Raw genomic sequence first — 72,089 nt, 5'->3', positions numbered from 1 at the left:
TTTTTTTTTTTTTTCGAGCGGTTCGGTTCATGACACATATGCGTACTGGTGATACCCCATCCAGTTGTTTCTATATTCATCGGCTCCGGTGTTGATTTAATTCAGTTGAAAGTAGCCCTTGTCCACTCATCTTTCTTTTGTACTGCTTTTGGTTTTTGGGCTAAACATATTTAAGCATGAAGAACCAGCTAGCCTCGCAAGAAGTTTTGTTAGCCTACAAGTTTGTTCATTATACGAACAGAAACAGCAATCAACTCAAGCGTCGAAACAACAGGCACACTGAAAGGCCTATGCGCGTGACTAACAGCGATCAGTACGCCCCCAACGAACCTTCTGCCCCTTCGCAGCGGTAGAACACAATCTTTTTCATACAGGTAAATTGCACTTAATGTTCCGTTTTCGCGGATAGCCAAGTTTTGGACCAACAGCTGCGTCCGGCTCACATGTATTTGTAAAGCAGATAATGCATCGCGGGTGGTAGTCACCTTTTTAGTATTCTGGTGGCGAAGAAGAGCTCGTGCCTGCAGCATCTACATTGTTTGTTTGAGAATTGCGCATGTGTTTTTGTAGACTGGACCATCCTCAGTAACACGATTGGTAAGTGGCCAATGAACGTAAACTTTTTGTACATAAGAATGTGTTCCTTCAGTCCGTTATGCTGTCGGGTGGTCAGTTGCAAGGTTCTTCTGAAGGTTGCTTGTGGTATTCCAGACGTGTTCAGTAATTGACGCCGGTGTTCTAGGAACCATCGATTTTTTTCTTTCTTTGGTCTGGGTCAGCAGTTTTAAAGGGTTAGGATTTCAAGGTTTCAGAAGAGTTGATTGGATTGATTGTAGGGTTTAACGCGCTCACGCAACGCAGGCGATGAGTAACGCCGATTTGTGGGCTCCGGAATAATTTTGACCACCTGGGTATCTTTACGTGCGCCGCAATCTCTAACACACGGGCATTTTTGCTTTCGCCTCCATCAGAAAGGCGGCTGCTGTGGTAGGGAATTCAATCCGCGACCTTGCTTTCAACACCTTATCAACTGATCCACCGCGGCGGGTGTTTCTGAAGAGTTCATTAGTAACTTAGGTGCTTCAAGTGACGTTATACATGGGTATTTGTATCTGACATTGTGCAGAGCGCACCTTGTTAAGCCATTTTCACGGTGGTGTGCGTGCATAGGGTGGGTGGGGTCTGAGTGGGAGCGCTTGCAGGAGTTTTAAGAGATAGTTCCGGAGGACCTCCGGGGTCATACTATTATTATGGATAACGCGGTGCGAATTGCGGACCGTGACTTGCATTCATTCAGCAATTCAATTAGGATGAGTAGCAAATACCAAGTGCCTCATCACATAAATAACACAACATTTATTAAAGGGTATTGATGATAGCTTGCTCAGTACTAAGCAAAAATGTTTCAACACGCGATTAGTGTTCACACCGAATGACTTGGCATTTGGAAGCTGAGAAAGGGTTTTATCATGCAAAAACGCACGGCTTTCGCTTTTTCTGCTGCAGTCGTGGCCTGCTATCAAAGCTGTCGAGAATTGCGGCATCCAACTCGTCAACCGCGCTTTTCTGCGTGTCAAATGACATTCCCGGAATTTCGAAGCGCTGTTTTGATATGGCGACTCGCCTTACAAGGAAGCTAGAAAGTAGAGATTATAGTTGCTAATGCTTGCGGGTGGTTGTTACACCCGTTGTGGCAAGACGTGCGCCCTTGAGCTTGGCGCGCTATGGTTTTGGAATAAGAGTTTTTTCACGTACATCCTGCGGATGCTTCACCAAAATTTGAATGTTTCTGAAAGAAGGAAGCACGCGGCGCGGGATGTGATGAGATTTTGACTCATCTAAAAAACCACCCCAGATTTTGCTGTTGAGTTTGTGCTACCAGAACGGGGCCAGTTCACATGGTGTTTTATTTAAACTGTAGTTTTACAACTTGTCTGTGTTGACTGAATACCATAAAAGCAAAGAAACTAGGTAAAAAGGTCTGAACTATTGCATACAAATGGTCTTTCATTTATGAAACCACTGCAGAGACGCGTAAAAAAAGAGGTGAAAATTATCAAACAGTCAAATATAACTCAGTGAATAATGCAATGAATCTTTTTGTCAGCTCTTTTTTAATTAATCCACAATTTCAAATAATACCTAATAATCAATCAATCAATCAATCAATTTATGGTGCAGAAAAGCGCAAGGTAAATGAGAGGCCTTTTTACGGGTGCACTAATAACGAAGGGACAACCAAAATTCCACGATAAAAAGGAGTCTTCCGTACCCGCTACGTACATGCCGTACGCTGAAAAATGAAACGAACTACTCTGAGAAAAAAATTATTCCGTGATACAAATGAATCATAAAGTGGGTTTTTCTGGTGGACTTTGTAATGCGATACCAATGCTTACCATCGCCAACATAAGAAAAGCGGGAGCGAGAAAATCTGAACAGGTCCGCCATGCATTGCAGATTGCGAGACAACCCAAATACTAATAGGGGAAAAAAGTGTGTCTGAAATACCTGTTAGCATTGGGCGAGGGATCGTGCAGGCAGACAAAAAATGTTAGTCGACGCATTTACCACTATATTTAACGGGAGAGTAAATTAAAGGCATGAGATGATGACGTAACAATGAACGACGGGACGTACCGTGTTTTTTTATAGTTGAGAAATACTGCGGACGGTTTTTTACCATCCTAGCAGGAGAGGGTTACATAAGGCTCTTAACACAGAGGTCAAAACTAGAAGTCGGAGCGTGCACGCAGTCGGAAGTCAGTGAATTCCAGTCTTCCATGGTTCGTACAAAAAAGGAGTACTTGAACGTGTCATTTTTAGGAGCATATGGTCTAACAGTTTTTGAATGATTTAACCTTGCTGAGTGCTTGGGAGATGGCAGTATATACCATTCTTTATTTAAACCGGATTCATTGTGGTATAGTTTATAAAAGAAGTTTAACCTTGCAATTCTTCGCCTACGTTCGAGTGGTTTCAGCCCACATTTATTTAAAATTTCAGAAACGGAGGAGAGGCGCTTAGAATCTGAAAAATAAACCGTGCGCTTCGCCGCTGAATCCTTTCCACTTTATCTATGTCTTTCTTTAATAAGTATGCCTCACACGCAAGGGATGCTTATTCCAGCACTGGTTGAACTAAGGTTTTATAGGCTGCAAATTTCACTTTCAAATCGCATGATACCAACTTCCTTCTTAAGAAGCATAGCTTTTTCTATGCCTTGGTGCAAACGTTGTCGATGTGAGCGTCCCAGCTAAGTTTTGTGTTAATAGTCAATCCCAAAAATTTTACGCTATTCACATATTCAATACTTTGGTCACGAACATGGTATTTATATTCAAGAGGGGCTTTATTGTGTGTTAATGTAAGAGCGCAAGTTTTTGAGTAGTTGATAATCATCTGCCAACTCTCACACCAGTCAGCAATTTTACACAATTTTTTGTTAGTCAAGGATTGATGCAAGGGACTACTGACAGTTGTATAAATAATACAGTCATCTGCAAACATTTTCACGGTCACTCCCGCGTCAAAATCGTCGCAAATATCATACATAGATAAAGAACAAGAGCGGTCCTAAGACCGACCCTTAGGGCACTCCTGACAATACATCAAGGTTTTGTCATTGGCAGCCGCTAATTTCTACACACTGCGTTCTGTTTTTCAGATACGCAGAAATCCAGTCCATAAGGCGGGGAGCAATCCCTACACGCTGTATTTTTCTTATCAGTAAAGAGTGCGGTATCCTATCAAAGGCTTTTGATAGGTCCAAAAATATTGCGTCTATTTGTTTTCTATCATTGATAGCTTTAGCGAAGTCGTGTAGGACTGATACGAGGTGGGTGGTCGTTGATAGCTTTTTTCTAAACCCAGGCTAGCAGCTGCCTAATATGTTTTTTGTTTCCAAGAACGAAGTTATCTGGCTGGAGAGGATGTGCTCAAGTAATTTACAGCCACTACTGAATAATGATATTGGCCTGAAGTTCGAAGCGAACAGTTTGCTTCCATCCTTGCATACTGGGACAATTTTTCCACACACCCAATCAGGAGGTAGGCATCCGTCATCCAAAGATTTATTGAACAAAATATATAAGAAATGCGAAATCATGTCCGCATAACACTTCAAAAAGGCATTGGGGATACCTTCAGGGCCAGAAGACTTCTTTGTATCAAGTTTTAAAAGAAGAAGGCGAATACCATTTACAAATTAATCTATATCCGGCATTATGTTAGGAGAGAGAAGAGATGGTTCTATCGGATTATTGGTTACAGACGGTTGACTGAACACACTGTGAAATGTGCTGTTTAGCTCATTAGCAATCTCGTAAGGATCAGTAACCGCGCAGCCGTCAACGTGAAGCTGTTCAACAGACTTTTTTGTTTCCGGACAAGTATGTATCCCGAAAACATTTGCGGTGCGTTTTCGATGAAGATAACAAGTGTCGTTCCAAAAAAAGTATCCACCTCCCCTCGCGGCAACCTTGGTGTGATGCGACGCGGAGGGGAGTTCAAGCGCAAGCGGACAGTAACCGTCGACCGAAAGGCCGCCGGAGAGCGGCACACCGGTTATATGCGCAGCGCGCCCGAAGGAGAGGAAACCGCGGAAGAGAGAGTACTGCACATGCGCCGGCGCCAATGTGTCTCCCGCGGCTATGACGCAACATAATCCAAAACAATCCACTTTAATCCAATCCAATCCAAATCCAATCCAATCCAAGCCAAGCCAAGCCAAGCCAATCCATTTGAATCCAATCCAATGCCCCTCGCGGGAGAGGGGCATCGGAGAGGAGAGGAGGTGAGCGGCGGAGAGCGCAGCTCGCGGGGCGAGGAGAATGGGGGAGGGGCGGACGACAACAACGCCGACTACGGGGATGCTCCATGGAGAAGGCGAGTGAATGAGAGGCAGTTGCATCTAAAAAATAATCTCGAGCGGTCCATATTTTGTGCTTCAGTGTTTCTGAGAGGGAGGATATGGCATGGTCATCTTTACGCGCTGCTTTACGTTTTCTTGATATTGTTCTTTTCAACTGTTATTTTCGCGTTCAATTTCAATTGTTCATTTCTCGTGTTATCCAGGGGTTGCACCGTTCTTTTTCTGAAAATTTGGTAGGTTTTTATCAAGACACGATTCAGTAATGTTTTTAAACGTATTCCACAGACTTGATGCGTCTCATCTTGCCTCAAAGTCACCGAAGCACAAATCAAGTGTATATATAATAGCTTCGTCATCCGCAGGAGAAAAGTTAAATACACTCTTGCTCACACTATTCTTTTTGTGACGGCAGAAATTCGCGGTAAGTAAAACCAGCTTGTGATCAGAGATTCCATCATAAACACTGACTTAAGTGTCATCTGGAAAGTTTCCAACACATAAAAGATCTAGTACACTTTCAGTGCTTTGATCAACTCTGGGAGCCTCTTTTACAAGTTGAACGAGATTAAAGGTCAGTATCAATTCCAGCAACAAGTGGCAGTTCGCTACGTCTGTGGAACCTGGGTTTAGAGTTTGCCAATCAGTCGATGGTAGGTTGAAGTCCCCCGCTAATATGACTTTTTGATTAAGTTTGTACTTCTTCCGCATGAATGACTGAATGTTTTCCAAAAACGACTCAGGCGAAGAAGGAGGCCGGTAGACTACACCTACGACAGCCGAGATCCCACGAAAATCAATTTGACACCATACACTTTCATTGTCGATGATTTCGTCCATAGTTACGCAAGTGATTTCCTGTTTTACTACCAAAGCAACGGCTCTTGGTCTGCAGCCTCGATCACGTCTAACCATTTTATGAGTTGGAGAAACTATTTCAGAATCTAGAATGTCCGGAGTTATCCAGGTCTCGGTAATTGCTATGATTTGGGGATCACAGGGAAATATGATTTCTTCAAGCTCGTGAACTTTATTGACAATGCTCCTAGAATTAAGGAGAACATCTCGCAACTGTTTCAACGTGGTTATTCAACGCGGTTACGTTGCGGGCGGATACATTTCAGACAATCCTCCTGCTCATCCCATTCGTATATATTGTCGTCCACTCTCATCCCATCGTAATCAAGCGATACTTTGCGACCTTGTGCCTTAATTCACTAGAATGAGACCACAGTTTGCTGCGCTTTGCTAGAGTGGCCTTGCAGAACTCATGGTTTACCGAGGTTGTTGTTTCTTTCAGTTTGTGACACTTATTTAGGTGTTTAGGCTGCTCATAGTGAAAAAAATCATTATTACCGGTCGTACTTTATCGCGGCATTTTTTGCTATCCCTATGTACTCTTTGCACAGAGTTAACAACCACTCCGAGTTTATGCCCTATCAGTTCCTCGATTATCTTCTTAGTTCTGCAGCATTTTCACGATCCGGTTCGGGAAAACCAAAAATAACAAGATTGCGGTGTCTACTTCTATCATCTAAATCGTCCAGACGCCTTTGATGTAGTTGAACATTACCTTTCAACGCTGTACTTCAGTCTGCAGTGCATTGATCTCTACTTTCTGTTCTTTTATCGCTACCATAAAATCGTCGATTTCATTTCATTTCATTTATTTACTCTCAGGTCCGCAAGGCGTTACAGAGAGGTGTGGCATTTTACAGGACTAAGATGTAATACAGCATATAATATTAGTAACAAAAATTACAAGAAGTCGCACACCGCGGACTTGAAATGAGCTGGGTCGGTGATAGCGATGATGGAGGCGGGAAGGTGGTTCCATTCGGAGCTGGTTTTGCACACGGGTACTCCAACCTTGAACGTATGATCAGTCCGGTGCGAGACATACGATGGTACTGAAAAAAGTGCATTTTTTAGATATTTGTTGTAAAAAAATATTTTGTGAAAAAAACACAAACGAGAAATGGCTCACCTTTTAGCAAGGTCAGGAAGGTTCAAGTTTAGTTTCATATTAGTTACACTTGCTGTCCTGGAATAATTCCATAGTACAAAGCGAACCGCACGGTTTTGAATACATTCGAGATCAGTGATGAGGTTGTTAGTATGCGGATCCCAGACGGAAGAAGCGCTTTTCATTTTTGTTCGAACGAGGGTTTTATATAGTAGAAGTTTTAGCGAGATTGGTGCTGAGGCAAAGTTATGCCGAATAAAGCCGAGCATGCTGTTAGCCTTGTTAGTAATGTACTCTATATGTGTGCGCCAAGAAAGGTCACTGGAAATGTGAACGCCAAGATATTTGTATGTGTTAGCGGGATCAAGCCGGGAACCATTCAGACTATATGTGAGCAGTTCTACTTTTGTTTTGGATTTGGTTATACGCATTGCCTTACATTTACCGACATTTAATATCACCAGCCATGTGTCACACCTAGCACTTACGTTATCGAGGTCGTTCTGCAAAATAGAAATGTCAGATGTGTTAGAGATTTCTCTATAAACTACACAATCGTCAGCGAAGAGTCTGATAGGAAAGACGGCGGTATTAGAAAGATCAATAATGTATATTAAAAAAAGCAATGGGCCAAGCACAGATCCCTGGGGAACACCTGATGTTACAGGGCAAATATTAGAGTCATGGTTGTTAACACTTACGTACTGTGTGCGGTCACTTAAGAAGGATTCAATCCATTTCAGTACATTTGGGTCAATATTGAGGCTACGGAGTTTACAAAGCAGTAAGCTATGAGACACAGTATCAAACGCTTTAGCGAAATCAATGAAGATGCAGTCAATAACAGAGGAATTATCTAACACCCTGGACAAATCATTAGTAAAAGCTAGCAGTTGGGTTTCGCACGAGTACTTTTTTCGAAAACCGTGCTGATTGGCTGAGAAAAATGAATTAGACTCTAGGTAGTTAACAAGGTGAGAATAAATTATGTGCTCCAATAGTTTTGCAAGGTATCGAGGTTAGAGATATAGGTCGGTAGTTGAATGGGCAATGCATGTCACCAGCCTTGGGTACCGGAACCACCTTGTCGACCTTCCAGTCATCGGGCAGAGTGGTGTTGTGTAATGACTGAGTGAAAATAAGAGCCAAGATAATAGATGATAACTCGTTTGTGCTTTTCAGGAATTTGTAATTTATACCGTCAATTCCTGCCGAGGATGAAATCTTTGCGTTTTTAATCAATTTGCGTATCCCCGCCGAGTCATTTGATATGGGCTCCATTTGTTGAAAATTTGTGCTATAACAGGAGAAGATGTCGGTTCGTTATTAGTGAATGATAAAGCGAACGCATTATTCAAAAGAGCACATGATTCCTCATGAGGTACAAAAACGCCTATCTCGGTTCGCAAAGTCACGGGCTTTCTACTACGCATGTTCAACACATTCCAAAATTTCTGTGGATTTGTAGATACAATGCCGGAAGTGTCTGGTGAAATAAAGTATGTTGTGCACTCTTAAGAGCCGTTTTGTACTCCTGCGCAGCCCGTATGTAGGAAGACCATCTGTCGGCAGTTTTATTTTGCTTGTATTTGCGAAACATCCTTTTCTTTTTGTTTAGTAATCGTTTCGAAGTTTGGGTGAACCATGGCGACTGTTTATCACAGGACAATCTGCGAAGCGGGATATGTTGGTCTATCAAGCCATCAACTGTAGCCTTAAAGTACCGCCAATTGTCATGCACCGAACGCTCCCAGAATTCAGGAACGAATGAAGCAAGAAATAGTTCTATGGCACTATTTATCGATTCGAAATCGGCTCTGCTTTAATCTCGAATTGTTTTAGGCTGCGTAGATGGGCGACATAACAGAGATTTAATCGTGAAATCAACAACAGTGTGATCGCTTAAACCTGGTACAAGTGTTAATGACGAAAAAGCATCCGGGGTTGAGGTGAGTAGAAGATCAAGTATGTTGGCCGAGGATTCCGTAACGCGAGTTGGTTCTTTTATGAGCTGACACAAGTTAAAAGTAGAGCAAACATCAATGAAAGCGAGGCACTCAGATGAATTATATTTGGCAACAGGAAAAGGCTCGTTCCACGAAATTGCAGGGTAATTAAAATCTCCCAATAAGAATATTGGGGATTTCAGAAACCTAATTACAACTTTGCTGAGGCAATCATGCAGTTCATCACAGAAGGATGGTGATGCGTTAGGTGGGCGGTAGCATGCGCAAAACAACGTATCCTTGTGATCAAAACGAACGCAAGTGCACATGAATTCAATGTTTGACATTCAATATTCAATATTCAGGCGTTCAGAATTCAATATACAGAATTCAGAATTTCAGAATATTCAGAATTCAGAATTCTGATTATTCTGAATTCAATATTCAGGCGTTAACCGTAGATCCAACCTTATCGTGAGCAGTACCTAAATTTTCGATTTGTGTTTGCAATTCTTTATGGGAAGCAAGCACAGTGTTCGTCATTTTTATGAGATCGTCTGTATCAGGCCCTGGATTCTGCTCAACATCCCCCGCAAGAAGAATCCAAATGACCGTCCATGCGTCCACAAGAAGACATGCACAAGGCGCTGGGCACGGCAGAACCAGAATTCCTCTACAATCACTACAAAAGCTGGTATAAGAGTATTTGCCACCAACCTAGGCGAAAAATACAGAGGGGTTTAGCGATGTTGCCATTGTGGTCCCGCCGTGACCCCTGAAGAAGTCGTTGATGCGGTTGTTTTTATATGCCTGAGCAGGGGGCGTTGTTTCCAAGAAGTTGGATGCCGGTGACGTCATGTGCTGCGTCCACGGGAGTGGCCAGTTGGAGTTCACTGTCGGTAGATCCATGCTGCTGTCGTAATTCTTCAGCATGAATGACACGTGCTGAGCAAGGGAGCGGAGCGTAACCGGGGCGAAAAATACAGAGGGGTTTAGCGATGCTGCCATTGCGGTCCCGCCGTTGGTGAACCAACCGTTGGTCACTGTTGGCCAACCAACCAGGCACAGTTGGTCAAACAACAGTTCAATGAAAGGGCCTCGAGTTCAGAAAGTCGAAGAATGGCTCGCAGGAATGGAACAACGAGCAAATGGTTCTGTTAGGAGGAGGGGCCTCCTGGACTAGCGAAAACTGATCAAGTTCAAAGGGAGTCCCAGTACGCATTGTACAAGGGGACGCTAGACACGCCACCACTCGGCGGCAGGAAAGGATCCTCGGGTGTACGCACATCAGCGCCTTGAGGATGGCACTCAAACGCTCTTGAACCTTGGTGGTTGGTAGCGATGGGCTTGCCAAAAGGTAGCGCGTGGACTAGGCGTCCCACGGAGTTGTTTTCTTGGTACCGTGCCCTATTCCTGCGCTTGGGTCCTGCCCGTCCTAGTTCGCTTCGGGCGCTGCACACGCAACGAGAGGTGTGGCACCACTCAGTAAGGGCTCGTGCCCAGGGGCCAGGAGCTGCTGAACACATATGGGTTCCGTGACTAGCGAACCATCTCATCTGGTGCCTGCGCGCTCACACCTTCTTTAGGAGCTCAGTAAAAGTTTATTCTCTGTCGCGCTCCCTAGTTTTTTGAGGCCTAATTGCGCGGCCAATCTCTAGCGTGACCATTCATCACAATGAGAACGTATATAGCGACATCATATATTATGCAAATTATTGGAGGTAATAAGAGCTAGATACCACGCTGCGTGTTTTGAACTGTACTCAAGTAATCTGCAAAAAATATCGATATCGGAACATATACCTTGCTTGCTGCTGCGTAAGATGAAAGTTGTGTCTAAGTACCAATGACCACATATTAGGGTAGACGCTACACCGGCGATGAGGCGCGCAGTAATGGAGGGCTCCAGATTGGCCGCCCGAGCCCGGTATCTTTAACGTGCGCCGAAATCTCGAACACATTGGCGTTTTCGCTTTTTGGCTCCATCAGAAAAGTCGCCTCCACTGCGAGGAATAGGTCCTGTGTCCTTGGTCTCAGCAGCACCACACCTTCGCCACTGACCGGCCGTGGTGGGGAATGCAAGGGACAACTGGAGTTCTGGCTACTTTAATGAAGTTCACGAGCGAACGACGATGATGCCAAGCTTGTGTTCACGTGATTTGATGTGTTTTTGTCAGAGTTCGCTGTAAACAAATATTTAATTGATGTTCTTTTTTTCGACGTGTATTGGTTTACACCAAAGCTTTCTACATTTTTTCCTGACTATGTATAGGCGTATTTTCGACAGTGCAATATTCTTTTAGCGTTTGGGTTTGTGCGATAAGTAGACATTTCTCCAAATAAGCGTTGTTAGTAGATGCCTCCCCAGAGGAACACTGAATCATCGCACTAGGATGCAATGGTGCATATGCCTTTTTTGAATGTAGCAGATCAAATTGCTTTTTAAATCTACCCCCCCTCCCCGGTACAGAACGTATCGCAGCCTTGTATGTTTAAAAAGAGGTAGGGGGAGTTATGAACCCCTAACACTGGGATCCGATACATGTGTAGCCTCCGCCTCCTTCTCACCCTTACCGTTTTTTGTTGCCGGCCGAGATCTGCATGCTTGCGCCCGAAGTTTTCCCGAAGACTGACTTCGAATATCTCCACTGCCGCTAAATAGCGCCAAAGCGGCAGCTTAGCAGTAGTGCAGATTGCTCACCCATAATGTCAATGCGTGGTAAGGTATAAACACGAAAATCAGCTGCTACAGCAAGGAAACTATTCCGCGGGAGTCACGTGTCGGAAGATATGAGCCACTAGAGTTATGTCAATATTTATTTCTCCATTGTTTTCTGCAAGCCATGCTGCAGCAGTATTTGAGGAAATTAATTCAACAATTGTCGAATATAATTTATTTGCCAACTTAGCCAAGAAAAAATTATATTTGTTTAAATACGCGCTGGTAAAGGCTACTGGATTACCCAAAGGAGTTTTATAATTGTTGAAAATTAGGCGCGAACCATAAAACACAGACAATAACGAAGGAAACGGGCATAATGTTTAACAATGTATGTTCACCAACTAGCTAGACTCTCAATTTTAGTTGCGTTTCATCAGTAGACACTCTATTATGTTTCAACTAAACGAAGTCATTTGATATTCCGTTGAGTTTTTGTTCTATTAAAAAGTTGTTGACTTTTATTGAATGCACTCATTAGAAATATGAACGTAGGATAAAAAAGCATAAATGTAACATGGAAGTCTTAGTAATATAGAATGCCGTAGATACCGTTGGAGCGCAGAAAAAAGCAGCCCTTCAGAAAAAAGCAGCCCTTCAAAGGTATATGTTTCAGCCCGAACCGTCTGTAGCAACGTTGGTGAGTTTATTCTTGTGATTTTAAACGCAGGTTCGAATATGTCTGCCGCGTTGGCAAACAGTAGCTGATACATGACAGTGGTAGATTGAAGACAACGCCAGGAGCTCAAAAGTTTCTCGGTGTGTTATATAGTGCAGACAGGTTTCCGCGCGCATCTTGGGTAGCTTAACCTACACTGGGCCAGAAGCTTGTTGGTGGCGACGAATAAGACCTTGAGCCTAGAAGGTTGCCCTAATTTGCTAAGGTTGTGCGAAAATTATGCAAGTTTTGAATAACAGCTATCTTATCCACGTCTTTTACTCCTTTTTCTTTCCTTTTGTTTTCCGCTGTGTGCTTGTCGCCAAAGTTAGACTCAACTTGCATTCTCCAATGCTGGCCTGCAGGAACGAAAAAAATAAACTGCTTAAGGTAACCAGCAGCTTCCTGGCGTGCCACGTGCATGTGAACACTTTCATCCAGGGAATGACTGCATGACTTGCAGCTGGCACTGGACAAAAACACAGCACCATATTCCTCTTGACCAACTCAGAGTGTGCCAGATATACTATTATGAGCAATATGAAAGGGAACACGGGAACGCATGGCAAACAGCCTCGAAACAGACTCGGAGTGATACGAGGATGGCGCTGGGAAAATCAAAGTGGGAAAGGAGGGTGCTCTTCCACTTACTGTTGGCACTCCCACCACGCTGGAATTTTTACAAAGCAGCAGCTTACGTCATTTCGCCAATAATATGGTATCGTCCGACAGCCGATAAGATGCACGGCGGGAATGGGAACAGTTTTTAGAACAGCGTCCCCCTTTCCACTTTGTTTCCGACGGCGGCCGCTGCGTATCACGCATAGCTGGGTCTGAGAGTGTTTTCTACGCGTTCCCGCGTTCCCTTTCATATTGCTCATAATAGTACAGCAGGGGAGGCTTGATTGCGCTTGGCGTAACAACCAACACACGTGTCCATGTTTAAAAAGCCGAAGGAAATATAAAAGCCTCATGCTTTCCTAGTCGTGCAATTTATATGTGAAACTGACTGGTTTAAAACAATCCTTAAAGGCGGCTAAAAGAGGAGAGAGCACATACCGTCTCCTAGAGTACAGAAAATTTTTTATTAAGCACGGATATATCTAAGAAAATTAAAAAGTCGTCGACTTACGGGCAGATTCTCAAAACTTTACGATTGCCAGCACCTAGAAGAGGGTATTTTCAAACTGAGCTAGAAACAATTTACTTAAAGCCGGCGCAGTGCACGTCCCTATGCAACCGCCATGTTTCCTCTCGTAAATATTGCTGCCAAAGTCAAGAGAGCTTGACCATGCATAAAAAAATAAAAGTTTCAAGAAGCCGGTCGTGCTCACACCACAAGCGTTCTGAAAATCAACTGCACCGAACTTGCCAATGGCGGAATCGATGCCGGCCAGCGAACGTCCAGGTGGCAAAGAATGAAACAAATCGTCGATGTTAGCGGGAAAAGTGCGGAGACATTTATGGCCACTGCTTTAAATAACACCAAGGCGGAAGAACCTATCGTAAGAAACGGGTAGGTGACGTCAAGCAAATTTGCCTTGTTCTTAAAGAAGTCTGCAACACCGTCGCACTCATCTCAAGGTAAACACACTAAAGGTTTGCTTAAGGCGATTTGAATTTCCGCGTGCCACTTCTACAGGCAGCGTTCCTCGATGCCAGCACTGCAGTACGGTGGAGACGCGCGTGAATGGAGGCAGCTGGCTTGAAGGTTATAGAACCACGTAGCCGTGCTTCACGTGCGTTCTAAGCAGAACGTGGAACCTACCCAGTGGAACCTTTCGTTGCTGTTGCCGCGTGATTTTTCATGTGCCGCCTGTAGGTGGCACGGGCAACAGCAGGCGGAGGTTGGGTTTGTGCAGTAGATGTTGAATATCATTCGAAATCAAAAAATCAAACAACCATAAATTTTTATTGAAGGAACACAGTAAATATCCCTTTTCTATGAATTTTCGGTCTTATATTTGCGTAATCTCTTGTTCATGTTCAACAAAGTTGACAAGTATGAACTTATAAACCGGGCTTAGACGCTCACATTTGACTGTGAGTATATAAGACTATTGCGCAGTGTACATTTTACTTTGGCCGGGAGGCTGAATCGAGTCACAGACAGACAGACAGACGGACAGAAATACAGACAGACCAAAATTTTTGGGTTTCCGTTTCAGTTCGCCATTCCAGAAAATCTAGAAGTGGCTGCAACTCAACGTCTTCCCTTTGCTGATCGGACAAAGTTGTGGCATCGATGGCACCAAGAAACGCCGCGTCGTTATCATCTTCCGGTACAGGGCGTTCGAGTGGAGTTTGATACAGGCAGTGGGCGTCAGAATGTTGTTTCTCTAACATAAAGACAACCGTCATATGAAGCTCCTGAAGTCGAAGGCTCCAGCGGGCTAGGCGACCAGTAGGGTTTTTCAAAGTGGCCAACCAGCAAACGGAGTGGTGGTCACTAACAACTCGAAACGGGCGACCGTGGAGGTACAGCCGGAATTTCAAGACTTTCCAAACAACAGCCAGGCATTCCTTCTCTGTAGCTAAATAGTTAGACTCCGCGCCGGACAGTGTTCGGCTTGTGTAAGCGACAACTCTCTCCGCGCCATCTTGCCATTGAATCAGCACTGCTCCAAGGCCAACGTGTCTGGCGTCTGTATGGATTGTGGTGGCCGCATCTTCATCAAATTTGACGAGCACAGGCGGCACTTGTAAGCGACGGCGCAGGTTCTCGAAAGCAGCCTGCTGCTCAGTGGTCCAAACGAAGACGATGCCATTGCGGGTGAGGCTTGTTAGCGTAGCCGCGATGTGGGAAACGTTTGGGCTGAAGCAAATCGCCGTACGATCTTTTTGTCGGCAGGCGTCGGGAAGTTGGACACGGCGGATACTCTGGCAGGATAGGTGCGAAAAGGTAACGTAGCTTGATGATCTCGCACGTTGTTGGCGAGAAATCGCTGTTGGTAGGCGAAGTCATGTCACTGGCCTTACGTCGTTTTGGGGGAAGATGACCTGTGACTAGATTTACCTGGTTTTTTTGCGGGAACGTGTAATGGGACCAGTTAGTACGTATAGTAGCGTGGTTTTGGCAGTAGCATGTCACATGACTACCTTCACGCATGTACGTGGTTTTCCTACAATATGTCACCCGACGTACGGGAAATTACGTCATTTGTGCGGGACCATGTCACGGGAATAGCTTTACGTGATTTTGGCGGGTCTCATGTCACGTGACTAGCCTTAGGTAAAATATAAATTTTTTTTTTATTATGAGGTACAACGCGCCGACGCTACAGAGGCGATAGGGCGCGCCGTATCGGGGGGCTCAGGACAAATTTTGACCTCCTGCGAAGAAATCTCGAACACGGACGTTTTCGCTTTCCTCCTCCCATAAGACATCGGCCCCCGTAGTCAGGAATCGGACTCGCGCCCTTGGGCTCAACAGCACAATGCCTTAGCCACTGAGCCACCGCTGCGGGTAATATTTGATTTCGGTCACGTGGCTTACGTGAAGTTACGTGATCATACAGTGGTATCTAAATTACGAGAGAGAACTGTTGCTACGGGATTTTGGTCACGGCGGAACTAGCAGCGTGAGGGGGACATACTTGGTAATATTCTTATGGGATTTGCTACTTCAGGACCCTATGTGCTAAAACCATCGCGAACGAATAATTAAAGTCATACAAATAAATACAACCGTTCACAATGGCCTAGTTTGCTCATTTCAGAAATTTGTTATTTCTGTACTGAAATAGATACACAGCACATTCCCGACGGTGACGACGATGACGATGATGATGATGATGATGATGATGTTTAGCAGTATCCCCTTTGTAACAGGGTGGGGTTGCACAGCAAACTTTTTCGCAACGCCGCTGCACTCACCTCGGGAAGAAAATTTATAGAATTTTTGAGTTCGACCGACTTTGTACGCATGTCTTGAGAGAATATTCTCTGCCCTTTTTTCACCAACATTCTAACCTTATTTTACTAACTCTACTGCTCTCCAGTTCGCTTTTCCGTTAAAGCGGCCCTCAAAGAGGTTTTATCGATGCATTGGTGTTTACGTTTTCAGGTAAATTAATGTCCTAGTAATCACCTCCTTCAAGATTTTGTTACAGCGAGAAGTATTAGTGGAGTTATTGCAAATAAAAATAGCACAATTTCGCCCGCGCCAATCTACCTCCTTTTGTTTACATCCTCGCACCGGGCGAACGTGACTGCCCATGATAACTCGCTTCTCAGGGACATGCGCAAGAATATCCGGTTGCGCTAGTCGTCTGCTTCTGCAATATTCCGCACCACAGTGTCGCTTTTTGGACGGGGCCGTCGTACTTACTGCGTTCCGCTTGGGCCGTTTTTTTTTAATCATTTTGCTTATCAATCCTGCACTCTGTTCAATGCTGAAAAAGCTGCGCGTACATGCGTTCCTTATCGACTTCAGTTTATATATTGCCCGATTGGCCACTCGTTCGCGCCAGTGTCGAGCTTGGTCGTGTTATGGTGACGCCAAGCGCGTACACTGCAGTTGAAGTATTCCATTTCGTTATTCCGATTGGTTCTAAACATTTCTCAAACGTTTATCTGGCTATTACCGTGATCCGGTCGTAGAGGCTGGCTTGGACATGGGCCGACGGGACATGGGCCGACGGAACAAGCAACTCTTTTGAAGGCCCCAGCGCTCGGTGTGCCCGCTTATACCGCACAAACAGAACCCATGAAACCGGCCACTAGAGAGGAGAAAAACCTTTACGCGATGGAACAGCTGGTAGGTGGGCGGAGTCCTTAGTTCAGGACTCCATTGGTTCTACCCGCGGTCGTGGCTCTTTCGGTCAGCCATAAGTGCCTATTCGGGTCAGAGCTTGCACGTCCACCCTCCCGCTGCTCGTAGTTAGGGCTGCGAATCAGTTTCAAGCAAGGGTTATTCTGGAACTCCCAGACCATATGATATAGAATAGCGCGTTGGCCGCAGTAATTGCACAGGGTGGTATAGAGTGTAGGGTTAATGGCGTGTAGTGTCGCGGGACGTGGGAACGCGTTTCTTTGTAGACGGCAGAAGGTCACTTCTTGTCCGTTGGATAGCGGGTCACCTCCTCTCCTGTAAGAGCGCCGGGATAGCCTGTAGTGTTGCGTTATGTTGCTGATAGTAGTGAGATAGTAATCAGCCCCGTCGAAATCCTCCAATGGTGCCCCATTTCCCAGACCCCGATTGAACGCATGAGCTGCTTGATTTCCGCGGAGTAACGAATGCGCAGGCGTCCAAAATAATTGATAGCTTTCTCTTGGGGGAATTTGGCGACAGAACCAGCATTGCCTTTCTTTAAATTCTCCCCGCTACGTACGTACGACAAACGGCTTGGGAGTCAGTGAGGATAAATGCTTCGTCATCATTACAAGCACCGCTCCAGGAAGCGAGAAAACCAGCGTGCCTGCGAGTAGAAAAGGACGCGCATGCGCGCCGCGCAGATCTCGACAACAGGCGCCAGGCCTCGAAAGTGCGCATCGGTGGTTTTTGCCACGCGCTGGCGTGGTCCGGATTAGTAATTCCGCGCCTGTACCTGCCCACTTATGTACCATCCAGTAAAGCCTCAAATTTTCTGAAAATAAAAACAGAAAAATATATTATTCATCCTTTCATTCAAATATTCATATAATATACGAATATTCATATAAAATAAATATTCATATAAAATATTCATTCATATAATACAATACCTCAGCCTTAATTAGCAATAAATGATCTTTGCCATACAGGATGCAAATGTATCTCATGATGCTTTTGTGAACCTTTTCAAGGCAGTGTATTTCCAAACTTTCCCACTGAGAGCATATAAACAAACAAAAACTGCGTACATCGTGCATCAGTCCGCATTTTGTAAAACAAATTAAGAAAAAGAACAAACTTTATCACGCAATTTCTCAAATCCCTAGTTCCATCAGCGTGGACTGAATTTTAAAATTTTCGAAATAAACTTAACAAGCAGATAGAAAACGCAAAGAAAGATTACTATTATCGCATCTTTGGCAACGGCTGCCTCCACACAAGTGATGTAGTGTGGAAAAAGTCAAACGAGGTAATCAACCGCAATCCCCGTGCTGCCCGCCTGGAAGAAATTGTAGCTGACGGTGAAATCTTAACTGGATGAGAACTATCAGACAAGTTTGACGACTATTTTACTGGACTTGGCAGCCACATTGATGTAAATAACACAAAAATTTTAGAGAATATTCTTTAACCAGAAAATACAATATTTTTACGGCCAACAGATATTTCAGAAGTTGTTGCTTTTGAAAGTACTAAAAATAGTCGATGCAGCAATGGGGATGCCAATGAAATCACACCAGTAATATATGTGCTTGACATTATAGCTCCTGGACTAACGCATATTTTCAGCCTTGCCTTGCAGACTGGCACTTTTCCCAGAAATATGCAATTGGCTAGATAACGGTTACTTTCAAAGGGGGTGATAAAAACAGTACAGGACACACAGACCAATATCTACATTACCAGTATGTTCTAAGGACTTAGAAAAGATAATAAATATTAGAATCAATAGTTTTGCGCAAAAGGACAATCTTATAACAGAGTGTCAGTACGATTTTAGGGCAGGTCGCTCGACGGAATCTGCCTTGTTAGCCAAGAAAACAGCAATTTTAGAAAACATAGAAGATAAGCTGACGTCGTTGGGCATAAACATATTTTTTAACAAAGCCATCGATAGCGGTACTCATGAGCTCTTACTTGCTAAACTGGAAGATACGGTTTTTGGGAGTACTCCCATGGAACTTGTGCGGGAATACCTAAGCTCTCGAAATCAGTTAGTAAAAATTATTATAAATCTTGCACTCGTCAAATAACCGCTGGGGTGCTGCAAGGCGGTATATTTGGAGCAATGCTTTTTTTATTTTATATAAATGACATTGTACGTATAGACACCGTTAATAGGTTCATTATCTACGCCTATGACTGCAGTGTACTAAATGGAAAAAAATTGCAGACATTTTGCCGAGTGCAAATCCAATTTTTACCAGCTTCAAAGTTGGTCCAAACTAAACGGCCTCTCGCTGAACGAATCAAAAACGTTATCGTTCTCGAGGTACCTATTCAGATATAGCGAAAAGCGTTACAGTGGAACCATGTAAAGTAGATACCGAAAAATCTATTTATTTATTTTTTTATTTTTTTATTTATTCACATACCCTCAGGGCCCAGGGGCATTACAGAGGGGAGTGGGGGATAACACAATTATTGGAAGAATATACAGCAAGTAATAAGATGATAACAACAGCTCTTTACACAAACAGTACAGACACTGCGATAGCTATATCAACAGCTCCTTACTAAAGGAAGCATGCGTTGCAAAAGTTGGCGTAAACACTCATAACCAGCTTTACTCCAACAGAGTCGACACTGCACGAATTTGGCTGGTGACAATACAAATACAACGGACCTTCACCTGAGAAGGCTAAATAAACAAATAAAAACTGCCCAAGTCAGGGAACGCAAAAAAACACAAAAAAACATAACAGCATACACATTTTCTCTCAAACAGTCTGGAAACTTCACGTCTAAAAGCCACGACGTCCAAGATTTCGGCAACTGCATGTGGCAGTTGATTCCATTTAACAGATGTGCTCGGTACAAATGAATCGTGAAAACAATTTGTATGAGAATATGGAATGCCTACTTTGTATCGATGATCAACGCGCGCTGACATGTACGATGGATTCGTTAGTAGTCTGTCCTTAAGAATGGAATTGCCCTGATATATTTTGTGGAATAGGCACAAACGTGATATTTGCCTGCGATGCTCGAGTAGCGGTAGAGACAAAGTCGTTTTCATTGTGGTGACGCTGGACGTGCGATGATAATTTGAAAGTATGAAGCGACATGAACGATTTTGAACCGCCTCCAATTCGTCGGTGAACGATGCAATACCAGGATGCCAAACAGCAGCCGCATATTCCAATTTTGAACGAACCAAAGTTTTATAAAGAATTAGTTTCAAAGAGCTAGGTGAAGAATTAAAGTTCCTACGAATATATCCTAACATACGGTTGGTATTACTTACAACATAATCTATGTGAGGTTTCCATGATAAGTTAGAAGACAATATAACACCTAAATATTTGTACAACGGCACGATTTCAAGACAAACATTGTTTAGTGAGTATTCGGGAGGTGTAGTGTTAACTCGGGAAATGAGCATGATTTTACACTTTTTAATAATAAGTTTCATTTTCCATGCTTCACACCAATCTGAAATACTGTCAATATCTGATTGCAGAATTTCGACGTCGTTCTGGTTAGTTATTTGCCTGTAAATAACACAATCATCTCCAAAAAGACTGACAGATGAGCTAATGTTAATTGGAAGGTCATTTATATAAATTAAAAATAAAAGAGGCCATTAGACAGATCCTTGGGGTACACCTAAATGAACCGGAGAAGGGTACGAGTCTGTATTGTTCACACTTACGAACTGATATCGGTTAGTCAAAAAGGAACGCACCACGCAAGTATATTATCATCTAAGTTTAGTTTAGAAAGCTTTATAAATAATAAATCATGCGGAACCGAGTCAAACGCTTTAGAAAAATCTAGGAATATACAGTCTGTAAAGCATCCACGATCCAGCGCCGAATGTACATCATGAGTGAAACAGACTAGCTGGGTCTCACAAGAATATTTCTTTCTAAAACCATGCTGCGCTGGGCTGAAAAATGAATTCGACTCCAAGAAATTTACAATGTGGCTATAAATGACATGTTCCAATATTTTACACGGAATACTAGTTAATGACACAGGGCTGTAGTTACTAGCAAAACATCGGTCCCCAGATTTGTAAAGCGGTGTAATTTTCCCAATTTTCCAGTCATCAGGGATGCAACTAGTCTATAGCGACTGAGTGAAAAGTTTTGTAAAAACGATAGAACTGTAATTTTTAGCGTTGATAAGGAACTTTGAGTTTATATTGTCAACACCACATGACGAAGAAATTTTAAGTTTCTCTATTATGCGGGTAATACCTAGTGTGTCGAAAGCTATGGGTTCCATTTGACAAAAATTCAAGCATATGCTGTCTGGAAAAGTAGCTGCACAGCCGGTAAAGTGGTCAGTAGTAAATTCAGCGTTGAAACAATCAGCACACTCATTAGTCGAACCGTCTGGGGTCTTAAGGTTTATAGTACAAGTATCACGTTTGTTTACAATATTCCAAAATGTCTTACGGTTGTTAATTATTAAGACGGGAAAGTTTCCGTGAAAAATAACTTCTTCACATTTTTTAATTCAGTCCTGTAATTAGCAGCTGCTAATTTATATGCATCCCATCGAAGGGCTGAGTTTTGTGCTTTGGCTGAGCGAAACAAAAGCTTTTTCTTGTTAGACAATCTTTCTAGATGCTTAGTAAACCAAGGGCTCTCCTTGCTAGAGGTGATAGTTACGACGGGTATAAACCTTTCGATAAGAGCAAGTACCTTCTCCTTGTACAAAATCCAATTTGTGTTGACTGTCCGGTTTGGGAATCCTTGCAAGCAAGAGTCCAGGAATATAGAAAGGTCACGATTAATACAATCAAAGTCGGCTGCCTTATAGTCCCTTATTTGTTTTGCATGCGTGCGGTGGTGAAGGACAGGCATGTTTACCAAAAAATAGAGAGCGGAATGATCACTTAAGGCAGGCAGATAAGATATGGGTGAAAAAAAGCCAGGTGATGTGGTTAATATAAGGTCCAAAATACTATTTGTTGTTAACGTAACTCTAGTTGGTTCGTTCACAAGCTGCGACAAATTAAAATCTGCACACATAGCCAGAAAATTGCTACATTCGGTTGAAAAAGGTGTGGGGTGAGGGTTCAGACCGGACCACTCAATATTCGGATAATTGAAATCACCAACTAGAATTATAGGCACATTTGGGAAGCGAACAACGATCGTATTCAGAGCGTCATGAATTTGATCGACAAACGTGGCATCGCACGACGGGGGGCGATAACAAACACCCAGGATAAGCCTTTTAACACCCAAGTCAACTTCTACAAAAAGCAGTTCTAAATTCGTAACGGAAAATATAGGGGCGGAAACCAAGTAATCAGCAACAGCAATTAACACACCACCCCCATATCTTTCACCCCTGTCTTGGTGATATATGTTGAAATGCTTGTTGCACTCAGAGACTTCACGATTAGCAACATTCGAGGAAAGCCAAGTTTCCGTCAACATTATAATGTCAGCATCGCATGAATCAATCAGCGAACTCAGTTCATCCTTTTTTTGGTAGAACACTTCTAATGTTAGTAAAAAGAAATGACAATGAACTCTTGGATGACGACGGCAAACCACTACCCCTCGCGTATTCCTATTTTGTAACATCGGACGAGTTTGACACGCCTGCCTATCTGAATGCTGGGGCATCGCGTCTGCGTTATCGGATTGCCGAGAACTAGATGGCTGCACAGAACAGCATCCTGCTCAAACACGGCCTCATCGGCATGGTTGTAGCAGTATCACTTGTCATAAATGTACAATTTGTTGTAGCGAAGTTTGTAGGTGGAATTCTGCGTTTTTCCAAATTCTACAAGTTTTTTCCGTGCCTGCCGTGTTGTTGCAAAATAGTCCTCACTCACAGTAACACCGTTGTTTTTTAATTTAGCCGAAGAATTTAGAACTTGTTGTTTGACTTTAAACGAAGAAAATTTAACAACAACTTGTCTGCATTTTTGGTCGGAAAACGCACCCAGCCTGTGCGCCCGTTCAATAGACTGCTTAGAAACCGTGAAGTCAAAGGAGGCAGAGATAACTCCCAGTATCTTATTTTCAGCCTGTTCCCATGTTTCTAAATGTTCATCACCTACTCCATAAAACAACAGGTTGTCCCGTCACATTCTGTCCTCCATTTCAGCTTGGCACTCCTGAATTTTTGAATTTTCAGTGCTAAGTGTGTCGGCGAATTGCTTTAATGCGACTAATTCTTGCTGCGCGGTGTCACTAGCCAATGCTTTATCTTCTACTGCCGTTAGCCGTTTGTCAATGTCTTTGATGGTGTTCCGGATGGCTTCTTGGCCTTTTATAACTTCATTTACAGAATTAAGTAGTTCTGACTGGCTTTTCTCAATGTTCGCAGTGCGGTCATTCACGCTCTGTAGCATACTAAACATGTCATTGAGTGTTTTTTGCTCAGTGTCAGTCGTAGTATGGGCATTCTGCGTCCGCGTAGAAGGGCCAGGAGTAAGCTCAACATCCTCAGAGAGCAAAATCAACTGACGAGTAGCATAATAGCACTCACAAAATTCCGACAACAACACTCCCGGGCGTGGGAACAGCAATAAGCACAGGTTATCAGATTTACGAGAGTACAAAGGTGTACACGTACTAACCTGCGCAAACAATCGCAGAGTGTTAGACAGCCGCATCACGTAGCTGCTCCCACGCCCACTGAAGGGGTCTGGTTGCCACCGTTGGTTTTTATCGGCGTCCACCTCTGATGCCGTGCTCGATGTGGGCACCAGAAAAGAAGGGGTAAAGTTCCAGGGCGGTTGCGCGGGAAGCACAAACTGGGGTTCTTTTTAAAGGCGAAGCGCCACTGTAGTTGCATCGGAATCCAGGGGTTGAAATGATGCAACGCTGATACCAAAGGCGACGCCTGCGGAAACAATCGCAGAGTGTTAGACAGCCGCATCACGTAGCTGCTCCCACGCCATGGTGTTATGTTTTCGGAAAATATGAGTTGGAATGACCATGTTAATTTCATCTGCTCAAAAGCACGTAAGGTTGCAGGTGTCATTAGAAGGCAGCGCCATGACCCCCCCCCCACGTAACACCAAGAAACTTCTGTACAAATCCCTCCTGCAGTACCACATCAACTATTGCTTGTTAGTATGGGCAAACACCACTTCACATAGCCTAGGGAACCTGGTACTAATAAAAAGGCTGTTCGTGCTATAGATAACGTCTCGTACTTAGCTACTTTTTGTCTCGTAACGTCTCGTACTTAGCCACTCAGCCACTTTTTGAAAAGCATAAATTCCTTCGTGCCTGTGACATTTACAATTGTCAGCTACTGCGCAGCTACAAGGTAACATCGCAAGGAAAGCAAAGTTCTTTTTTACTGCAAAGCAGTATATGTCAAACCCCCCCCAGTTTTCATTCCTCTGTCATCGGTTTACTCGGCGCCGCTCCGGGGCTCCTCCTCACCACCGCTGACACCTCTTTCCCAACTATATGTCTCCCTCGCATCCACCAATGCCCCTTTTGCAAGTTGCGCAGTTGGCAGCTAACGGCGGTGCTGCGGTTACCAGATGATTGCGAAAAATAAACAGCACAGACGGGCTTAAAAAATGCACTGACGATTACTGCAGTCCCTAATGTAAAATTTGTGCGCAGCTTGAGCTGCAATCTTCTCGGTCACGGCGCATTTCTGCTGCGTCTCAGGAAGTGTTGGCGTGATCAGCGAACGTACGGTGGCGTGCGCTACTCTGCTGCCACCTCGCAGTGTGTTTCTGCCGCCAGCCAGCATGTTGCAAATCGTGTTTTAACCACCCGCGCAAACATCACATGCTTTGGATTAGCGGAGAATGAAGCAGCGTCTGTGCAAAGTGTCAGTGAGAGGGCGCTCCTTGAGGGCGACACCTGAAAGATATGTGTTGGAAAGGCAGTGTGAGATATGATGGTGTAGCCGCACGTGTAGTACTTCCCTTCACCATTCACTAGACGCTCCTCTCCGTTTTCTTTATCTAGTCGCTGCTGTGTTCGCTCACTCAATTCGATCTATGGACATAAAAAAATGCCATATCACGCCGTTCGGTTGGCTGAGATGTGAAATGACGTCATTCTTTAAAGTTGTTACGACAGATCCGGCAACAGTTTGAACCCGGCCTTACACCAACAGTAAGATGCTTACGACGAAGGAGGGACACAGGCAGTTTCATGTTTATCGGCAAGAAAAAATCTTGGATCCGCCAGAGATTATTTCGGCTGATTGGCTAGCAAATATGCTCCATCGCAAATTACGATTGACGTGTTTTGTTTTGTGCACTCCATGGGCTGCATCCAGCTTTGCAGGTGATCCTTCTTCACAGAGTGGAAGGGCACTAATTTTTTAACTGAAGCTGCTCTGACAATGACTCATAGCCTTTATTCTTATCGACACCGGTCCCCGTGTCAAGTTTCTTTTTCACGCACTAACTACGGGTGCCAACGAATTAAGAGCATCTTGCCCATGGTACTTAACAAGTTTGACCGGCAAATAATCGACATTTTATTGTTACATAATCAAGGCATTTTAAAACTATTTTTTATATTATAAAATTAACTCTTACTCCTGCGGACGCGATGTGTTTCATTTCTTCACGTTACAAAATCCGCCATACTTGTATGGTAAAAGTACGTGCTCGTAACTTTTTTTGTACTCGCTTTGCCTGTTTTAGTTCATTAATACAGGTTGTTGCGACGATCATCGGAACACTTCAAAATTTCTTCCAGAGCAAACCGCCGCTCTGTTCGCGCACAAACTTGCCACTAAGGTCGCATTTTATGGTCTATTTTGTTTGATACCGGGGAAAACGATGGTACTTGCCTGTATATTCTCAAAATAAATAAAAACGATTTTCGCCCATGGGAAAATGGCGGCTGATTTTACTGTGCGGGCCAGCGGAAGTTTATGTTGGAACGACGGAACCACCTTGGGTATGCAGAACAAAACGCACGTTTGGGATTCGCGTTAGCAAGGAGCCAAATGGTCCAGCAGGCGATCAGAGAATGCACCTGGGAGTGAGCCAGCTGATGATCAGAAAACCAGGTTGTCGGCTCGCACGTCCAAATCAGCCGCCATTTTCCCATAGGCGAAAATCGTTTTTTTTTTTTATTTTCACAATACACAGATAGGATCCGTCGTTGTTACCAGTGTCAAACAAAATAGACCACAAAATGCGACCTTCGTCTGAAGTTTAAGCGCGAACCGAGCGGCAGTTCGCTCAGGAAAAATCTTTAGTGTTCCAGTTATTGTCGCAACACCAAGTATGTCTATTATAGTCCTGTGCACTGTATGTACTCCTGCGTGCCGCCAAACTGATGTGATCGTATTTTCATTTTATTATTTTATAATGCTCTGACAAAGAGACAAAATGTGTTTGTCGGTGTGTTCTGTACATAGAGCATCGCAGCGCACACGCCGTTCATTTCTAGACGGGGGCAAGCGCCCTGTCAAGCCCCTTCTTGTAGCTTTTTTTCCTTGCCCCTTCGGTGTGCCTTTTTTCACTTCGATGTAATTGTGAGTGAAATAAACTTTGACTTTAACTTTGATAAGTTCCACTTTCAAAAAATCCTGTCCTTCCTTTCAACGGAAGGAGACGGCGCAATTATTTTAAAAGTGGTGTGCAGCGCAGGATTTTGGTTTACTGCTATTAACAACTAAGCACCACTCTGCAGTGTAGACTTTTTTGGAGCTGGTCCACAAAACGCCAGAGAAGCTAATGGAAATCTCCACGACGTGCTCCTTCATCTTTGGTCTATGCAGGGAATTAGATAGCCCTTATTGCACCATTCGTCGCAACAAGGAACTCTTCCCGCGTTTACTTGCCACAGAAATCAGCAGTCGTGGGAGGTACCAGCAGCCCTGGGCGGTATCAGAGCTCGTTGACGCGGCCTTGGGAAACTGTTGGCTTATTGGGTTACACTTCGCAGACCTCCTAGTGATTATAAATTTGACATTGTCCCGCCTGCTAATCCGCACATTCACCAGCGGTGGTCATGGGACTAAACGGAAATTCGGCTCCTTCAGGTTTGTGCCAATTGTTAATTTCTGGCCAATGACGATTCCTATTATATGTGTTTCTGGAGCACACCTCAAATTTGGTATCGGCGCGATATCTTCCATAACTGGGAAAGGTTCTCCTGTCCTTTTTAACGTGGTGTCGTTGGTTCGTTAACATGTGTTTCAAAAGCGTTTTTAATTATTTCACCTGTATAACACGTCGCTCAACTAGAAAACACCTGAAAATGACATTTCTAGGTTCTATAAATGTGTAATACGCGAAAAGTGTTAGCAGAAGTGTAAGTAGGATAAAAAGTTTAAGTGTTCCAGCCGTAGTACGATCACAAAAAAATTATTTAGTTTTGTATTGAAAGAACTTAAAATTACTCGTATTAACACAAGCGTTCTGGATTTTTTAGCAGTTTGAGGGTACTGCTCCTATGATGACTGAAAAGGGCTGAAAATGATGGTTTAAAATTCTCGAGTCTAAAAATATTGTGACTTCTCCACCAAGCACAATTGTGAACACAGATAATACAAGCGGTAAAAAAGAAAAGTCAAGTTAGGTTTCTCAAAATGATCTAGTTGGGCCAAATATTTACACCCACTTTTTTCCTGACGTCTAAAAAATAGTCTCAGTTATAAAACAACTGATGGAGTAGTTGCAACTGCCCAGGAACTTTCGTGCGATTTCTTCATGGCGTCCCGGAAATTTATAAGTGCGATTCGTGTCCGGAGACCTGAGGCAAAATCAACACACAAGATCCTCCAGGGCACTTTAGACACTCGTCCAATGGTAACGTGCAATTACCAAAAAGATTACTGTGTTTTCGAACCGGGACATATTACGTCACTTTTTTGTGTTTCACATCATAAAGCGGGAAATCAAAGTTTTTCAAAAATTCAGGTATTTTAGTGCTTAAAGCGTCTTTCGCTGGTTGAATGAAGTATGAACTTTGGTTGAGCCAAAGTATGGTTCGTTTAGAATGAACCATGCTGTAGTTTGTCTTCATGGCCTGTTTATACGGGTAAAGTTGTAGAATTCTTGCGCCATAAAAATCCAAGCTTCCTCAGCAAAGATGTAGAATTTTTCGTAACAGCAGCTTCAAATCGTTGTTCGTTTTGCTGGGCGTAGTCCACACAAAGGGGATTTCACGCTGACGCGAACCATAGTTTATTGGATAGGCGCAGCTCGCTTATTGCTGGGGCAACCCTTCACCCGTGTCATATATTACAGCGTGCCCGTAGCGAAGCGTGCACCTTCAGAGGCATGCCCCGTTTACTTCGAGCCGCCTTGGCCACATTCCAGCCCGCCTGAATTTTAAGCATAAAAATAACTTCCCAGCGGGTTTGTTCGCCATTTATTCATTGCCTTTATTAGCACTGCAGCAGACAAACAGGAAAATCTCGAAGTCTCGTTTTGGTACCCCGCGCATCAGGAAAAATTTCGTGTTAGTTTACCTCCTCAAGTTTTTATTAGGTTGGCTGCAGTCTCGACGTCTTTACAAGCACTAGTAGCATGACGTGTTTTAGGGGCGAAGCTCGTGTTGCTCGGGCCCTGTCTCGTTCTTCGTTGCGCCGTGTACATACCGCTGATAATGAGAGGCAGGATGCCCCTAGGGATCGGCCAACCAAAGATTGGACGAAGAGGTCAAAATGGTCAACCCGTTCGTTGCTACGCAACAAGGAGGAGAAGAAGAAGAAGAGGTTGTCGTTCGTCGTCTGCGAGCTCAAGACATGTGCCGGGGGTACGCGACGCAAGACGCTCTGCAGAAGGCGACGGCCAAGGTGCAAAATTGCCACACACCGAATTTGCCAACTTACCCATAGAGATTCTCATCGTCCCAAACAAGCACTACATGATCACCGCAAACATCAACGTCATCGACGGGCTTGTCAACGGAGCAGTGGGAAGTAAGCTTTTCAAGCGAGGAGTGGTGGTCTTGACGCGGCGGCGCCCGGTTTCGATTCCCCGACACTCTGACCGTGACGAAAAGTACGTGGCGCTCTTCCCTCTGCGCTACAAACCGGGACGTGAGAATGGCTACGAACTAGCCTTATGTCCTAGACTCATTCAGATGGTGCGCGCCTTCAAGAACCCCTATAACAACGTGTCGAGTTTTATTTGATATGTCGGCGAATGTTTCACGGGTTTACCAATAAGCATTTTAGCTTCGCCCCTCTCATCATCACTCACTTCGTGGAGATGGCGGGATTTTAATTTGCCTCACGTGATCCAATGCTGGACATCACTGATTTTGCGATTCTACACGTTCACGCATACACCTTCACACAGTCACACATTCACAGTTTACACGTTGACACGTTGTTCACTTGCACCCGTTAGCGCAAACCCCCAGGTTGGATCCCGACGAGAGGAAGCGTTCTTTTATCTGCTTCGTTTTTTTTTTGTTTCATGCATCACCGTTCTTTTATTCTTTTCTGCTGGGTCTGAATTGGAAGGTAAGGTTGTCAAATTGGAGAGTAAGGTTATCGTTTTTTTTAATTTAAATATTTCTTTCTACCCTCGCACACACACGGGCGCATTTTGTTTGTGTCTCGTAACGAGGCGGCCGGCAAAGACGATATGGAAAAGCTTTTGCCCACTATAGGCACCGAAATTTATTTTATGTGGTTTATTCTTTTTGGCTTGCAAATTAGCTCGTTTGGCTTTAATACAAAAATTAGGATCTGTCCTTTTTTACTGGTCGGTGTTGCGAACCATCTGCCAACAAAACCGTTCTCTTTACTTTCAAGTTCGCTGCACACGCTTTTGTTTCCCGCCATTGCTAACCTGCCACCCTGAAGACTTGCGGGTGGCGCAGTCGTTATATTACCGGTTTCATAGCGTGAAGATCCCGGGTTCCATTCCCGGGGCCTCTCTAACCGCTTATGTTTATAAGACGCGCAATCACAACACCTTCTCGCGAGCGCCTTGCATCCTCGGCCACTTCCCTCACACTTCTTGACATCTAATTTTCACCCGTTTCACTTCTACGGTGATGATAGTTTTGTGACAACCCTCCAAGGCACAACTCAAATATTACCTACCTCAGCTGTAAAAAGATAGGAACTGGGCTTCCGGCTTTATCTTAGATTTGTGACTATCAGAACCACGGAGCTCACATTTAATCGCAAAGACGATAACTTCCCACGCGTGTATGCACGTTGATTAAATCCCATCTGGAAGATAACATAACCTCTTCACTTACGCCTTCTTATTTTTTTGTGAACAAGACACCGTGCTCGAGCCGAAACGCCTTCGTTTTAATCATTTCGTTTGGTCGTGGTTACTTTTTAATTTTTGTCTTACGGTCTCCCGAGCAGACGCTCTTCTGTGCAACCTATGCTCCGTCTTTGATGAGCAATAAATTAGTTAGCTATTTTAAATCTGTGGCGAGGAATGAAGTTGAATTCATTAAAATGACTATTCGGTTCACATTTATGCATTCATTCTATGAGCCCCTCATTCCCAGTCAGATAAGGCTATCCTCTTCATCTTCTCTGCTTTTCTCCACACAAGCACACACGCACGCAAACACGCGCGCACGCACCCGCACGCACAGATGCCCACCCTAACATACATACTTGAAAATAATTCAAAACTCGGATAATTAAATTTAGGTTAACTCAAACACAGTAAAAATTTTGGTTGGCCCGCAATGCTTTGATGTATTTCAAAGCCGCTTTATTGAATCCGCTTCATTGCGTAAATTCAATTATTTCGTACTTTTCGGGGGTCCCTACCTGGAAAATATATCGTATGTTTGCCGCTTCTAGCTTTACATTCGCAACCTTTCACCTTAATGCTAGGAACCGCGAGTCCTTTACCAGTGGACAAACTCTAGAAATCAATTGTCTGCTGTTGTTGGCATAGAAAAAAATGTTTGGAACTCTCATGCAAAGACAAAGCCATTCGTGATTTTTTATAAAAGCGTGAGTAGTGCTTCAGTGTTGCGTGTAAATAGTGTATTAGGAAACATGTGAACGTTTCATTACATCTCAAGTTGGCATGTTGCCCCGACTGATATATATAGGAACGCTGTTAAATGAGACTTGTGGTAATTCAAAAAAATTCTGTGGTCCCTTCAAGTTTAAATTATCGCCGGTCTACTGTGGGTAGGTATGTATGAATGTATGTATACATTTATTTATGTATGTATGTATGCATGTATGCATGTATGTATGTATGAATGTATGTATGTATGTATACATTTATGTATGCATGTATATAAGTATGTATGTATGTATGCATGTATGCATGTATGTATGTATGTATGTATGTATGTATGTATGTATGTATGTATGTAAGTATGTATGTATGTATGTATGTATGTATGTATGTATGTATGTATGTATGTATGTATGTACGTATGGAGCAGTAAAACTTTTTGATGGTAGAGAACACAAGAAAAGAAAACTTCGAACAAGGTAGAAGCACGATTGTTGCCAACGTTTCAGCAAAGAGACTTGCCTTCATCAGGGCAACCTCTCGCCTGGCTGGCAGGCTTTATATAGGGGTAGGTGCCCAGGCGAGAGGAGAGAAGGAAACAAGGAAGTGGAATTATAAAGCGGAATGGTTTGGGAGTATGTCGGGGGAGATATTGAGGGGGAAATTAGGCTGTATAGTTTTACCGCGAAGTAGTTCGCAGAGAAGTAAGCCGGGTGTTGATATTCCGGGAATTTTTTGGAGAGAATGTATGAGGGGGTGTTTGTTGACCCACCGCACTGAAAACCGAAAGGTTCTCAGAACTGCTGGAAGCAGAAGAGGCGGGGAGAGTGGGGTTCTTGTCAGAAATTATCTGCCAGCCTCAGGTCAACTGAGAAGGTAGAGAAGGGGGGAATAACTAGGTCAAGAAAAAAAGAAAAAAAAACGAGAAAAAGGAAAATAAAAACAGGCAGGGGAACCACAAAAACTCGCACACAAAAGAAAAAGCAATAACCCGAGAACTGAAATAACACGTGTCGCCCACGGCCCCATTCCTGGAACAGGCCTGTCCTGAAACTCAAAAACGAAAAGATAAAGTTACTGTGACGTGTGGGGCACAAGACAAAGCGGAGCAAAAACACAAGAAATAAAGAAATAAAATGGAATTCCAAAAGGAAAGGTTGGAGGGATGCGGGCGCGTACTAAACTGGAAGCTAAGGAATGAAAACAAAAGGAATTAGGTGAGCAGGTGAAGAACAGAGGGAGGGGTGGTAGTCTTTAGATAAGGTATATACAAGACAATGCCTAATGCTGTATTCCCGGTGAATATCGCAAGGATTCCAAGTTACCCTTAGACGCATTAATTCCAGCAGATTCCATGGAGTTAAATTTGGGAATTAATAAGATTCTCGGTATTTCCTGTCCCTAAGAGACTTAAAGATTCCCGGAAGTATATACAACTTACTGTCATCAAAACTGTGGCCTGTAAGTACGTATGTATGTATGTATGTATGTATGTATGTATGTATGTATGTATGTCTGTATGTATGTATGTATGCCTGTTGAGTTATTTGTACCTTTTTCTGTCTTCTATAATGTATACAAAAGTACACAACACGAGTACACTCGCAATTTAAATAAAAGATAATTAGCTTAGGAGACATACCGCAGTGAGAGAGAGAGAGTGAGAGAAAATACCTATCAAGATAAGGAGGCGAGATGCCCTGGGCAGAGCAAGGTGACAAGAAAGGGGTAGATACGAAGGAAAAAGGTCAGTTCAGAAAATCCTCACCGTTCACACAAAGTTCACTCTTCATGCAAAGGCTCGCTGTCATACCGGGTTCACAGAAGTTCACTAATTTTTTCACTGTTCACACAAACATCCGGCAGTTTGAGGCATGTGATGTACTCTTGAAGGGTCAGACAGACTGCAACACCAGTTTGAAAAGACCATTCTCCAGCGACAATTTGGTAATCATTTCGACGGTTGGTGGATCTTCCCGCACAGAGCATATGCGTCCGGATTCGGACGTATAGGTACCGGGATAATTGCTCGAAGCTGCGCACACACATCTATTTCGCCTTTCAGCCGCAACCGGTTAAAAAATTGAAATATTTAAACTAATTGGGTCAATTTATAGCGACGATAAGAAGATTGCACGAATGACTGACACTTCAGTAGGCGCTTGCCCAGATCTTGTTCACCATATTATTACAAAAATTAGAAAGAAGTGGCGTGGAGGAGAAAGAAGGGGAACAAGGCTGTTGAATGATCTATTGGTACATTGAAAGGCAGGTATAAGCTGGGCCTGCTATTTCAGGAATGGTTCCTGTGTGGTCTGGAGGGAATATCTTGTGACATTTAGGAGTTTCTAGCAAGGCGCACAAAAGCAGGGAGTTAACGCACTTGCTTAGCAGTGGCAGCAACGGAGATGCGTGGAGAACGTAGGGAATCGCTATTTCACCTCACCCTTGCTCAACGGCTTGTTATAAAAAGCTGAAAACCTCTATTGTCAACAGTCGCTATTCTACCAAAAAGAATTTAGACACGAGGGTGGAAGCAACCTTATTGTAACATCCGGAAATAATTCCCTTAACATCGCCTGTATTTTGAAGAGGAACTTTAACCTGCTATAAGAGAGGGAAAAGTTTGAAAAATATTCCCTGCTCCTTTGCGAGTTGTTAAAGGCACCCCAATTTATTAAGGATCAGCCTGCACATGCCAACCCTGAGAAGACACCCAAAAGTGGATGTGCTCTATGCGTGAAAATTTAGTACCATTACAGAAAACCTTGCAGACAACCATCATGGCTAAGACCGCAGATATAATTTACGCGAAAGTTTATTGCGGCTGTGGGTCTGGTCATCCACTATCGCTGAAGAAAACGGTTAGGACTGGTGAGTCTGGCTGCTCAGTGCTCATAAGAGGGGTTGTTATTAGGTTTCATGTGTGGTGTTTGGTTGTTTTGTTGTAACGTGTAGAACGTTATATACACTTTGCTACGGAATATCCCTGTTGCCTGGTAAAGGGTCTGCTACATTGCACGAAGCTAACGTTCATGGAGGGTGGGAATTCTAAACGTGTTTGAGCTTGAGGGAGTTGGTACATGTCACGGTTAAACTCCGCCAAGGTTAAACTGTAAATTCAACATTAAATGTGAAGGTCAAACAGTGGGAAAAGACAGACACAGTGCCGTGTTGGGTGTTCACTTCCCGTCACGCCAATTTATTACCATTAAGAACGCCATGTCTGGAGTATTACGTAAGGGGAGGGTTAAGTGCGAGGAGCTAGAAGCAAAGGTCTTCAAACGAACACTTCGATTTGATTTTCTATGTTTAGGTGGATATACATGCAATGGCTGCAACGCAAAGGGAGGCACTTGCAATCCACTGCTGTATGAGGATCAAATGCGGCTGCAAACCTGGTAGTGCGAGAATGCTATACGGAAATTTTATACGTATGGGCAGTGCGGTGAGGTATTGGCGTCGGTCGCTTGATATTGGGTGCTTGATTGATGAAGCTCTGCAAGAACGTGGGCATTGAACGCAGGCTGGGGATGCGGCAAGGCGTGGAAAGACTGCAGGACCACATTTGTATTGATGAAAATATATAATCAATTCCTGGGCATCTTGCGTATAAGCCCTAGAAAGTGATTGGCGCTTGTTATGATAACAGGGACGGACGCAAGAAAAAAACGTACAGTTTCACAAGGCGATGGCGCTTCTTGTGAAGCTGCGCTGTCTTCTTGTGAATGTGCACGTTTTTTTTCCGGGGTTCGCCTCGGTTATCATAACAAGCGCAACCCACCTTCAAGAGTATATTATACCTATTAACCGACATCAAGATTTATTGAATATAAGTCACGGTGAAAGTAAGTTTACAACACGCCGAGTTCGACAGTTGATGTTACATTCTGCATTAGAAGTAAGGGACACCGCTGACTCAGTCACTAGAATGTGCTGGCATTCTCAGCCGGCCGATGATTCTTACTATGTGTATATAGTCCTGGTCAGCGCATGTGGAAAGCGGGATTTAGTGCTCGCCCTGTGTTCTCTGGTTAATTCTCTGGTGTTCTCTGGGATCTGTGTTCTCTGGCTCAATGGCTCATTTCCCTTGCAGGTTTGCGGTACTCATTGATGGCCCTGAGGTGCTAAGGAACATGACGAGAACACCGTGCACATCAAAGTAAGTGATGGGAGAAAATATTAGTAATAATATTATTCGCACACACTAAGTGTGACATCTTATATTCCAAAGCAAATTTCAGCTTTGCTAAGAAACAAATACTGAATTTGCGATCAATATAAATGAGATCACACAATACAAAGCAATTCCTAATATTCCACTCCCCTCAAGCAGAGATGATGTTGAGCCGGCTGGGCTGGGGAATGTCGTCCAATGGGTTGAAGCACGACAGTACAAAAATGCGTATACAAAAATAGGGGCCTGTACAAAACATGTAAAGGAATAAATATTTCCAGCATGAAAAACTACTAATAAAAAACTCCTCAAAGACTAATTAATAAAGGAATGAAAGTCCTAATGCTACAACATTATGACGGAACAACATATTACATACCTTTCAATAAAACCAGTGAGGTGTGGGCGAGCATTTCAAATCTGCGCCTGCCTATTCAATCAAGGATTTTTTGTTAGCCACGTAATAGGTAACACATATTTTTGTTACTTAGTTAAAACGAGAAGGCCCATATTAGGGCTAGTTCTTTGGATGCATATGTTATAAAACAGGAAAGACATTTTAAATACGTCTTTGTTTTATGTCGTCATCTCTAAAGATATTCCAAAAATTCATTTTGCAATTTTCCTTGGAGATGAACTCTTTCTCGAAAAAAACGCATTTTACAGTGATGCATGGTTACGTCTTTTTGGTCTCCTTGAAACTCAGTTCCATGTCCAACGGTGCCAGCTATTCGTCGTTATGCTATTTAAGAAGTGTGGTCGTTATTGACAGGCTTCGCTATAAATAGCTCTTCCGTACCTCTCTACTTGTTCCATAAACGATTTGTAATTTTATTTAGTGAGCTGTTGGATGTAAATTAGAAAAGAAAAATTCTTGTAACTCCAGACTACCCGTACGCGCTTCACTGCTTTTAGATGTGAGTATCCTGAGCAAATGTCTCGTAAAAGGTTAACCTAAATACTTGGAATATTTTATGGTGGCATATATTGACAGAGGCACTGGCGCAGCCTACTCAATGCAAAAAAAAGGCTTTGATAGTATAAAACGTTAATGTGGACTGTGAAAGCAACGCGTGCTTGTTTTTACTTGTTAATGAAAATACTAATAAATAATATTAAATTGAGGAAAGAGCACATATCAGTCAGAGCAATTTTTACGACTTTGTTAGGAGAGTTACCTAGTATTGCTAAGGCCGTGTCGCTCGCAGGCGAATAAAATTTTGGTCTAAGTGGCAGATTTATGAATTGTTAATCTAAATCAGGCGACCTTTAGCCTCGGCACCATGTACACCATTCTGTCAAAATTAACTTCAAACTTGAAACTGAAACTCAAACACACATTTTAAACGAAAGAGGTCCCAGAAGTGATACTTATTGTATACAACACAACACGGCCCTGTTTTTATTATTCGGAATACCTATTTAACGCACTGTGCCAGATTGCGAAAATAATTTTTAAAGAACAACAAATATTGGCCTCTGTATGCAATTCACCAATAGGCCTGTTCTAATTGATGTCAAACGTTCTGTAAAGCGATGATTATTACTGTATTCATTGCAAATCAAATCATCACAATCGCCGCACCACGTTGCTCCTTGCGATTCCCCGCGTTCCGTTCACCTGCTCGCCGCGCTCGAGCGTGACTGCCCATAATGCCTCACTTCTCAGTGACGTATGCAAGGACATCCGGTTCAGGGCATTGTCTGCTGCTGCGATATTCTGCACGCAGCTTCGCCCTCGGATAGGGCCGTTGAGTTCCTGCGTTCGTTTGGGTCGTTTTTTTTGCATTCTGCTTATGAATCCTGCACCCTGCTCACGCTGGAAAAGCTGATGAAAGAAATGGGGCGGGACTTACGCATCCACACTACGCCGAAATATCGGGCGGTAAGGGAACGACCCTCTCACCACGCGTTCGGGGCCAGGATATTACTGGCTACATATTGGACTTATTGGACATAGTGGACTTAGTGATATCTTAGTGAATGACTAAAGAATTCACGAACAATTTGTTGGAGTGAGCACGTAGTTGCGTTCTGAACCGCCGTTGGTTTATATATTGCTAAATTGGCCGTTCGTTCGCGCCAATGTCGAGCTTGGTCGTGTGGAGGTGACGCCATGCACGAGCGTATACAGGATATTGTAGCATTACACGCCATTATTCAGATCAGTTCTAACATTTATAATCGTACATAAAGCAGCTAAACGGCACAGCTGCTACGGTACGGCACAGAGACCTTAGAGTGCGTCGTGTATTCTATTCGCCCTCCCCGTTCTCTTACTTTCGGGGAAACCCTTTCGCAACTCTGTTTATGAACTACAATAGACAAGTACACGGTAACAGATGTTACGAGCTGCCTCTAAAAAAGTAGTGCGACATTTAAGGCCATGGGCGCCTGCCTCTTCCTTCGATTGCGCGATTATTGCACAAAACAATTATTCCACCCTCGCTTTTTCTCCTGATGGCCTAGAGCCCATTTTTCCTATACAAAGGCTCTTCGTTCAGTTTTTACGTTCTTACTGCAGCCAGTTTCGATATGTGGAGAGTTTTGTTGCCGAACGGAACTCTAAATTCCCCTCCTTCCCCCCCCCCCCCTCCGCGCCATTTCCCTTGTTTAAGGGGATGTAAGGGCTTGTTTAAGGGGATGTAAGGGAACTGTTTACCATATGACAATTTTTTCAAAATACGCAGCTATGTATTTCGTACTCTGAAAGTACAATTGCCCTTTTATATATACAAAGCACGATTTTGAAACTGAACTAATCGCGCCGGTGGCTTAAACGATGCATTGACGGTTGGGATGGTAGTCCCACAGTTGAACCGAAATGTTTTGCTTTGGATTCGGGAATACCACGCCATTTAAAAGGCAGTGAAAAAAGCCGCCCGCATCTTCCCACGGGGGGAACTCGAGTAAATGCGTCTCATCTACTCGAGTCAAGCAAAGCGTCACGTCAAGCGTAAGCCATGCAAAGACGCCTTTGACTGAATTCCGAACGCGCGCTCCGCCGCTTATATACGTTGAGGGGACTGCGTAAGCCGGTCCCAGTCGACGACGTTGGCGTACTTGTAAAGCGGCGTGGACTCTAGGTGTTTGAGCCAACCGCGGATGTTGCTTGGCCGGAGAACGGCACACCGGTTATATGCGCAGCGCGCCCGAAGGAGAGGAAACCGCGGAAGAGAGAGTACTGCACATGCGCCGGCCCAAGCGCGTCTGCCGCGGCTATGATGCAACGTGCCGCGGCTATGACGCAACACAATCCAACACAATCCACTTTACTCCAATCCAATCCAATCCAAATCCAATCCAAGTCAAGCCAATCCAATCCAAGCCAATCCAATGGAATTCAATCCAATGCCCCTCGCGAGAGAGTGTTCAAATCCAATCCAATGCCCCTCGCGAGAGATGTGTTCGCTTTCGCCTCGACTCGACGCGCATGCGCAGTGAGCGTGCGGACTACGGACGCCAACGCGGGTGACATCGTGAGTTACTGAAATGCTCTGCATTTAAAAAAGAAAAAGCTACACCCTACCGGGATTTGAACCAGCCCCTTTGATTGAACGGGCGCAACATAGTCTGCGCTCCACGACAAAACTGCAGGCTGCGCGCAAATAACCCCTATACGCCTCGAGCGCGGCCTGTAGGGGCGCCACTGAAATCCCCCTAGCGGCCCGTTTCGAAAGCAGGCGCGGGAGTCTCCGTCCCGCTCCCCACTGTCACCGCTGCTTTTGCGGCATGTTCACGACTGAGATTTAGCGTTTGCGGGCGCTGGAAATCCATGTTATGTGGAGCAGTCACTCTGTTCGCAAATGGGGTGTGTTTACGAGAGTCTAAATGTTTCTGACGTGATCTTAATGTGGTATATTCGGTCTGTATAAGCGCCAGGTGTGTGTCACAGGCCAGCGTCGCGGAACCGGCGTATACGTAGACCTGATTGTAGTTACACTGCCCTGAATTTACTAGCAGTGTCTCCGTAACCACCGATTCCTCATATGTTCATGCTACGGGTATACACTACGATGTAAATCCGTTTTATGCGCTTACATATTCAGCGGAACACTCATACCTGACAGCACGCCAGTTACATTTGCCAATCATATGCCTCAGATATTTATCACCACCATTTACAAGCCAGTGTGTGTTAATTTCGGGAATATTCAACGTAAGTACGACGGATAATGCAGAATTATACTCGGGGATCAGCACACGACAAAGAGTCGCCTTGTCGTAAGGTGAGCGCCCGCAAACATTCATCTGCTACATATATCCTCTGCGAGCAGCGAGCAGACGAGCTTAGAATATAATCGGCGTCCGCGACTAAATGCTTCTTAAGAATAAAGACGAAACTGAAATCAGGGGGCCTTATCACATGCCACACTCTTCCAACGACACCTTTCATCGCGTGTGAACTGCCTACCCTGTGTACTTCCAAAGATGCGTCCGCCTAACGATCAGCTGTTCGTTGAAGTCGAAAGACAAACCGACAGTGGATGCGAGATTGGTGTGTGTGATTACTAAAACGTTCATTGCTTGATTCCGCTCCGCATTTGTACACAGCGTCCCACTCCTCTACCCCCCCCCCCCCACGTCTCGCGAAATAGCAGTGCATTTCGCGTATAGTTGGTCTGGTGAGCCCTACCTGGCTTAAGGTTCGACGAACGCCTTTAACATGTCATAAGCTGCACTGTATTTTTTTTTATCTTCATTAGAGTTATTATGTTTCTTCCGCACTTGCACAGCATGTATTTTTCCGTGGTTTAGTATTAGATTGCCTTGGTTCTTGCTATAAGGCGTGTGTGGGCACATATTTAACGGCGTACAGGCTTGGAATATACTTAACATATATTCTTTATATTCTTTTAAAAGGCATAAGTCCGGGATTGGCTAATCACATCCCCGAAACATATATTTTTCTGCGACGTATATATTTGAAACGAAGCCGCATTCGTTGTTCACGCTGCAAAATGAAGCCAACCCCTCACTGCGCTGCAGTATCAGGTCTAAACGAGGCGGCAGTATAATTCATTTGTGCCTGACGTATTTGGAGGTGACAGGGGTGATATGCTGCTACCGTCGCCGACGCCCGCAAGAGCGGCGACGATGCGCGCAGAACCGCGTACCCGGGTAGCTCTTGCAGGCGATCGCGTGCTCTACGAAGACGCAGCTTCTTTTTAAGTGACCTAAACGTACTCTTTGCGTATATACGTCACCATAACAAGTTTTTTTAGGGCGCGGAAAAGCGAAAAGAAGCGAAACACAACCAAAACGCTGCACGAGCCCCTATCAGCCACGCAGCGCACATCCCGTCAACGCCGCGGAGAAGCGGCGGCAGGCGGCGCAGCGATCGCGAAGCTCGAGGCGTATACACTGAGACCCAGTTTTTTTTGTCATATCAATGTTTTCTATCTGACTTCAAGGGCTCCTGCTGGTTAACTGAACATTTCTTGAATAACAGTCGCGCAGTAATGTTCTATGAAGCCCTCACCGTACTTCACCTCTAGCAACACCAGTGTTTCGGCTGCGACTGCAATTTGGCCCTACGGGAATAGTGCTCGCCAAAACTATTTTTTGATGCTTTACGCTAAAAACTTTGGTAGATATTGATCCCTTATTACACAATAAACCTTCCATAACTGACCTTCTGCACGTAACTGAGCTAATATTTTCTAGAAGCGTTGCTGGTCGCATACAAATATGCAGTTTGCGACTCAGAGAAACAAAGTACCGCCAAAGAAGTCAACCGAAGCGTAGTGAGCCCAAGTACGATCCCATTAGTGCTAGTGTTGAGTTGTATGGACTTCATGGACCTTATTCTGTTTATTAGTCTAGAAACCACCAGAACAGAGCCGCATTCAGTGCCGCAAGAATGTTGTCGGGGCACCCTTTTCGCTTCTTGATTGATTCCTGACGACTATTCGGCCTATAAGAATAGTGTGCGTCTTCGGTCAGCGAGCCAAACACCGGGCTGACTTTCGATCCGCCAATGTGTTCGTTGTGGTCATTCTGCGACAAGGCGTTCTGCCTACTCGGACGTCGGCGTCGCTGTCATGTCGTTGTCGTGTCGGCCTAGCCAGCGCGCCTTAACGAGACGCGCGGTAAGGGAGTAAAAAAGATAAATATGGACGAACACGACAGCGTTAAACTTACTGCAGAAAGCGCTCATTAAACAAAGGTGCCCGCGCAGCCCGTCGACGCTGAGCAGACGACGCTTCGCTTCGCCGGAAGTGAGAGAAAAATGCCATCCAATAGCAACTTTTTTTCTTCGTGACGCGCATAAGACAATCCACGGCCGCTCGATGGAAACTAGGTCCTAGTTTCCATCGAGCGGCCGTGGACAATCGATGACGTAACATCGTGATAAAGTGAAATACAAACCGCGGAGCGCGCGGCTTTCAGTACGTGCCGCGCATCCTGGCGACGGGCCGCGTATGCGCAGTGCGAACACGTTGCGGGAGTTGGTGTCCAACGTTGATACGGAAACGCCGCCGTTCGGCGTATGAGCGTCTCGGTTCGTCTTTCCACCGCGTTCGGACCCGCTCACGCAAGCGTTACCTAACTTTGTTGCTCAGATGATTGAAAACGGAGCACGCAGCTAAATTCCTTTATTTTTAAATGCAGAGCATTTCAGTAACTCACGATGTCACCCGCGTTGGCGTCCGTAGTCCGCACGCTCAGTGCGTATGCGCGTCGAGTCGAGGCGAAAGCGAACACATCTCTCGCGAGGGGCATTGGATTGGATTCGAACACTCTCTCGCGAGGGGCATTGGATTGGATTCGATTGGATTGGCTTAGATTGGATTGGCTTGGCTTGGATTGGATTTGGATTGGATTGGATTGGATTAAAGTGGATTGTGTTGCGTCATAGCCGCGGCAGACGCGCTTGGGCCGGCGCATGTGCAGTACTCTCTCTTCCGCGGTTTCCTCTCCTTCGGGCGCGCTGCGCATATAACCGGTGTGCCGTTCTCCGGCCAAGCAACATCCGCGGTTGGCTCAAACACCTGGAGTCTACGCCGCTTTACAAGTACGCCAACGTCGTCGACTGGGACCGGCTTACGTAGTCCCCTCAACGTATATAAACGGCGGAACGCGCGTTCGCAATTCAGTCAAGGGCGTCTTTGCATGGCTTACGCTTGACCTGACGCTTTGCTTGACTCGAGTAGATGCGACGCATTTACTCGAGTTCCCCCCGTGGGAAGATGCGGGCGGCTTTTTTATTTTGTCCTGTGCAACCAACGGACGATGGAAATACGATAGTGCTGCTATATCAAAGTTTGTCACGAACTCTCATAACTTTTTGTTTGCACTGCGCAGACGAGGCACGTCGCAAGGATTAGTGGCATGTACTGAAAGCATCGCGCTCCGTTGTTCGTGTTTCAATTTATCCCGATAGTACAGGCGGTAAGTTGGCGGAGCCGAAAAGCATAGGGGAAAGGGTGGGAACGCGGCCGCAAACTTTTCAAGGAAAGTGTGCTTTCTGCTGCACGTAAAAATGTTATACTGGGAACAGGAGACGTTGACCACCAAATCGAACGATGGCACTGGTTCATCTAGTGTGCTAAAAATGCCTGTCAGGCCCTCTCTTATTACCCACGGCTTAGCTTTGTTTCTGTGGTGAAGCCCAATTTACTTTTTGATTTATTGTAAATATCTTTAAAATTCTCTGCAATTAGATGATAAGCTGCCAACCAATAGTAATCTATGTTTGTCTAAGTAAAATTGCAATTTGGTCTGCTAATTTTTTCGTTGGTTATTTCCTCTTTGTCTAAAACTGTCCTTACGAGCAGTGAGCTATTATCACTTGAAATTCCTAATACTGTATCCTAATGGTACATACACGCATGTCAATGGTGAAGCCAAGTGTATTGAAGTTCTGTGTGTATCCTGGAGATCAGATGTTAATTTAGTGGAAAGCAAAAACACCAAATCTTCTTGCTGTCTTGTAACCAGCGTGAACGTATTTAAAGTACATCAGCAAAACTTTCAAACTTCTGAAGACTTGCTGTAGACACATGCGGTAGCGATGAGCGAAAATATAATTCTGTTGAGGAGAGGCGTTCAACACCATAAAAATTTACGTTTTCTTTCAAAGTGTGTTTCGAGTAAATAGGAAACAATTTGATGCAAAGTATTCCTCCTCCTTTCTTCAAGCAGACTATCGTGGTTATAAAGCTGTGAATTCCGCTGTGTCTCCGAATGCGGAACTCAAGAGACCGCGAAACAATCAAGGGGTCATTAGGCATTGTCAAAAAATTAGTGCCTTTCCACTCTGTGAAGAAGGATAAGCTGCAAAGCTGGACGCAGTCCACGCAGCGCATGAAACAAAACACATTTGTCGTAATTTGGGAAGGAGCATATTTCCTAGCCCATTAGCTGCATGACCCTCTGACGGATCCAGCTTTGTTCTTGCAGATAAACATGGATCAGCCTGTATCTCTCCCGCGTCATTAGCATCTTACTGTTTGTGTAAGGCCGGGTTCAGACTGTTGCCGCAACTGTCGCAATGACTTAAAGAATGACGTTTTATCCACGTCTCAGCTAACTGAACTGCGTGACATGGCATTTCTTTTACGCCCATAGATCAAGATATGGGTTTTTCGTCGGTAATCTGAACTTAGCCCAACACACAAACCCAATCCGGCCTGCAACTAACGACTCCGGACAGGTCCCATTGGGTCGTTTAACGTGCGCGTTTAAATCTCGCACCAGCAAAACCGACATACCATCCATCAGTACGGGCATAAAACCTATAGCGGCGTGTGCACGCCTTCCCTCTCCCTCCCATTATTCTTCACTACAAACCTGCGCACGCATAAACTGGCAACCGGTCATGTGTACGTGCTTAGAAGTGACACACGACGCGACGGCGGATTTCGGTCGTTTTAGGGGGCATTTTGTGGCAGCCGTTACCTCGGCTTCGGGGAAGCGGCGTCTGTTTATGTTCGCGTAACCGAGTGAGCGAGCGCAGCAGCGACGAAAGAAAAAAGCCGCCCGCATCTTCCCACGGGGGGAACTCGAGTAAATGCGTCGCATCTACTCGAGTCAAGCAAAGCGTCACGTCAAGCGTAAGCCATGCAAAGACGCCCTTGACTGAATTCCGAACGCGCGCTCCGCCGCTTATATACGTTGAGGGGACTGCGTAAGCCGGTCCCAGTCGACGACGTTGGCGTACTTGTAAAGCGGCGTGGACTCTAGGTGTTTGAGCCAACCGCGGATGTTGCTTGGCCGGAGAACGGCACACCGGTTATATGCGCAGCGCGCCCGAAGGAGAGGAAACCGCGGAAGAGAGAGTACTGCACATGCGCCGGCCCAAGCGCGTCTGCCGCGGCTATGACGCAACGTGCCGCGGCTATGACGCAACACAATCCAACACAATCCACTTTAATCCAATCCAATCCAATCCAATCCAATCCAACCCAAATCCAATCCAAGCCAAGCCAATCCAATCCAAGCCAATCAAATCGAATCCAGTCCAATGCCCCTCGCGAGAGAGTGTTCGAATCCAATCCAATGCCCCTCGCGAGAGATGTGTTCGCTTTCGCCTCGACTCGACGCCCATGCGCAGTGAGCGTGCGGACTACGGACGCCAACGCGGGTGACATCGTGAGTTACTGAAATGCTCTGCATTTAAAAAAACGGAGAGGAGCTTCTAGCGAAGGTTGAAGTGGAGTACTACACGTGTGGCTACGCGGCATGCTCTCTCTCACTGCCTTTCTTTCAAACACGTTTCATGGGTAGCCACCAACAAGCGCCCTCCCCCTACACTTTCCCCAGACGCTCTTGCATTCTCCACTAATCCAAACTTCTTGACGTTTGCGCGGGAAGTTCAAACACGAAATGCAACAACATGCTCGCTGCTTCCTTGTGCGGGGCTAATCCCAACCACGGGAAATTTGCGCGGGGGGTTCGAACATGATTTGCAACATGCTGGCCGGCGGCGGTGGTGCACTGCAAGGTAGCAGCGGAGGAGCTCACGCCGTCGTACGTTCGCTGATCACGCGAACACTTCCTTAGAGGGAGTATAAATGCGCCATGACCGAGAAGACTGCAGTTCCTGCTGCGCACAATATGTAGTAATCGTCAGTGCATTTTGTTACGCCCATCCGTGCTTCAGTTTATTTTTCGCAATCATCTGATAGCCGCATATCGTCGCTAGCTGCCGCCTGCGCAACTTTACATGGGGGAATTGGTGGAGGCGAGAAGGAAAATAGTTGGGAAAGAGGTGCCAACTATGGCGAGGAGGAGCCCCGGAACCGCGTCGAGTAAATCGATGACACCGGTATTAAAACTGGGGGGCTTAGACGTATACTGCTTTGCAGTAAAAAGAATATCTTAGCTAGAGCAGTCAGGCTATTCAGAGGTGATACGACCACTAGCACACGCTGACGTGACCTACAGGTTGCTGTGACTTGATGGGGTGGATTTTGACGTCGCTGCATGTCACGGAACAAGAGTCACGTACGTAGGGCTACAAATTTTATCAAAATGCGTTCCTCACTGGCGACTTTTATTACACTTCCTGCAGGTATTCTGCAGTGCTGCTCAGCTCCTTGATGGCAGTAGTGGTTGCCACCGAGGCGCTGTCAACCCGCAATGCTCAAAACACCGAGAAAGACATGCCTCCATCTGCTGGTGAGAAATACCTAGAGCCTGCACAGCATGACCATTTATTTTGTAGCGTGATTTTACGCGTTAAAACCAAAAGATAACAGGGAGCGTGAGAGGGGTACATCGACAAATGAAAATGTACTGATTGCGACATAAGGATGGAGCAATGGGTCAATGCAGTGAGCGCGTAATATTCAGCTGCAGGAAGGGGCAACTACCTATTACCGAATCCGAGTGATAACGCTCAAATGAAATGGTTTCAACGAACTCAAGTAGAAGGAGAAGTGAGATTCCATGCGTTGGTGCGAGCTTCCTATAATTTTTCCCAACTCCAAGCGCATGAGCAAGGCGCACACACGGCCGCTACATGCACCCTGGGCGGAGCGCATAGCGACGCGAGAGGTGGCGTGACGCTATCACGTGGCATTCAGCGAGAACGCAGGGGTAAACCTGCAGATGTGCTTGGTGAGTGCACCGTCTGTCTACCCCGTCTCCGCATGGGCTCGTAGCTCTATCGGTGAAACAACGGGCTCTTGCTCTGTTTATCTATTTGTTACAGGTTGGAGTCCTGGCGGTGCCAATAACTTATTTTATTTGTTCGCGGGAGCTTTCGGTTGACACCCTCGGTCGCGACCGAACCGTTGGGGGGGTAGACGGAGAAAGCGTCGCTTGAATAGATTAACCCGAGCATGTAAGCACAGTTTACCCGCAGAAGCCGAACATCGCATTTTATCGCGAAGCGAACACGTCTACAACACATACGCAGCTGCGCTCGCTGGCCTTGCTGCAAAGCATTGTCCGGACAGACAGCAATGTAGTGGCGATACAGTGCTGCTAGAGGGCGACGTGCGAAAAGGTCACGTATGCAAAAGCACAGGGGCAAATTAGAGGCTGTCCACAGAATAGTGAAACCGTGGAGGGTCGTCGTGGTTCTTACAGCCATGTTGTAAACAACGGGATGGAGAAGCCGCCCCGCGTACGCACTCTATTTTGCTGAAAAACAATCTGCTTGTCTTCTATGTACTAGACGCAAAACCGCCTTAGTGTAAGACGCATCCGCATTGCGAGCGAACGACGCAGAGAGACAGCGTTCGATACGTTTCTGCGTACGGCTGCCTGCGTTTTTCTAAAAATATTTACTAATTACGTGAAACGCTCTTCAGAAGCTTCGTTTCTGGACCTCCGCCGTTTTGCTGCACGTTCTCGCCTCAGATTTGACAGTCTCGCACTCTAAAACCCCATGGTACCTTGCCGCCGACCACCTACGTACGTCCTACATGAGAAAACATAGAAGATGCAGATTTCGGAGGCAATGCTGTGTTACTTGCATCGACCGAGAGTCTGCTTTTTACGCCGCCGTCCAAACACAAACTTCTTTGCGGTAATGTTGACGAGGTGCTGGGTAGTGCGGTGAGCGACAGATGGTCGATATCTCAATTACGAAGGCTAGACTCCGGTCCCGACTGGGGGAAGGAGTGAAGCCTGCCTTGACGCAAAAATAACGTACTGATGATAATGCGCCGGTCGTTGCTGGCATGCGTATGTGACACGTACCATGGTAGACCAGGGCACCACTGTTTTTTTTTGTTTTGGAGGAATGACCTGACCCTGTTATCATCGGCCGATGTGATCTGATCTGAGAATGGAGTATTCACAAGGCCGCCTGCATTTTCAGTGCCCATTTCCGTCGCCGACACAACACCGCCCGCTTATGGCCGGAAAATACGGTTACCGGGTGAATATAGCCAGCGCCAATCGATGGTCCTCGTTAATAAGTAATACCTGACACCAGCCAACGCAAGGCAACTTCGTTGCAATTTGTCACCGCTTCTGAAAATGTTTGACTTGTGCGACAAATTGACAAAGCCATCTGTTAAGTTCAGCTATGACCCATCACGTGGGTACCGGTGGTGTACAGACCATGCACCAGCACATGTAATATGTGTCAGGTACAAAATAAGGTGTCATCCAAGCAATGGCCGAGGAAATGCGCACAAAGTCCAATATTGAACCTTGTTTTAGCCCTCGGGCGGCCCTTATCGTATCCATGAGGAAGAATGATGGTACCGGGATCTGTCGTTTAAAGTCCCAGGACATTAATCTGATAACCAAACGGTATTTCTACTTTCTTCTGACAATTGAGGATGCACCTGATTGTCTACAGAGTAGAGTTACTTCTCGTCCATCCAGCTTCATCCAGGTTACTGGCAGAGCGCAGTTATTCAGTCAGTCAGACGGACGGGTTATACCAGCTCAGAAAAAATGATTAGGTTTGTTCAATGTGCCAGCTACCTTTGAGCGCATGATGGACACTGCCCTTCGATTATTCGAATTGTCCACTGGCCTCTGCTATCTTAATGATGAAATGGTCTGTTTTTCATCGTTTGAAGCGTGTTCGAAAAGCTAATCTAAATCCTTGCGTTTTTGCGAGGCAAACCAGTAGCTCGACATTGTGAAATTTTATGTTGCATTGAGCAAACTAGTCATCTTAAGTGACCTATTCTATACTAATAGAGTGATGAATGTTCCAGATTGAGATCAAAGCAGGTATGATTTTATTGTGCCCTGTTCTCTTAAGGGCGTACGATGTTTGTGCGCCCCTGGTCCTATTGCGTTCGGCCTTAAAAGGCTTCCTTTATTTTGCCCCTGCTCTTAGTGACCTTCTCAAAAAGGAGGCAACTTTTTTGGGCAGTGAGCACACTAAACCCTTTACCACGTTGATATCTTTTCTTATGACTTCGCTCACAATGGCGCATTTTGATGCAGTCGCTCGCACTGAATGTAGAACTGACACCAGTTGCAGCAGCAATAAAGCGGCCCTGGTTTTTAAGGTAGTCCGGTCACGGCTGCCTATAGCGTGTGCCATCGGTGTCCTATACCCAGCTCAGCAGAAGTATACTACAGCACAAGGAGTATTCCTCGCAATTGTATGGTCCGTCAGGAAATTTGGCCTATACCTATGCGCCCAACCTTTCTTCGTGGTAACGGATCTTCATGATTCCCCGTTGCTTGGATCCTTCAGAAATCCTACACACTGCCTCGGGCTCTCTTCCCTCCACACGCAGGAGCTCTCCAATACTCTTCATATAAATGCGGTAAGGACGCATATTGTGTTTCACGCTGCCCCATTCAATCCACCGAGGCTACAATTTTTCTCCACCTTGTGGGGGAGCAGAGCAGAGATGCCCCCGACGACGTATGATTGACAGCCTACACACCTTGCGGTTCAATACTGCAGTGAGTTAATTCAAAATTCAAAAATGGTGTCATCTACAACCAGAACACCCGCGCGAACACCTGCTCTTCATAGTCCCTGAAAGCCTTTGTCTGAATATGCTTTAGTACCTTCATGACCTGCAATCTGGTGGCCACATGAGGTTTTCGGCCCATTTGACTGCAAGCAACGACAGTTCTGGCATGGGCTTGAACCCTTCATGTCGCTTTGCAATGTCGAATGCAACACGTACTAACATGACAAGGAGTAGATGGGATACATGTGGCCAGTGACTGCGCCATAGTACAAGCAATCATTGGAGCCCTTCTGACCAGCTGCGCTACAGGTGAGTCTGAGGTTCGTCTGTGAGACCTAATCTCACTTTATCGTGATTCTCGCTTGCTATTGAATGACCTACGATGAAAACTCCTGTCGCAAGTGACTTACGATGCCCTGAATTCCTACGGGACTAAGCACTATTACTGCTTCCTTCAAAGACTTGCTTCCACGGCCTCAGAGATGGCTTAACGTGTACTGTAGTGATACCTTCTCTTGGTATACTTCTGACGACAATCTTGAATTTGACTTTGCTTTGTTTTGTGACTACCATAAAAGTCTTCCCGCCATCATACTGCTAAATATTCCCCGCTTCGCGTCTCTTATGGCGAAAGCGAACACTCCCGTTTGCAGCATCCAACTGCCAACATTATCGCCAGCAGACCATGCCACCTTCTAAATATGCATGAGACGCCATCACACGCGCTGAATTTGCCACCACATAGCGCCTTCCCCACTCTCTTCGTCCAGAGTTACCAGAAGTGTGGGGATGCCTAAAGACACATTACATGCCAGTTTCAGAAGGGTTCCTCGTGCGGCTCTTCTGTTCTACACGCGGAGTTCGGCGCTTAAAAAAGCTTCCCGCCCAATATTACCCGTTGTATGGTGTCCAGAACCAATCGACTGCGGCCAGCTACGAAAGGACTCCCATACATCCATACATCGAGCAAAATGTTCTCCTTAAGCCGTACCACCTGTCCTCTGCGCGGGTAGTACCACAACGTTGCTCTTACCGGGGGGGGGGGGTGTTGTGTCTCGAGGTACCTTGAATCGGGCACAAGACAAGGCTTTATCAATTATCCTCAGTCATTTTCACTGCAATCATCTACAACAACGGAACAGGACGAAGAAGCTTTGTCAGCTTCCCGCCAGCCCTTTTGTTTGTTGGCAAGCAAGATGCGTCTTTCCCCCCGAAACGCTGTTTATACCAGTAAGCGTGTACTTATAAACACTGCGCTAAATTGATATTCACGAAGACGAAGGTCGGCGGCACGCAAGATGTACACTTACGAAAGCGAATGCACCAACTAGCCCAGAAGCAGGCTCTCATTGACTATATTTTAGGTACGTACTATCGCTTATTAGTAAAACTGAAGCGTATTTGTAGAGATGGAAGAACGAAACAATCTACGCATCACAAATACTTTCTTGCGCAAAGGGGAGAGCAGGAAGTGGACGTGGTGGAGCCGGGATGGGGCACATAAAAACGAAATAAACTTCAAACTATGCTATAACTCCGGCGTAGTGCACGGTTTGAAGTGCTCCGAAGGGTTATGTTTGACGAACACCGTATGGTAAGATCTCGAATTAGGGTAGATTCGAGGAGCGGCCGTAAAAAGCTAGTACGAAAGAAGCCGATAATTGAGCTAACGGTAAGGCAGAAAGTTGAAGAATTGAGAATCGCCCTGAACAGCCGATATTCAGCTCTAACCGAGGGAGCAGAGTTTATTACACACGAAGTGAGAGACAATCTTACACGAATTATCACGCAGTATAAGTCGGAGGTATGACCGCTAGACAGGATACTGGTAATCTTGCCCAGGGTGAGAAATATTTAAATGAGAAAGGGTAAGGCATGACAGTCTCCACCCAGCTGGCAGAATATAACTAGTGGAACTTTCCAATTTAATAGGCATAAGACAGCTGACATACAGATGTATAATATGGAGAGGATTGACCATGATGTATAGAACGGAGGCAGCCTGAAATCAGTGAAGAAGCGTCTGGGCATGGGGAAAAATTAGATGCGTGCAAGGCAATTTCATCACAAATAGGGATGACATAGTTATAGTAGACGAGGAGTTCTATAGTACAGTACAGGGTTCAGTACAGGGTTCAGTACAGTACAGGGTTCAGTACAGGGTTCAGTACAGGGTTCAGTACAGTAGCCGCAACATTCAGGATAATACCGAACGAGGAAGTAGTTCAGAGGAAGTACACATCCCACCAGTAACACAACAAAAAGTGAAGAAGGGTTTGAAGGAAGTGCACGGGGGCAAAGCACCTGGTGAGGATCAGATAACCGCAGGTCTCTTGAAAGATTGCGGGGAAATTGTACTAGCACAAACTGGCAAACATGTAAACGCAATGCGTAATTACCGCTACCGTACCAGAATCTTGGAAGAACTCGAACGTCATCCTAATTCATAAGAAGGGTGACATTAAGGACTTGAAAAAACAGGCAGATCAGCTTACTGTGAGTTGTTTACAAGGTACTTTCCAGGGTAATCTCTAAGGGAATTGCTGCAACCTTTGATTTCAGACAACTTATACAATAAGCGGGGTTTCGTAACGGCTATTAAATAATGGACCATATTCACAAGATCAATCAGGTGAAAGAGAAATACGGGGAGTACTCTCAACCCCTATATATAGCCTTCATAGATTAGGAGAAAAGACTGACTCTGTTGAAACCTCAGCATTCATTCAGGCATTGCGGAATAAGGGCATAGACGAGCATTACGGAAATATACAGGAGGATATCTACAATGGGTCGACAGCAGCTATTGTCCCCCATAAGAGCAGTAAAATACCTGTAAGTAAAGAGGACAAAAAAGGGGACACAATCTCTGCAATGTTATTTGAAACGTGTTTACAAGAAGTATTCAGAACATTGGATTGGGAACAAGCGGTCGTAAGTAACCTCAGTAACCTCAGATTTGCTAATGACGTTGCCTTCTTATGTAACTCGGGGGACGAATTACAAACCATGATTAGCGCACTGGACAAGCAGATTATAACGTTGGCCTTGAAAATCAATATTCCGAAAACTAAAGTAATGCTCAATACTCTCGGAAAACAACAGCGGTTTCAGATAGGTGGCGATGCAGTGGAAGTTGTAAGCGAATATATCTACTTAAGCCAAGTAGTGACCCTGGTTCCCGTACCTAAGGCAGAGATCATTAGAAGGATAAGAATGGGGTGGAATGCATACGGCAGACATTTTCAGATAATGAATGGCAGCCTACCCATGTCCCTGAAGAACAAAGTGTATGATAGCGGCAGTACGCCCGTACTCTCCTACGGGGCATCAACTTCGAGGCACACTACAAGAGGGTATTTAAATTGAGGACGACTCAGCGAGCAATGGAACGGAAGATGATAGGTGTAAGATTAAGGGACAAAAATATAGCAGGGTGGGTCAGAGAAAAGTGCGTGTTGAGGAGATATTAGTAGAAACTAGGAAGAAGAAAAGGGTATGGGCAGGGCATGTAATGCGAAGGCAAGATAACTGTTGGTGATAAGGGTAAGAGAGTGGTTCCGTAGAGAAGGCAAGTGGGGAAGGGGTGGCAGAAAGTTAGATCCATAGATGAGGTTAAGAAGTTTGCAGGGATAAATTGGTTGCAGTTAGCACCGGACCGGGATAAATGAAGATGTATGCGAGAGGCCTTTCCCTTGATGTTGGCGTAGAGAGGCTGATGATGATGATTATGACGTACTGTAGCACTATGAGATAATACTCCCCTACTTTATATAAATGTGTTTGTGTATGGGCGTCACCTGTTTAGCTGATTGAAGTTCTGCCATTGAAATAGAGTGATGCGAGCAGTATTTACTATGTGGCTAAGCCATAAATATAATGAATGCGTATAAAAACACACCAGTACACCGTATAGCTCAATTTACGTTTTTCACACTTGGGCAAGGTACTACATTGACTTAATTATTATTGAAATAAACTGTTTTTGTGTGTAAGCTCATTGTTTGTGTACCGTTGAAAAACGTTCTTTCTGAGTGGTACCGTTTTATCTACTCAGCTATCAATGAAATTGAAACCATGCAGGAATGTTGGAATTTTGCAATTAAAGGTGGCATCTGTAAGGACCTCGTCAGTGTATTTTATTGGGAAATTATTACGGGGTATTTGTGTTTTGCTTTGCAATTAGCCAATTTGATAAAAAACAGTTGTGTCAATAGTAGGGCAGCCAAGTTAAAGAATATACATTTTTCAAACGGTAATCTGCTAAACAAGCTGCTAAAATGTATGTATGTATGTTTGTGGTTTATTGGCGCAAGGGTTTCTAAGACCAAAGAGCGCCAGAACTATGTTATGTGGTCTTTCAATAGTCATGTTTGTGCTTAAAATATGTATGAAATGAGTATGATACATCTTAAAGTACTGTATATATGGGTGTAGAGGGCCCGTCCACTAAAGCATGAAGATGTTCATAATGGTGGCTGAAATGGATTATGGGTGCAACGTGATGCACCTCGAGCCAAAGAGCATGCGACGAGAGTGGGCCTCCCGTGCGGACAAAGGGAGCATGAGGGCCTCACTCACTGCTCGTAGGCTCTGAGATCACGCACTGTACGAGATGAGTTTTAAAAACTGCTAAAACAAACCAAAGCTGGCAAAACTACGAAATCAATACCTCCAAATGGAGCAGTCTTTAAACGTTTGGAACGTCAAGTGGCATTTTGAAAAAAAAAAGTTAAGGCTGTATAATATATCAAAACATGACCCTATTTTACGACTTTTCAATAAAACTCCTAAATTCAGTAGCCGGTGCATATTTAAAATTTTATTGCATCTCGTTCAAAGGATTCTTAAAGAAACCCAGAAATCATTTTATACCGTGAACTGTATATACTAATCGATGAAAATCTCTCTCAACCCAGCAACCGGGGCAGACCTGGTGAGCCACGAGCAGGCCAATGGAGTGACATCTCTAAACGACGGCCGCGTCGAGTTCAGCCAGGAATTCTCATGGCACCCGTATTCCCCCCAGTTCAAACCGCTAGCGACGTTCAAGTTTCTCCATCAGCTTCCGCTCTCTCGCCACTCCTCGAAATTATTCGCCAAGCATGTATGTCAGCTGGAATATTTATTTTCTCCATAGTCGACACACCTGATGTTTTCGCTTGGGTAATAGATGCTAGTACATTGCGTTTTGCGAAGTATATGGGATCAGTTGCACTTCACTTTGTCAGGCCAACAAAAGAATTTATGCGCACCTATTTCCATAATACCCTACGGACTGCCTGGCGTTGTGATAGACACATGCCTCATACGATTTTATTGCAGACGTTTACCATTCCTGAAAAAAAAGACTGAATGCAAGAAAACAACAATGTTAGATTGTCCAAAGAAGAACTACTGCATTACGTCATACTTTATAAGCGTTAAAAGAGTGCTAATGGAATGTTTGGTTTTTCTACTATCACTAAGCTATAACCAAGTTCGTCGGGATAGATGGAATAGGGAAGACGTGCGCTTAGAACTTGCGCACGCTGCATCATGGATATATTACATTTCCGTAATTTTATTTGTGTGTGCTGGCACCAGTGTTTGCGATATTACGGGTCCAATTGACTTTACCAAGTATGTAATAATAGAAACCAGCCTAACAAATCCTGAATAAACATTTGGCACTAACTGTATGCGACATTATTATTATTATATTACCAAAATATGCTTTACACCAACTAAGCAAAACATGTAATGTGTTCACAAGCGGTTGTGTCACGGTGTCCGAGCGTGTTACTGGTATGATCCCGTTATTACTGCATGTACTCCATGATCCAATAATAATTTCGGATAAGCTCGAAGCCGGGTGCGCAAAATTGTCAAAGCTCTCAGTAAAAAAGGAACAAACCAGGGGAAACTACTACGTTTACCGAAATTAAACTGTCTCACAACAGGGAATGTGCTCTGTTGTCGTGTTCGTGAACACAGCATTAGCAATCGAACGCGGTACCTTTTTGGATAAGGCAAACTAAGTTTTGATGTTTAGCTTTAGTCGTGTATGACAAAGGTGGCCAGTAATTTCATTCCGAAGCGATATTTTTGTTGTGGGTTTTTAAAGAAAAATGCGTTGGGACGCTTTGGTTCAGCTGATTATATGAATTTTATTATGTAATTAACATGGGATGTTCACGTTATCTCTTCAAAAAAGAAACACCAGTAAACGTACTAGTTTTAACAATTTTCGTGGAAGTAGCCCTATTGCTACCTGATGATTCTGCTTATCCTTCTGGTAATTCTTATGGGTAGCATGCACCCTAGTGGCAACGTTGTTTTCATCCGAACCTGAAATACAAATCCTTGCGTTATATGCATAAAGGTGGTATTTTACAATTACGCCGCCAAAAAGTCACAAAAAATAAACAATAAACGTCAGAAAAAAACCTTACCTGTCGCAGTGAGTTTTTCTAGTCACGGGAGGCGTCGCGGCACCGTTTGGAGAAATGAAGAAGACGAGCACAGCTACGATATCATGCAATTTCCAAGATTTATTTTTTACTCTGCGTTCCTGAAGAACAACTACTCTTTGTCTATTCCATATCTGGCAATTTTTTGTTTCATCTCCAGGGTAAGAAAAAACTATATTGAATCTACATCGCCGACACAATTCACATTCAGTTCCAATCGTTTGAATTTGCTTTTGAATAATAAATTAATATGTCCGGCTAGTGTAATGGTTTAAATATTCATTTTGTGTATTTGAGTTCGCGAACTTGCACAATGCACTTTTTCCTGTACATCTGGCTAACAATTCTTCAGATTCCTCCACTGTGCTTTCTTTAGGCATTGGAGAAAATATTGTCGAAATGTTTTTTGTGCTTTGTTATATCAGTGTTCAGCCTATTTCTGAATTCTGAATTATTGTTAGCACGGTTTGTTTCTGTGTACGAAGAGATATTTGGGGTTGCTTCATATTTTGGGTAGCTCTTGCACACCCTTATTTAGATACGTATGTTGTTTTCGGGTATTCACACATGAAAGCACAATTGTAATAAAGTAATATCAAAATATATTCATCGTAGTCATTCGTGAGATCACAGCTTTTAATATGCATGAGTTGAGAAACCCCTTTCAATAATCCTAGCGGTTAGGGTCCCCCGTGTTTTGTGGAGCTGCAATGCTCGTGTGTAGGTGTGCGCCATGTAGGTGACAAAAAAGTTGTATGTGTCACCTACGTTGAGGGCGGGAGATGTATGACGCGATGGCAGTACCTCGGCGTCGACGGAGCGTTCCGGTACCCAGCTGCTGCTTTTAGCTTTTTTGTTTACAAAGCACTGAAGCTCAGTGAGGAGAGCTAGGCTAGGCGCAACTGTTTTCACTCACCGCGGTGGCTGAGCAGCTAAATCCTAATGCCGCTGAGCACAAGGATGAGGGTTCAATTCCCGGCCGCGCGGCCGCTCTTCAGGTAGAGGGGGAAAGGTAAAAACGCCCGTTTAGGAGCACGTTAAAGATCCCCAGTTGGTCAAAACTAATCCGGAGCCCTCCACTACAGCGGGCATCATAGCCTCTGCGGTTACAGCGCGTTCTCTCTCTCCCTCCCTCTCGGCGCGTTAAATCCCGCAATCAATCGAGCAGGCACACTGTTTTCAATCGCCACGGCGCAGAAGAGGCGTAGGCCATCTACGATTGTGCGGCTTAAGACGTGGGCGTGAAAAGTTGTGGCTTTGGGTTAATGGTCAGTTTGAGTGAGAAGGCGAAGGTTCCAATGTTTTAAAGTGCTTATTCTGAAGCGTCTTGACCTGGCTGAATATTTTGCATTTTTTTAGACAGAGAGAGAAAGAGAGAATGATCTTTTTTGGGTATGATTTTCATAAAAGTTCGGAACATGAGGAGATGGTAGCCCCGAAGTATTGCACCTGAAGTCCAGGGCACCAAAATTATATGACGGTGATCTTGGGGTAACCAGTTTGACTGGGCAGCAGCCAGCCACAGATTGATGTAACTGGAATATGTAATGTTGTGATTGTTCACCGTTAAGGATACTGCTGGTTAAAACAAGATTGCGTAGAAGAGAGTGGGTGCTTCTCTGATTTATCAGTTCTAAAACAATGTCGGACGTTTTCTGCCAAAGATCTTCGCATGGCTATATTTATTTATATATGTGTTGATTTGTGCCCTGCGCCGAGTTGGTGATTCTTAAACGTTTAGATATCCATATGGCACGAGGAAGGATCGTGTTCCTATAAGCGTATAATAGGGAGACACTCAATTGATTCGGGAGAGGACTGGAGAGGACTGTGGTAGTCGTGGTCAATAGGGAGCATGGCATGCGAGTTTGTGTATATCTTGGTCAGCTGCGCCGTTATTTTCTAGACTGTTCGGTACGAATGTAATGTGTTGTTAACTTTCGTCATTGTTGTTTGAAGATTTTCGTCAGCCGTTGAGGTACTCTGCTTGCACCGAAAATACTAGTGGCCTTTTGAGCATGCATAGTTATTGTTAAGAATATGTTCGATAGTTCCGCTAGGCGAATGGTCACACAAAATAGGTCACATTTCCGTTTTTTATGTTCCTGTGTGTAGGGGGTAATGACGTCAAAGTGATTGCCGCGGTAACACACCACAATTGTTGCCTTCGCAATTTAGAACATCCCGGCTTTGCCCGACATTGTTCTCATCTAAGTGGAAGTTTCCTTGCGTGAGCGTGGATCAATGATTATCGGTAAGGGGAGCGCTTTTATACAAATTCTGGATCGGCGACGTAGCCATTATAAGGTCCAGCTTTTTTCTTCTGAAGTTGAGCCTGTATTGCATATGATGAGGGGTCCTAATTTTTTCAGGCCTTCCTTTTGGGCTCGGAGAGGAAATCTGATTTACTCTAAGGTATTATATGACACAATTTAAAGATTCTTGTGTTGATAGGAAAAATTGGAAGATTGACAGCTCCCCGTCTATGCTGTTATGATGTATGCCTTCATCAGTGCGGGCATGTTTCAGCTACTGGAGGCCGTATAATATCTGGCTAAGTATCAATGCCTGCATAACTTTTGTGGTTTCTTTCGTTCCCGCTGTTGCTCTGTATCAGCGGTTTAGGATGGGGTCGGTATGGGCAAATGATTATGGTATTGTAGGGATTGTGAGATCGGCTCTGTTGCTTCTCTGCAGGGTAATGCCAAGCGTTCTTACGTGGCTGTTCTCTGGGATTCCATTCTGACCTATTTTTACGAATATTGTGTTATTGGCACGACGCGCCATTCATAGTTTGGCGGCAGAGCTTGCATTGGAAAAGCAATTTTGAAATTTCTGTAAACTCTGTTTTACTTTTTAGTGTGGCACATTTTGTTCATTTCTGAATAGAATCCAGGGTTTGGGAGTGTTTTTGAGGGCGTGGCGTAGTTTTATAGCCCCTTTTTAGCTAGGTGACAAAATATTGGCGCCGGACTCATTTTTGGTCATCGGAGAGGTACCTCGGTGGTGGCGTAAGTTGCGAGCCCGGCTGGCGTCCATGTCGGCCGAACATGAGACCACATACAGCACGTAGAAAGAAAATCACTGTGCAGGAATGGTGCATGCTGAAATCGCGTATCTTTTTGTTTTGTCTGGGCCGGAGTATCATTGTCCGCCTTTCCACAAACTGCTGCCGCTTATTTATTCACGGCGAGCACTTGTATCTGGTTGGCCCAGTTGGGGTTTTCTGTTTGCACTGAGGACGTACTTCAGCGTACGCTTAATCACCACGGCTGATAGCGGACGGGTGACAGGCCACGGCAAAATAATAAATGAGCCTAACAACGCTACGGTGTTACAAGTGGACCTTACTATTTACTTTATGACAGATCCACAGAAAACAAATTATGCTTTCCAAAATATAAAACATAGATTAGGCAAAATTTGCTTATCATTTCGACGTTTTTTTACTCTTAACACTTACGCAGCTTTCGCAAGCATTTGAAGTACGACTTCAACCTTCGGCTTACAGATGACAGGTTAGTCATGTTGCGCGGTTCCTGCTTCTGTTTCCCCAGGGCAAGGAAACAAACCGCGGGCCAGGAGTTTTCCAACTGGTGCTAATTATCTCTGCGTGGGATTACTGTGAGCGTAGATGGGGAATAATGGTTGGTAAAGATGTGTGAACGAAAAGAATCTTTAAGTGCGCATATATTGCGCCGACGCTGTAGAGTTGCAAGGATCGTAAAATTTTGAAGGGCGTGAAAGAAAAAGTTTTTCCACTTTTTCTCATAAAATACGGAAAAAGTAGAAAAAACGGCGATTCCGCACAGATCACTGAAAATTAAACTTAGTTCCTAAAGCTAAAGCATTTCACGTTTCACCAAGCTAGAAAAGAGACCGTAGTGGCTGGCGACTACAGAAATGAAACCAAATCACCCCTACTGTACAAATAAAAAATAATAAAAAAGTAAATTGCACAAATCTTTATTTCAGATGCGATTATAACCCAGGTCCCCAGGAGCCGCACCCGAATCTGGTAACAGCAGCACTAACCCTGTACCGCGCCAGGAAGGAACATGAATTATCCGGATGCGTGCCTCATGACAGCTGATCGTGCACGTCCCCGCGAACATGATGCAACAGTGTCGAAGTCTTCAAATCGATTTCAACGTCTTCAACGTCTTCAAATCGATTAAGAGAATTACGTGCCTCCAAATTCAGCCGTTAACACTGAAAGGAATATAATTGTTACATGCTGCATCACAACAGTCCCAGCAGAGCTTCCGCTCTAAAGATCTGCGTGCAATTTCGGGTCAAACCATTGACTTCAGGAAGCGTGACCCTCACGGCAGATTGGTGCCATCCCCAGTAATTTCCCCGTTGAAGGGCTGTTTGTTTTTTATTGTTATCCTGGTGGAAAAAAACGAAATAGAACTGCTGTATTTGCTTTTTCGATGTTTTATTAACCGCTTACATCTCTAGCCGCAGATGGAGGGCGATGCTTGTTTTCAACAGGAGAGCTGCTTAAACTTGATATTGGTTCTTTGGCGTTCACAACAAAAATACCAAAAATACTGGAGCAGCTTGCCCTTGTGGTGCAAGATTGGAAAAACAGCAGAGCTTAGGGTTGACCCAGCTTCTTTCTGAACTAGCAGCGGATCCCAGGACAGAGAGACCAGCCGAACTGTACCAGTGCGAATCCTTTTTTAAAAGCGGAGCTGTTGTTACAGGGTCGTGAGTTCGGGGTTCGTGCGCGACGAAAACTACCCACGAGGAACGCTGTCGTGCGCGCGTCGTGAAGATGTGCAATACCCACTCGGCAACGGAAGACACATGATAGCAGTCGCCGCAACGGTTGAGAGGAGCGTACGCATGCGCTCAATATCACACAAGAGACCTCGAGCGCAGCGTTTTTCCCGTGCTCGGCATAGCCCGGCCGTGGATAGTTGGAATGAGCGACGAAGAGGCCCCGATCCGAGAGGCAGGGTGTGTTACTGAAACTGTGTCCGTCAATGCTCACCTACAAGAGCTTCGCGATTCAATTCTTGCGGACGCGTGCAAGCTTCCTTGGAATTTTAACGACACTTCAAAGCAAAGACTAATAACGCAACCAGTAGCAATCGCCGTTATCTCTTTCGTCATCGTCTGTCGACGGCAGAGGCGCGCAGAGCAAACCCTTTTGTAGTGCATCCTTGCCTCGGTACGCGTTTAGTACTTCATCAGCTGGACCCGTGGCCGTCGCCAAATGTGGATTCAGAAGCGATGGCTTTGCAGATTAGTCATCACCGTCTTTGGCGCGGCGGTCCCTTGACGCGTCGTTCTCTGCACGACGACGGTGACGAAGGTGGTAGCTCCTCACGTGAAAGCCCTCGCGCAAGCTTGGATGACAGCAGGACGTCACCGCGACGCACGCGCTGAAACGCGCTTAGGATTTCTGTCTACGTCGGACGACTGTGGGTCGACCTAAACATCCCTGCTGTTAGAACACCGAGCACACTTTAGGATGCGCCTAATTACCAGCAGCCGGTGTTGTTCAACTCATCATTTGGGAACACTCTGCCCAGTGCTCGTTGCGTGACCTCTCGCGTGCTCTTCCCCTGTCATCCACGTGCGTTTGTACCTGAACTATGGTGCACAAAACAGCGTGCACTACTGACACCGAGTTCGAGAAGCCGATTTCACCAATTTTTCGAGGGGCTGACTCATTTGGGTTTGAGAGAAATGCGAATGCCTGCGTACAAAATCGAACCGAGCCTGCTAGTCATAAATGTTTAGACTGATGTTCGGGAATCCACGTCAGCTGAAACAGCCTTGTCTGCGACGAAGCAGCAGAGCCCGCCCCCTTTGCTGTCTCTCCAACTTTGCACCACCAGAGGAAGCTGGACCGTTTTTAGATTCAAAGTATCTCTTTCGCGGGGCTATTTCCGGCGTCCGTCCGTTGTCCGCACCTCTCCCCCTACACTATAAAAAAACAGTTTGCGGCGCACGGTTTCGATCCCACGAGTCTGACTGCAACGGGAGGTACGCGGCGCTCTTCTCATTGCGCTACAAAACCAAAACGGGAGCAAGTGCTACGAACGCGCCTGATGCCCTTGACTCATTTAAACTACGTCAAGAAGCTGCTGACACAACGAAGTCACGCGAAGCTGAACGTCAATAGAAACGACGAACTGAAAACTTTAGAGGTGGATATTAGCGTCTCTTGCTCGGCGGGATGTCCCGCGTCCGTGCCCCGTCCGCAGCGCCTCTCATGATGATTGTGGCACGATGCCCCTAGGGACTGACCAACCAAAGAATTCATCACGAGATAGCTTCGCGTTCAACCACAATCGTCATCTTCCCGTAGGGGAACCGCTTAGACGAAGAAGGAGAAGAAGACAAAGCTGCGAAGAGGAGGGCGTGTACGTTGCTCTCGCCCTGTCCGCAGCGCTTCTGATAACAATTTAGGCAGGATGCCCCTAGGGATTGGCCAACCAAAGAATCCATCACGAGATAGCTTCGCGTTCAACCACCGTCGTCATCTTCACGTAGGGGAACCGCTGAAGAAGAAGAAGGAGAAGGAGACAAAGCTGCGAAGACGAGGGCGTGTAGGTTGCTCTCAGCCAGTGCACCAATGTCAACAACCTTTACGTCACCAACGCTGACGGAGACTACCCATTCTACCACAGAGACGACAACATCGACAAGAACATGATGGACGAGTTTCGGCGCCTAGAGCACTAACGCCTACTGGCTGTAACACAACAGTACTTGCGTGCCTTTGCCACCGGTGGGGACCCGGGCGTGGAATTCCCTCTGGCGCTACTAAACACCAGATCACTCAACATAACGGGAACACGCTAGCTGCGCGATAAGCGCGCATGCGCGTCTCCTCTCTCACCTCCTCCTCTGCACTCCATCTGCTCTACATAATAAACCCGGTCCGCGCACCGCTTCCTCAGTAGCTGCTTCGGTTGAGACACGCTGCACCGTCGGATAAGCTGAATGGACGCGAACAATTCTGCTTTGCATTACCACATAGTTCCCAAGGGGAGATGGTGTATTCTTTAAAGCCGCAAACGTCGTGTTAATAAAAAATACTGTGCAGTGGTAAGGAATATTGTTCAATATTGTTCCAGCTGTTTTGACAGCAGTGTCTCTGCTAACAATAAAAAGGTAGTACAGAATGGCTGTTAGAGGTACCGTACTGGATGTGTCGATAACATTGCCGAAGCCACTGGAATAGATAAGTTGTTTAAGGGACACAAATGAAAACTTTTTTTGTTCTGGAATGTGTTTCGTAAGCAAATAAATGTGATGATCGTGAAGCGAAGCACTGTCTAAGGCATTAGGAGAGGGTTGTATGTCTAGGCTCCAGATGGTATGGGGTCTATAAGTGTGTGGCAAAATTTCCACACCGAAAGACAGTTTATGAATTCGAAGCTTCACGCCAATTAAACGCATATCGCCGCTCCCGTGGGACCCACGGCTAAAGGGGACAATAAAGGAGGACATGGACTTTGGCAAGGGGAAACTGAAAGAGGGGACATTAAGGGGACGTTGAAAGTGGCAGGTTAGAGAAAGGCAGCAACAAACGTAAACGTCAATCACCCACCCCGTAGGATCCATGTGCCTATGCGAATGGACGACCTAGCGCGTGACGTAGTGTGCGCCTGATAAAGTAGCCAATTGCACAGCGTAGAAAAACGAGCGTCCCTTTATGTGCGGTATTTGAATATGGTGCGCCACGTTTAAAACGCATATTGGGCCTCCAGCGTATACCTTTATTTGTGTAATGCATGTGGAGTATACCAGTTGATATTAACAAACACCTTTGGAGACATAAGTACAGTGTCATGAATGGGATGCGCCATAGATATTTGGCTTTCTCAAGATTGGTTTATTTTCCTTTATTTAGAAACAGATCAACGCATAACAGAAATAAAATTCTTGATACCAAGAAAACCAAGTTAGTTTCTGTGAACTCAAGGCATGCGATATTTTTAGATTTGGGGTTCAGAAACGATATACAATCTCAAACATTTTGCTGCCTGCTAAGCAAGGCCGACTCTGAATTTGCAGTCATCGGCCTGAATTCTGGAAGCAGTTGACATTACATGCGTTGGTAAACCTGCATCGCAACTACTATTCATCGAACCCCAGGGCAGTATAAACAGTAGTGATTGCGATCATCTAGGACAAGCATCTCGCCATAACAGTAGTAACGATACAGGAAACATTACTCTAGTTGAATAAATTTACACTAGTTTGAAACCATTTAATTTAAGCTGGCTTACGAGAAGGTGAAGGGGCATTTATTGAACACGAGACACGATATATTCAGGGGAGTCTAGCGTCATGATGTTTAAAAAAGAAGTTGGGTTCCTGATAAAGCTATTTTAAAGTATAACAATCCAAATTCTATCGCTTACGAATTTCTCGACACTATTCTCGGATTAAGTGCTGTCAAGGATGGCAGACAGGATTTTCCGGCAGAGGTTTTCCGTTTTGTGTCCCAACAAGCAACCATTTCACCTCATGTTTCATTGCCAGAGAATGGGGGAGGAGGCGTTTCAAAATGGTGTGCACGTGATCGCAGATATAAGCTTGTTGTTTTCCTTTTAACTTCTCCTGGCGTTATGGGCATGTTTTTTTTTCGTGTCGTCTCAAGAGCGTCACTTGTTTCGCTTGCTTGTGAATCACTGGAAAGCAGTACTTTCATCAGATTTGTGAGAAGGCAAGCGACGATATGCTGATCTCTCGTGGTGCGTAATGGGTTCTTTTACTGCAGCTTTTATTTTGCATATCAATTAGACGATGCTTCTGTTGTCGGGGTCTACAAACTGTTTTTCACTGTCTGTTGGACGTCGCAATGCCACAAGCCTACGATGTTGTTCATGAAGTTCGCTCTTTTTTTGCATTAAGGTCTCAAAAACCATTATCTTTATCGGTGCATTCCGACCTTTTGGTGGAGTCGCTAACGTATTCTTTGTGTCTTTCAATGCACGGTTAAAAAACGCATGTCCTGTTTTAGTTTAGATGGCAGTTAACGGATATTATTTGAAGAGTCTTACACACTGATATTTAGACATTATGTTACCATGAACAAGCCAAATTCAACGGAGCACAGAATGCGAAGCTTCTGCACATGCGACAGCGCCGAGTGAAGATAAAGACATTCGGATGCGCCAACCTGCGATGAAACTCTACACTTGGTACGCTTCCACAGCTGCCGATTCTTAACACAGTTCTTTACATCACGGTGTTGTAATCAAGGGGTGTTGGGAGAACTAATTTCACTACTAGGTTTGTTAGGAAAACGGCCTTTGCCTTGACTAAGAGTACTGGTTTATTACTCATCGCGCTGCCAATGCCAGTAAAAATTATTAGTATGTGAATATATTTTTGTTCTACGTGGAGTGTTTGACGAGGGGAATACTTCTATAAAATAGTAAAAAATTCGATCCAGTTTTTATATGCGAAGCGCAGTCTTCAACAAATACCACACCAAATATATGAAAGAGATAGATCTAAGTATATGTGGTTGTTTCTCTCGTTAAAATGCTTGCGCGATCTAGGCATACTAAGGAATTGTTTCTATCACCCTTATTTTTCTAATAGCCATGCGAAAGGTAGACAAGTGAAGTGCAAGGATCATTTCTTGCTCTCAGATAATTTGAAAATAAGTGAAGCAAGGCAGCCTTGATACATAAATCTGGAGTGTGCAAGTTCCTACACAAATCGACAGCGAGGGGATATGATTTCAGAAAAACGACGCCAGTTTGAAAGGTGAAGCTGAGCTTGATGGACCAGCCGGCAGCGAACTAAAGCGGCAAAAAGCAAGCCCCCAGAAGTGGTCCGCCGACTCGAACTTCAAGGTAAGCCACTAACACCGAAAAAGTCACTTATTCCTCGCCCTTTGAACATGCACAACAACTGTCTTCGTGCGTAGCGGCCATGAGCACGATTTAAGAATAAGAAGGCATCCAAAGTAAATATATAATTTGTGCTGCTGAGCACAGGGACGCACGCGTGATTGCAGGCCGCTGCGGCCGCTTTTCTGCTGGAGGCGAGACGCGAAAACGCCCTTATGTTGGAGATTTTGGAGCCCGTCGAAAATTCCCAGGAGTTCGAATTTAATCTAGAGCCCTCCACTGCGGCGGGCCTCGTCGCCTGTGTAGTGCCGCTGCGTTAAACCACATAATATATCAATTACTTAAATAAATACATTTCGAGTACCTCATGCGAAAGCCAACGTCCAGCATTGGGCATTTCTTTCCGTCTATAGCGACCCCGACCTCAAAAGGAGCGAAACCTAATTGAACTACAGAAAAAATATCTTAAGTGATTTCCCAGACATGGACGGTGTGGTAGAACGGATATTGTAATTGGCAGCAGCCGGCCTGTTGACGCATGGCTGTGCTGTCTTTTGGTTTTGCAGAAGGGTATGGAAGTACAGGTTGAAAACACGCACTGGGCATACTCCAAAGATGACAGATCCAGTACAGCCAGAGAGGAAGATGATTATTTTTACTCTTTGCATACGGCGCGCCATTTCCTACGTGGAGACCGGACCGCTAAGAAAAGGCAGAAGACTCATTTTTGTTCTAGGCTTCCACGTGTAACAGACATGGTCAGGCGTAGCATCGAACTCCAAGTCTAAAAAGTGTTTTAAACGGCCGTGTGAAACAATTTTGGAGTTCTTTCCGAGCTATATTGTCAATGAAACACAACCAGCTAATTCGTTGGCGTGGTGTGGTAGCCCAAGCCCCGCCCCCGTAGTGTTGACTTTGTAGCGGGGGTAGCGTCGGAGACGAAGTCTTCTTTACTAGATGCACGCTAGCAGTGAAACAAACTTAGCACCATACTAAAACGAAGTTCTCCGGCCACCGTCAGGGAAATGTGCCACAGTCCAGTGCGCCTGGTATGAACAGAAGTTTACTCTGCCACAAGCCGATGGAAGCGGCCAAGACGACAATATTTTATAATGCAAGATTGCGTCATACAAAGGGAAAATAGTCGATGACAGGTCACACGAGTTTAATGTCTAAAACGCCGTCGTTTACGCTCACACACGCTGTGGAAACGCTGAATTAGGATGATTTCTGATGAACTCCCAACGGGCGCCTTTTAACGAAGCCGTACACAAATGTAGAATTAAACAGTCAGTAGTACCAGATGTGCCCTGAGTCTGGGTCTCCGTATACGGAGATGAGGGCCAACTGTGCCTATTCAATCAGCTGTCCCTGGCACTGACCACTTGAGTCGGAAAGCCACTCCTCACACATGGAGAGGGTGGCATGAGGTTATTTGATCAGGGCGCGTCTTCCTAGCTGTAGTGAACTCCTTTGCTTACTTGCTTTGGCTTGTGAAGAGCTGCACTGGGGGTACCCTGAAGCCACGTAGCAAACATAATTCAAGGCAAGAACATAACCCGCCGCCGCGGTGGCTCAGTGACTAAGGCGTTGTCGCTGTAGAGGTTTAGAAGGCGGGATCCATTCCCGAACGCGAAGACCGCTTCTCTGGTGGAGCGAGAAGCGAAAATACCCGCGTGCTAGATATTACGGCACGCGCTACACCCCTCCATTCGGTGAATATTAATCTTGGGTGCTCCACTACGGCGCGCCTCATCGCCTGTGTGCGGTCAGCGCGTTAAACCTCAAAATCACGGAATCAAAAAAAGAACACTCAGAAGGACGGAATGCCCAACGCCGGGCGTGGCTAATAGCCTGGTTGAAGACTTGACCGTAGGGTGTGGCTATCTGGTTTCTGATAGGGAGTAACTGCCCCAGCTCGAGTTAAGCTGGTCATGCGTGCGGATGTTAGCACAAGCTGCGCTTTCTCAGCGTGAGCAGGTCCAATCGGACACGCTAAATGTTTCAACCGCGCTTTGGGATTCCGCGGATTTCTCTCGAGTTAGATCGCATGCTCTACTATTAACACTTTCTTAACTCAGGAGGCTGGTAACTCGGGAGTACACAGAAGAGAGCCTTCTGTTAAAGCGCTCCAATCGTTTCCAGGCTCGGCGCAAACCGTTTATGCCTTTAAAATTTGACAATTTTAAACATGGTCCTTTTTGTATATGCTGTTTCTTTACCAACGTGTTGCAAACTATTAAACCGATAAACCTTAACATATATCTCATGCTGTTTGGTCTGTTCAGGACTTGATAACAACATCCTTGAATGTGATGACTGCCTCACTCTGAAATTAAATCGACGCACGCTGCTACAGATTTCCACAGCCAGGCCAGTAATCCAGGGTAACATACACACCAAACATTAAAACTTTGCGTCTGGAGTGGAAAGTACCGAATTAATTGCCAGAAAAACGTCTTGAAGAAAATGATTTGAAATATCCCGCATCTGTGCAGGAATATTTGAACATTTGAAATATCTGTGCAGGCTTACTACACAGTTGTTTTTCTGCCCGGTGTTGCCAAGGCCACTTCTGGTATCCGACATACACAATGCAGCATATACGGTAGTAACACCCATTATGCAAAATTCTAAAGAAGGTAGAATTGCTGCGCTCTAACTCTTGTTTCCTCTTCTTAATGAAGGTACCTTGCTCGAAGAAAGCCGGCGGCTGCGAAGACACTCCTCCAGCAACAGAAGTCGCCAATTTTCGCCAAGAGTGCCAAAACCTCCTGTCACGCTGCTCCATGTGGCTGGACACGGTAGAACGCCTGGACAAGTCCTCTCATCCTAAATGCGGAAGAACTGTGACTCTCGATAATGAGGGGCCCGAAGCACAACCTTTGGCAACGGAAAACAACGATAAAACAGTGGTAGCGCTTGGAAAAAATGTTGAAACGCCGGTTGGTCAACTAGACGCAAAGCTCGCACAACTGTCACTAGAGTTAGATTCGCAGAAGAACAAACTTGTTGACTTGGGCCAACAGCTCAATCATTTGCATGATGCACTGCAGGAGAAATTCGCAGCAGCCGCCGCCAGCACGTTAAGATATTTGGAGAGTAACGCGCGTGAGGTCAAAGTCCTTTTGAATGAAAAAACAGAATAAATGACGACAACAATATCCTCAGTATTATCGATGGTAGTAATTAATCCGAAAGCACACAGGTGGAATTTCACAGGATACGAAGGTCACAAAGCAGAGGCAATCGAAAAAGGGTTGCATTTGAATATGGGCGAGAAAGTGTATTTAAAGCACTATTTAATCTATTGGGGAATTCGAATGGAAGCTAAGGATGGCCATGTGACCCTTTGGTTGTTGTTTGAGCCGCACAAAGGACGAAATGATGAATTTCTTGATTGGCCATTTTCTAATAAGTTGAAGCTGTGCCTCATCCATCCGGAAACGCAACAGGAACACTGCACCAGTTATCAGCCACATATAGCTGCGGAGAATAACAATTTTTTTGCTAGACCGCTAACGGATAGAAATCAACTGGCTTACTTTCAAAGCACCAAGATTGAGTCAAGATACATTGAAAATAATGGCTTTTTAAAGGAAGACAAGCTCCTTTTAAAGTTGGAGGTTCTCTCAAGAATTGATTTAGAGGCGCAGTTTTCCTAATCCTTCCTAGAAAAAAAATATTACCGCATGAATAATGAATAAGAACCTAAAAGCAACAACGTCTTTCAGACACCAGCTCTTAGGTGAACCCTCGCTCAGTTGGGCACGCACACAGGCACCGTGCTTGAAAAGGGAATCACACACACTCTATCAAGGTAATTGTACTCTGAACCGAATTACTCCATTTAAAGTTCCAAACAAAACATGTATCATATCTTCTGCTGAGTGGTTTTCTCGCTGAAAAAGAACATACATTCACCAGTTCCACAAAGAAAGACAATAACAAATGCACCGATAGGTCAATTTCTCTCGGCATCGATCACAAAATTCACAAATCGCGTTTTGGCCGGTAGACGCTGACGGTCCTAGACAACTGGACGAGGTTCTTGCAGTCGTAGAAAGAAAAAAGTAGCCCGCCGCGGTGGCTCAGTGGCTAAAGCGTTGCGCTGATGACCACGAGGTCGCGGGTTCGATTCCCGGCCGCGGCGGCCGCTTTTCTGATGGAGGCGAAAAGCAAAAAACGCCCGTGTGTACGAGATTTCGGCGCACGATAAATATCCAGGTGGTCAAAATTAATCCGGAGCCCTCCACTACGGCGTGCCTCATCGCCTGCGTTGCGTCGGCGCGTTATACCCTACAATCAATCAATCAAAGAAAAAAGTACTTTTTGGGCAGGGTGCACGGTATACGTTTTTCCGAAGGGTGACTTGAACCACCTGCAGAAAGTGAAGTGTAACCCCAGAAAATGGAGCTTCACCATATTCGTAGGTGAGAATGCCATCCGCATGTGCCTCAACTGCAGACGCGGCTGTAGTTGAGTCATACACGTGAGGTGATTGTACAGTGTTCAGTCGAACTTGTGGTTGCGGGGAGCTTCACCGTGCCCTAGATGCTATTATAGGGGCAATTCGGCCTTTTCAGGTGAAGCTTGTAGGGGGTGGCTCGTGTTGGCGTAGGTATATCTTGTGACATCGTATGTCAAAACTCTCCTCGTCAGCGCCCTCTGCTATTCCTCAGCCCCAGCTGGCGGCCGGATCTCGCCATAATCGCGGACTACCACAAGCGACGCCACCCTCTGGCGTAGGGAAAGGGTTACCTCGCTCCAAGAACATCGTTTATCGACAGTTCCAGCCAGGTGGGCCATAAATATGCAGCTCTTCTCCAGTGCCGCCGAAATAGAGGTCGCTATGGACGAACAACGGGAGCGCGCCCATGAACTTGAGTATGCTCGGGCAGTGAATACTGAGTTTCGCCAATTGTAAACACATGCTGGACGACAGCGATGGGTCGCTGAAGGGGCTTGGCATTTTGTTTTCAGGGAGATTTCACAAGGAATTTGTTTCACAGGATTAGGCATGCTCGCTTGCACTCCTGTTCCCAGCAGCGGAAGGGAGTCTAGTCTTTATTTAATGCTTCGACATATTTGTGTCCCGGTCGTACAGAATAAAGATGCATGTAGACGTTGTGGAAACTAGGAACTATCAAGAGGAGGACGTTGCTGTGCTGCTATACTGATTACTCCTAGGAACACATCGAGGAAACAATGTCTATTTTCTATTATTTCGCAATGCCCTGCAATGCCCGTTTCGTGTCTGACGTGAAAACCCCCCAGTGCGGTTAGGTGTCTACAAATAGACGAAGGAAGGATGTAGAAGGACGGCAGGAAAGTTAACCTGGTTAGAGCCTAGTTTGCTATCCTGCACGTTGGAAAGGGAAAATGAGCAAAAAAGAGAGAGGAAAAAAAGAAGCAAAGTTGTACCAGACACGTATGCCCAGCGCTGAAGCACTGGCACTGATTTACACTGGAGGCTTCAGTCTATAGTCTAGTGTTTAAGTGCGAATGGCATGAATGAGGGATCTCAGCACCACGACGACTTGCCGATCTGAAGACGTAGCCGGGCGGGAGATGTCGTGACTGTCTTCAGTACTGAGCGTTGGGGCTCAGAAGAAGGTACTGTCGGTGACAGTGGGGGCCACGCGTCAACCGGCGAGGTTTATTGTACCTCATTGCGCCAACTCGGCGAATCCTGCGGGGCTGGAGGCGGCGGAGGCGGCGGCGGGGGTAGCGGTGGTGGAATAAGTTGTTGAACTAGTGGCCGAGCGGCTTGCGTAGAGGCGTTGGATGGAGAATGGCAAGCCTTCTTTAAAAACCTGCATCGTCGAGACCGGTGACGGCGCCGCTGTCGTACCGTGGTGGCAGCCTCCTTTTGAGTGGAGTGGTTCCTCACCATCTGCTTCAAGACAGCGACCTCCCTCTTCCTACGAGGAAACTTTTTCGATGAGGCATCGTGAGGTCCCTCACAGTTGGCGCACTTCAGAGTATCTTCACTGCAGTCTCTAGCCTTGTGGGGCCCAGCGCGTTTGGAACATACAGTGGCGCTTCCGCTGAATGCAGCGACATGGCCAATCTTCATGCACTTGTAGCACTGGAGGTGTTTCGGCACATTAGGTCGGACAGGCTGGCGGAAATGACCTACCTTAACATGGGCGGGAAGGCTGTCACTCCTGAAAAAAATCTTCAGGCACCTTGATGTGCCAAAGCGGCTTACTTGCCTGATGACAAAACCTTCATCCGCAGGTTTGATCAGTATTGGTAGGTCCTACTCAGGGATAGACGCCTCGACGCCATGAATGACGCCTATCATCATGTCTCCATACGGAGTGACATACGCTCGCACTTTTATGTCTTGCTGTGATGTGATCTTCCCCAAAACCTCCAGTGCGCTCCGATCCTCCAAGTCGATCGCCAAGATGTACCCCCGGGGAATTTATCCTCACGCCGTTAAACTCACCAGGCACAGTAACTTCATAGAATGCGGACACTTCTTGCTTGTTTAGCAGCCTAAATTGTCGGTCCTGGCCTCTGGAACGAACAATATCGTGTGCGCAGTGTGCTTAGGAGCCTTCTTTTCGCCTTTTTCCCAGGTACAGTAGAAATTCATCTTCGGAGTCCTCGTCACTTGGCGCCGAGTAAAACTCGGTGTCCTCACTTTCCGCGTCAGCTGGGAGGCTGGTGCGCTTCCTGGAGGAGGTGCCCGCCGGCGGATCGACGTCGCACGGTTCCTCATGGAGGTCCTCGTCCATCACCCCACGAACAAAAGCTGCGTCGTGTAGGTTGACCGCGAAAAAAGCGCAAAATGTGGCAGACGAAACATACAGCATCCCGCAAGAGGCACTTCGTCGTCGTTCTCCCATCTTCGGATAAAGCTGCATCTGCTGATAAAGCTACACGCCCTTATGCCCTGCTGAACG

The 72,089-nt window shown here is 45.2% G+C and overlaps 1 protein-coding gene, 1 non-coding gene and 2 pseudogenes across 2 annotated transcripts; 2 read left to right on the top strand and 2 right to left on the bottom strand.

Annotated features, from left to right (window-relative positions):
* Positions 1–5,955: 5,955 nt before the first annotated feature.
* On the bottom strand, positions 5,956–6,527 carry LOC144167903 (uncharacterized; annotated as a pseudogene).
* Positions 6,528–22,493: 15,966 nt separating this feature from the next.
* Positions 22,494–23,564, bottom strand: LOC144167902 (uncharacterized; annotated as a pseudogene).
* A 3,318-nt stretch (positions 23,565–26,882) lies between these two features.
* On the top strand, positions 26,883–68,321 carry LOC144167901 (uncharacterized). The gene is made up of 6 exons (XM_077697038.1): positions 26,883–26,929; positions 34,951–35,016; positions 45,551–45,657; positions 53,804–53,991; positions 65,065–65,175; positions 67,860–68,321. The coding sequence occupies exons 2-6, from the start codon at positions 34,991–34,993 to the stop codon at positions 68,319–68,321; spliced, it is 894 nt and encodes a 297-aa protein (XP_077553164.1). The 5' UTR covers positions 26,883–26,929; positions 34,951–34,990.
* Positions 68,322–69,252: 931 nt separating this feature from the next.
* Trnai-gau (transfer RNA isoleucine (anticodon GAU)) lies at positions 69,253–69,325 on the top strand. Its single transcript has one exon. It is a non-coding gene; the product is annotated as a tRNA-Ile (tRNA).
* Positions 69,326–72,089: the final 2,764 nt, after the last annotated feature.

The sequence above is a fragment of the Haemaphysalis longicornis genome, unplaced genomic scaffold (assembly GCF_048455015.1).
Source record: "Haemaphysalis longicornis isolate Haplotype H1 unplaced genomic scaffold, Haemaphysalis longicornis Haplotype H1 scaffold_2, whole genome shotgun sequence".
NCBI lineage: Eukaryota > Metazoa > Arthropoda > Arachnida > Ixodida > Ixodidae > Haemaphysalis > Haemaphysalis longicornis.
The sequence above is the reverse complement of the archived record's forward strand: the minus strand, read 5'-3'. Positions and strand labels throughout refer to the sequence as shown.

Excerpts from the sequence above, each read along its gene's own strand:
- LOC144167901 (XM_077697038.1), top strand. The coding sequence starts at position 34,991 with ATGACGAGAACACCGTGCACATCAAA. Across the intron at positions 35,017-45,550 it reads AGAACACCGTGCACATCAAA|GTATTCTGCAGTGCTGCTCA; the intron begins GTAAGTGATGGG and ends CACTTCCTGCAG. Across the intron at positions 45,658-53,803 it reads AGACATGCCTCCATCTGCTG|CAACCGGGGCAGACCTGGTG; the intron begins GTGAGAAATACC and ends CTCTCAACCCAG.